The sequence below is a fragment of the Gracilinanus agilis genome, chromosome 2 (genome assembly GCF_016433145.1).
Source record: "Gracilinanus agilis isolate LMUSP501 chromosome 2, AgileGrace, whole genome shotgun sequence".
Taxonomy (NCBI): domain Eukaryota; kingdom Metazoa; phylum Chordata; class Mammalia; order Didelphimorphia; family Didelphidae; genus Gracilinanus; species Gracilinanus agilis.
In genome coordinates, this window is record NC_058131.1 from 380,482,928 (window position 1) to 380,543,946 (window position 61,019).

The 61,019-nt window shown below is 35.6% G+C and overlaps 1 protein-coding gene across 7 annotated transcripts; it reads left to right on the forward strand.

Annotated features, from left to right (window-relative positions):
• Nucleotides 1-8,692: 8,692 nt before the first annotated feature.
• On the forward strand, nt 8,693-42,962 carry PWWP2A (PWWP domain containing 2A). 7 transcript variants are annotated; one of them, XM_044661742.1, is made up of 5 exons: nt 8,693-9,324; nt 26,985-27,952; nt 39,235-39,355; nt 41,184-41,226; nt 42,685-42,962. In XM_044661742.1, the coding sequence occupies exons 1-5, from the start codon at nt 8,693-8,695 to the stop codon at nt 42,760-42,762; spliced, it is 1,842 nt and encodes a 613-aa protein (XP_044517677.1). In that variant the 3' UTR covers nt 42,763-42,962. The 7 variants fall into 7 exon arrangements, with proteins under 7 accessions (XP_044517677.1, XP_044517679.1, XP_044517678.1 ...); XM_044661744.1 differs by lacking the exon at nt 41,184-41,226 and having other exon boundaries at nt 39,235-39,359; XM_044661743.1 differs by lacking the exon at nt 41,184-41,226.
• The last annotated feature ends 18,057 nt before the right edge of the window (nt 42,963-61,019 follow it).

The following is a 61,019-nucleotide window of genomic DNA, read 5'->3' on the forward strand; positions in this document are numbered from 1 at the left end:
CCCATATTGTTTTCCAAATTTCCCAGCAGTTTTTGTCAAATAGTGGATTCATGTCCCAAAAGTTGGGCTCTTTGGGTTTATCATACACTGTCTTGCTGATGTCATTTATCCCAAGTCTATTCCATTGATCCTCCTCTCTATCTCTTAGCCAGTACCATATTGTTTTGATGACTGCTGCTTTATAGTATAGTATAGTTATTTTTAATGTAATTTCTTTTTCTATTTCTTCCTGTTGAATTTATTAGCAATATACAAAAATGTTGATGATTTATGTGGATTTATTTTGTATTCTATATTCTGCTGAAGTTATTATTTCACTTAATTTTTAGTTGTCTCTAGGGTCCAATAAGTAAATTATCATATCATCTGCAAAAAGGGATACTTTTGTTTCTTCTTTGTTTATGCTTATTCCCCCAATTTTTTTTCTCGCCTTATTGCTATAACTGACATTGACAATATTATAAAGAAAAATACCTTTGGAAGATTTTAGAATTATGATCAATGCAATGACAAACTAAGATTCCAGAGGACCAAAGATGAAGGATCCTATAGCCTTTCTGATTGAGAGGTATAAAATATAGAATGAGATACACATTTTTGGACATAGCCAATATTAGTATTTGTATTGCTTAACTATGTATATTTGTTATTAGGTTTTTTTTTTCACTTTGTTGGAGACAGAGAGGGAAGAGGATAGAGAAGCTTGCTAATTGTAGAACACTTTTAGAAATTTAAAAATAAACTGAAGTGGTTGGAATAATTTCTAAGTGCTGGCATATCACTTATATTTTGAATCTATGGTATTCAAACAATATCTATGAAACCTCTCCATGATTAAGTTGACTGATCTCCCTGCACTGTTTCTCAGCATACACATTTACTTTTGCTGTTCTGATATAACTAACAATATACATTGGATCATGGGCCTTTTGAGGGCAGGGATTGTCTTTTGACTCTTTTTGTATCCTTAGCCCTCAGTACAGTGCCTGCCACATAGTAGGTACTTAATAAATGTTTATTGACTGACATGCCTGCTTATTATTTTTGTTTTTATGTTTCATTTTTTTCCCTAGGCCAAAGAATTCATCAGTGACCAACAAACTAATGATAATGACTTTCTTTTTACTTAACTAAACTGGTACTTAGAAACCTGATGCAATCCTCTATGGGACTTACTTATAAATTGACCGTCTATGTGCAGTCATATCATTGACTACTTATACTAAAGATAAAAATCCAATAGCAAATTAGAAGAGAGGATAAAAAGGGGAAGAAAACTCTTGGTACAATTATAGTAGCTCCTGACCTATTGAAATAGGCAGTGGTATCCTAAAATGGGAAATGAATAAAGAAAAAGACATTAAGTATGATTATAATTTCTTATAGAAATTTAACAAAAGGAATCTCTACAATGAAATGGGCAAAAAAGGAGATGTTTCAACAAGCAAATACTTAATTTTTTGGCAAAGGAAGAGATAGTGGCTGTGAGTAACAACATTATTTTGCAAAATGATTCAGAGGAAGAAGGTAGGAGATTATAAACATTCAACCCAGAAAACAGGAAAAAACAGTGGAAGGCAAATGAGTCTACAAAAAACTTAGCATGGGACACAACTAAGCTCGATTATCCAAAGAATATTTATAGATGATACTGAGAGTACAACAAATAGATTAAAAATGGAATACATCTGATAATGACATATGGGGAAATAATGGGGAAATAATGACAGATTTTAACTATCAGTGAAAATGAAACCACTATATTTGAGCTTTAACATTTAATTCCTAACTTTATATACAAGAAAAAGATAGAACTTAAGAAAATGGGAAGAACTAAACCAGACTCACTCAATAAAATGGAAAAAAAATCATCCCAGAACCAAAGCAATTTTAATTTTATTTTATTATTTTAATTTTAATTTTGAATATTTTCCCATAGTTACATGTTTCATGTTCTTTCCTTCTCCCCAAACTCCCCTAACCCCCCTTAGCCGATGCACAATTCCACTGGATTTTATATGTATCATTGATTAAGACCTAATTCCATATTATTGCTAGTTGGACTAGAGTTATCATTTATCTTCATCTCCAGTAATATCCTCATCAGCCCATGTGTTCAAGCAGTTGTTTTTACTCTGTGTTTCTCCTCCCACAGTTCTTACTCTGAATGTGGCTAGTTTTCTTTTAATTGACAAAAATCCATCAGAATAAGCTGTGTATATACCTATGGTATCTTTATAAAATTCAAAACATGGATAGGCAGTCTTTCCTAACAATTTTCTTCACTGAACCACATTTTCAGTCATATAGTTGATTTCAAGGTAAAGTCTTGGAAATGTAATATGTGTTTACTACTTTGTTGATTTTTTAAAAGCTGACTTGGTAAAACAAACATACCTTAAAGACCTTCTATCAAGATGTTTCCTATGCATATGTTAAGATCATATAAGGTTACTTGATAGATATAATCAGTAGAATAGAAAGTTCTTTGAGCATAGGCTCTGCTTTGTTTTTTGTTGTACAAAAAAGATTAAAATTGGCAGCGTTCCTTTTACACATAGTAGATGCTTAGTAAAAGCATTATTAAATTGAATTTGTTTAATAAGCTTCCATATAGCAATATGAATCAATGTATAAAAGAGAATTTTGTATATTTGCCGAGTTTGCCATTGTCATAATGTTCTGTGTATAGCCCATGTGAAAGATAGATTTTCTATAGATGAAAAAGTCCTGAAGATGACCTCATTTTCAAATAATATTGTATTAGGTACATCAAAAATCAGAATACTCGGCCTCAGCCACTTCCCAGCTGTGTGACCCTGGGCAAGTCACTTGACCCCCATTGCCCACCCTTGCCAATCTTCCACCTATGAGACAATACACCAAAGTACAAGGGTTTAAAAAAAAAATCAGAATACTATTGGACCTTCTCTTAGTGAGATTCATGGGCACTTGAAATAGTTTGATCAAATAATCTTTACTCAAAAAAAGTTTTTTTGGAATGGCTATTGTCCAGATTATAGCATTCTTTTAGATAGGCAATCCACTGAATTAGTTCTTAGGGATTAACTCAATATATATATTTATATATATTTTTGGACAGGCAGTACAGACATTAGCAATCTGGGCCTAGAATTCAGAAGGATGAGAATTAGAAAGAAGAAAACAGGCTAAATTGTATTTAGGAAATTATACATCTTATTGTTCAGTTAAGGATATGAAGTAACAGAATCATAGCATACACTCATGAGGAACTTATCTAGGTATATTTTATCTCAATTCATAATACCAATATTTTTTCAATGATGCCTTATGCTGATAATTATGGAATACCACTTCCTCTACTGAATCAAAATTGTGGATGACTGAAAGGGCAACAAAGACTCAATTTGGGTATGAGAAGGCTATAGCATAATCAAGGATATATTTAGAGCAAAAATGTATTCCCTTCCCCCCAAAAAAATACTATCTAGGAAATGCAGAATCAGAGAAAGAAGTTTAGTCATACCATAAGAGTCAGAGATAACAGATGAACAACTAAAGTAGATCATCCAGAGGCTATTTATAAATAAGTGAAGGATAACAGGAGACTGAACTGGTGACCTCAGAATGTTAAAAGACCTAGAGAAAGGTCTCAAGTACCTAAAGTAGATCATAAGGATAGATTATGGATAAGAATGAAAGGCTTTATTTTTTATTAAACTTTATTTTTTTCAATCAATGAAAAATTATATCCCTTCCCTTCCTACCATTGAGAAAGAAGACTGTTTCAAAACATGCATCATTAAGCAAAAGAAATTCCCAAGTACAACAACATATGCATATATGTTTATATATATATACATATATATCTGATACACACATTTGAAGATAGAGGGAGAGAGTGAGTGAGAAAGGAAAGTATATGCAAATTCTGTGGAATCTTGGGTGATCCATAGGTTGATCAGAATTCCAAAGTTTTTAGAAATGGTCTTTACAATATTATTTCATAAATTATTCTCTTGATTCTGCTCCCTTTTCTCTTTCTCAGTTTATACAAGAGGATGAGGTGTTTTCATCTGCAATGTGAAGGGAGAGTTCACATTCAAGCTATCATGGATTTACTGAAGTATTTAACCTTTTATCATGTCTGCTAAGTAGGTGATTTCAACCCAGTGCTGTGAGTTAATTAGTTATTATCATTATCAACTATATTATATATATATATATATATATATATATATATATTTGTTAGTGTAGCTAGGTAGCATAGTGGATAGAGCACCAGGATTAGTCTGGAGGAACTGAGTTCGAATCTACTTTGGACACTTTCCAACTGTGTGACTCTGGGCAAGCCACTTCACCACATTTGCCTAGTCCTTGCCCTTCTAGAAGTCTTAGAATTGTTACTAAGACAAAAAGTAAGGGTTTAAAATACATATATACATTAATATATGTGTATAGACACACATTACATTTATATGTTAGGGACAAATAAAGAATAAGTTCTGTATGAAACATTGAAGATTAAGTCCTTGAAAAACAGATGAATACTATGACTTCTAAAAACAGCTGCGTCCTTTAATTACACTTTTGAATTAACTACACATTTGAATGTTATTTCTGGGCTGTTATGGTGAATCAATATAGCTCAGCAATTAGACAAAAAAGGGAAGGTGGGTGGGAAGGAAAGCACCATAAGTCAGGAAGTCTGGACCATAAAACCAGTCAGCTCTGTGTTGTTCTAAACTCTGGATATGTCACTAGATGTGTCTCAGTCTTCTGGAGCCCCATATTTCCATTCCCCTCAGTGTAACTTTTACAAAAGTGAGATCACAGAGGGCTCTGAGCTCCTCAAATGATAGATAACAAACTCTAGGTAGTGATGTTATGAATGAATGGCAAATATGATTAGATCATCTCTAGTTTCTTCTAGCTGTGAGAATTGATGTTAAAAGCACAGCTTTTGGTGACTTAAGAGAGAAGTCACTGTGGTTACTGAACCCAGGAAGGAGCAACCTCCAGTTCCTAACACCATCCAAAGACCATTTTCTTTCAACACTTGAGGACTGCTGAGTTACTTCAAGGTCATTGGGACAAAGAGGCTATGTAGGTACTGGCATCTTTTTTCTTCCTACTATCCTTTTCAGCATCCCTAGCATCTACTTTGTGTTAGTGGGCTGAGGCTATTTGGGAAACAGGTTTTAGAGGAAATGTTACTTCCTAAAGAAGGTTCCACCTTCTAGAATTTTTCTTGTTTCATCAAAAAATAAAATAAAATAAAATAAGAGAGTCCTCTTTGAAAAACCTAGGAGTAGCTTTTTTCCTTCACCCAGGACACTTGTGGACACACAAACACACACACATACACAAACACACATGCACAGCAATTTGTTATAAACCAAAAGAGAGCTGAAAATGTAACATTTTCAAAGACCTATAATTTTTGAATGAGGAAAGCACATGCCACATCAAATCCTGGAAAACATTCAACTCATATAGATCTTTTTTTCCCCTTCCAGAGACAGGAGCATAACACTTCAAAAGCTACCCACACCAAATCCAAGGGAAAGAAATTCAGACTAAGAAATAGAAATTTGATATAGAAAGAAGAAAAAGTGATTTTAAATTAATATTTTCTTCTCAATTCCTGTTTGTTATTATGCAGGTAAAAATGTGCAAGTGCACAGATATAGGATAGGGAATTTAGAAAATGCTCAGCAAATTTTTTATGGAATATATAAATTCCTGCAATGTGTTTCAGCTTTACAAGTTCAGTACTCCCATACATCATAGACATTAGACCAAATTCATGTTAGATCTCAAATTTATATAATGCTTTTGAATTTACAAAGCATTTTTAAGCACTGCCTTGTAAAGTAGATATTATTATCAATATTTTGCAAACAAGGAAACTAAAGCTAACAGAGCTTAAGTGCTTTTCCCAGAGAGATCCACTGATTATATAGCAAGTCAGTCAGTAACCAAATCAAGACTTCAGCTCCAAGCCCTTTGAGTCTTCTTTGAAGAGGGCTTGCCACTATATCACATTGTTTCCTAAGTTTCCATTTGTTGCTCTGAGACTTTGGCTTAGAGCCCTGAATATAGTTAGGTATCTTTCCAAGAGGCAATGCAAGGTACCTTCCATAATCAATTAATGAATATTTAGTATTTGCCAAAAGTCCACCGAGGTCAAAAGACAAAAGTAAAAAACAAAACAAAAACATGATCCCTTCTCTAAAGGATTTATAATATAATAAAGTTGACATTCCTAAAATAGAACAATTAAAGTACATTGAAAGGTTATTCTGAGTATTACTAAAATGTTATGGGGGTTCAGAGAATTAAATGGAAGAGCTGAGATAGTTTTCATGTAGTTTGTTCAAAAACTATATATAAGTCTTTAGGATTGAAATAAGGGAAGTATAAAGGAATCCCAGGCAAGCTGGAACAGCAGGAGTAATAACATGGAGGCTGGAATGAGCATAGCCTGTGTAGAAAACTATGAAGAAATTTATGGATTTGATTGGTTTTTAGGTTGAGAAATGGGGGTTACTTAAATAAATCTGTGAACTCAGCAAAGTAAGTACTACCTCTAATGGTATAGATGGCAATCAATGTCTATGCTGGGTTAATCTTGTCCATGTTTTTCCAAAAAACCTCCATAGAAAAGTTAACCAACATACTAGAAGCTTTCTGATATCCCAGTTTTAGGGTAATTGTGTGACATTCAGCATGTTATTCAGGATGAAATAATGTGGGGAATAAGGTTGGCTAATAACTAATTTATATAGCACTTTTAAGATTTATAAAACTTCTTCCTTTAAAAACAACTCTATGAAGCATATAATAACAGTATTACCTCTATTTTACAGATGAGGAAATTGAGGCTCAGAGAACCAGGATGACATATTTAGTAAATGTTGGAATTGAGATTACAACTATGATGAATGGGAAAGGATGTTGGAGTTGGAGTCAGAGGAAGCAGATTTGAATACTGGTTCTGTAGCTTACTAGTTGTTGACTTTGGGCATATAACAACTAACTCAGCTGCAGTTTCCTCATCTATAAAAGAAGAGGATCAGCCTAGATGATCTCAAAGGTCTTTTCCTACTCTAATAGGTTATGTGGTTTTAAGGAGTGATCTAATAATAGTGTTTTGGTGCTCCATTTTGTAGACACATGGAAAATGATACAAGTAAAGGCTTTATCACAAACTAGCTGTTTAGTTACCACAAGTTGGTAACCAGGCGACTGCCTTCTTACCATGGGATATCATATAGCATGATTGAATGGCAGGACAGAAGCTTAGCAGAAAGCTTTGTGAAAAAAGACAATATCCTAAGTACAATTTGCATCCACAGTGAAACACAGAATGACCCTACATTTTATCAAACTTAATTGTAAAAAAAAATCTTAATTATAGCAGTGCTTTTTTCCAGGATTTTCTTGGAGGCTATAGGCCAAAGAATGAAATCCTTACAGAAATACCATGAAATTTTCCTTCAACCTTAGAGGAAGATGCTTGTTCTGAATAAATTTTCAATTCAGATTTGTTTTCCTTCCCTGGCGATGTTCATTCTCTTTTCTTATTTTTTGGTCACCTTAGAGATAAAGAGAAGTTTTGAGGTAGAATTTAAATGAAGATAGGGAGATTGCTCAAAGAAATGGGAATCTTCCAGGCACATTGAATATAGGTAAGGAGAAATGGAGATGAGAACAAGGAGGTACATAAAAGAAGAGTAGAATATAATGATGGAAGGGCTGGGATTCAAGTAAGGGGACAGATGTTTCCATTATGCTTTGAACCTGGAAAGGGAAAATATGCCCAAATCCAAAGAATACTCTGTACATTTTGGAGTTTAAGCTGGGGTTCCTGGGGACAGCCCTTTTACTCTAAAATACTCAGGAACATCAAGCCCTATCCTGTTGTTCATTAGATGGTAGCAAAGATTTGTGCAACCCCTCCCCCCCTCTCTTTTTTCTCTGAGAAAGATGAATAAGTGTAGGGGGAATCCCTTTTTAAACAATTCTTCGTGTTCCTGGGCTGCCAAACTTTGGTTCCTTCCCCAAACAAGTGCATCCGGCCCCAAATGCGAAGACGGATAGATTTGTGCCTAGAAATAACATTTATTCTAAGGGTGTGGCGCAGTGCATCATGGGAACGGCTCTCCCCCCACTCTCTCCTACCCCACCTAGTCCTCTTATACTCCTCCCTTCGGGTGCCTCAGAAACGATTGGCAAACCATGTGATTTCCCTTCTTTGCCCCTCCGCTTGGACACCTGGAGAGGAATGGACAGATACGGCGACAAACCACAAGCCCCCTAATTTCTCCTCAACCAATAGAAAACTTGGCAGCCCCTCCAGCCTCAAGCCCAGCTTCTTTCCTCTCTCTTCTTTTCCCATTTTGAGCCCGCCTTCCCATTCTATCGCCTAACCCTTGACGTTTGACAACTCGATCAGCCAATGAGAAGTTCCCGCTCTGGGTGGAGACTCAATAAAGTGATGGGCGTCCAATACGGCCAATTGACCGCTCTACCTGTGGGCGGGGCGTAAGAGGTACCCAGTGGCTCAGCGGCACAGATCTACGGGGAAGAAAAGGGGCGGGAAGTGCCTTTCTGAAGGAGGGAGGGGAAGGCCCTGGAACCCAGCGCTACCGCTGCCGCTGCCGCCGCCGCTGCCCGAGTCGGAGGAGGAGAAGCCAGAAAGAAAATGGCGGCCGTGGCTGCGGAGGCGGCAGCGACTGCAGCGTCCCCGGGGGAGGGGGGCGCCGGAGAGGCCGAGCCCGAGATGGAGCCCATCCCCGGTAGCGAGGCGGGCGCTGAGGCCGGCACCGATCCCTTGCTTGTGACCGCCACTGAAGCCCTGGTGCTTGATGAGGCAGACGGCAAGCCCGCGCCTCAGGCCGACGAGCCGCCGTTGCAGCCGCCGGGAGAGTCCGCCCGGAGTCCCGTGGCGGCGGGGCCCGAGCCTGAGCCCGGGATGGAGTCCGACTCTCCGAGGCTCGAGCCTGAGGAGAAATCCCTCGACCGCCCTGAGGAGAGAGAACCTGAGGAGAAGGGGGAGGCAACGACAGCCCCGCAGGGACCGGAGCCCCCGACGACGCCGCCGCCGCCGGAGGAGGGGAAAGAACCGGCTCCTGAGGAACCCCCGCCGCCGCCTCAGCCCCAGCCTGCCGTCCCGGCGCTAGTCCCGCCGGCGGGCGGGGACTCGGCCGTGGCTCAGCTGATCCCGGGCTCGGAGGTGCGGGTCACCCTGGACCACATCATCGAGGACGCGCTCGTGGTGTCCTTCCGGCTCGGGGAGAAGCTTTTCTCGGGGGTCCTCATGGATCTGTCCAAAAGGTACCGCTCCTGAGTGGGGGACCCCCACGGCGGATCCGCCTCCCGCCCCCTTCTCTGCCCATGCGACTGCTGGAGCTGCCCGGAGCCGGCCTTTGGGCAACGTGCTCGGAGCGCCGGGCAGGGAGAGCGTGCCCGGGAGGGAGATGCTCAGAGGGAGGGAGGGATGAAGGAAAGGAGGGAGGAGTCCCCCAACCTCGGGCTTCTCTCCTGGCCCCCCATCCTCACCGGGGCTGAACGAATGAGACCTCCTGGCTTTTTTCACACCACGCCTAGGAGGAAGGGGTGGGTGGACGGAGTGAGGGGCTTGAGGGTGGGTGGGCTGGTTAGTGGGGAAGCTGGCTCCACAAAGCCACTCTACTCTTCCCCCTTCGTTTCCTGGAGGGGTTCAAGAATATTCACCCCATAACTTCTCTCGTTAGGGGTATCTGGAATGGGATAGGTATGGCATTTTGCCCTTGAAAGAGGGACAGTGTCTCTCTGGGGGAGTGAAGTTGTGGTGAAGTAACCTCATTTAGATGGTTTGTGGGAAGACCTTTGGGTGGGGTAACCCTTGGTATAATTTTAATGTAGTCGAGGTGGTGCGTTAGACAATATTGAGACAAAATTTCTCTCATCAACCTTGAATAATTTAGGGTATAGAAGGTACATCTATGCTAGCCATAAGATTTTAGTCGAGCCCATTAAAGCTGTACTGAACCTTGGTTGAGGATTCTTCTAAGTTGAAGATGGTACTTTTAGATTTCAAGTGGGTTTTTCTGACTTAAGGTAGATCTAATTACGAGGAAAGGAATTATGCACATGTGTATTTATGATACAGATGAGCATTAGAGCAAACAGTTTTTCCTTCAATTTAGCTCCACAGGAAAATTTAAAAATATTTCATATGAAAATATTTAAGAAAGAAGATATAACGAATATGGTGATATCTCTGGGCCCTGTAGAAACCTAGCTTCTGAGCCTCCATGAGGGTAGGGACCTCATTATTCAACTGTTGTTACCTCCATCTCAGTGTTCAGTATCTCATAGTATTCAGCACACAGTTGTGCTTAATAATTTGAAATTGAAAGAGGAAGGATTGACAGCAGAGTAATAATGGTAAATGACTGAGTATTGAAGATTGTAGTTTAAAATACAAATTTTAAAACAGAAGGTTGAAAAATTTTGGACCCGTGACTTCATCAAAACAAAACTGTAACTGGGGCTTCTAATATGCACGTTTTCCTATCAAATTTTTACTGTAAAGGTGAAATAGGTGATCTATTTACAAGTTCAGTGTTAACTTTCTTATTCCCTTCTTTTGCAGATCTGAAGTGCAGAGCCTCTCATTCATGGCTCTCCATTCTGTTTCTTTCAACAGCATACATTCTGCTGATGGTATCTCACCTGCTTCTAAATGGCTCATTAGTTTGTCCCTTTCTCATTATAATGCCCCTTCTCCTTGCCCTCCCACCAAAAATCCTCTTCCTCTCACAAAAACCTGACATCCTCCATATAAGAAATAGACAAATTGTGTTCTTGAAAATAGCATGAAAAAAAGCACAAATTTTGGAATGAAGGAAAACACTGAAAGACTTTAAAGTTATTTACTGTCTCTTAGTAACTTTGGAACTTTTAAAATGTGACTTTTTACTTTGTTTCTTGAGCTGGAAAAGTAGGCGTGGTAAAAGTAGAAGAAGAAACTGGAATTGTTGCAGATTCATTTACTAGTTTTTGCAATAGAAGTCATTCAGCAGTGTGTATGCTATTGAATCAAACAGAACAGAGGACCAATGATTGTGAGACTCTGGACTTAATATCTGCAAAAGGAAGGTACAAAAAGGTAAGTTGCTCCTGTAAATAGGATCCATGTGTTTTCAGACCTGAGGTGGTAGTGATTATTTTGGTTTCGTCTTTTTAAATATTAGGGCAATATGTTTTTATTATTTTTTTAATTGAGTATGCTTGGGAGAATCACTTTTTGTTTTTGCAGTTGACTTTTTTTTTGAAGAAAAGAGGAATAAACCTTACCAGAAAAATGCTAATTTTAAAAAAAGGAGGAAAAGACCTGTAGTGAATGAATCTAGGGAATTGACTCAATTACATTTTAAAATTTATTCATTTAGTAATATTTTGAAAACCTCCTTGGTCCCTGGTTTATAAGACCAAGTTCCTGCCCTCCAGAAACTTGTTTTGGGGAGAGGAGGGAGGTCTGTCATAGAGAAATGACATAGTTTAGTTTCTAAGAATTTTTCTGAATAATCAGCACCTTGGACAAAGTAGATGTCCAGTAAATGAAAATTGAATAGGTCTTAATGGGACCACTAGGCACAATCTGATCCAATTCAACAGGCAATTATTAAGAGCCTGTTAACATAGGCTTGGTTTTAGTCCTGGAGGGGATATGAAGACTAGCCAAACAATCCCCATCCTCAGAAGTTTATTTTTTACTGGGGAGAAGCCTGCAGATGAATATGTAAAATATTTAAATAAATGGAGTAGCAAACACTAATTATTTGAGTAATTTGATGATGAAGGTCTATAGGATGTGGTGTTTGAGCTTAGGTATACAAAGTGATCTCAGCCTTCTGTAGTTTAAATTCTATTGGGGAGATCATAACTTGAAGATATAAGAGATAACACTGACAGGGCATCAGGAACTTTGAGAATGCACTGGAGCTGAGTCTTGAAAAGAAGCTGAGGTTAAAATTGAGGAGTATAGCTTTTTATTTTGAAGGGAGAGCTTTTTATTACCCCATTTATAAACAAATAGGTTTTTTTTTTTTCAAATGGTTTTTAAATTGCGCATAGCCATGTGGTGGCTACAACTATTGTATGTTAGTGAGTTATTTTTCTTTAGTTCCCACCCATTCTACAAATTTTTAGTAAAATTTAAAAACTAAATGGGCTTCCAGTAAAAACAACCATGAAGTAACAGGCATCAGGATAGCTTATTTTGCCAACCTTTATTGATTGTCTCTTTTTCAAAATAACAAAGCAAAGCAAAGAGAAATTTATTGGGGACTGAAATATAGTCAGTTTGTTACATGCTTTTTCTTTGAGACTAGATCTTCCTTTTCTTATTTCTTCTCCCTATCTCTTTAGATAGCCACTAATGGACCCCTGTGGGGAAGGGCTCACTACCATATTGGTACTAGGCTTAGTATGAAGATCCAATGTCCTTTTTCCCTACTGCACCTTGGAAGTAGTGAACTCAAGTGATCCACTGGTCCCTTCCTGCATGTAGGGGAGGCATAAGCCACCAAGCCAGGCCTCTGTTCAATTCTTGCCGCAGAACTAACTGCCATTTAATAGGGGACAGATTTCAGTTTTAAGAAGGCCATGTGAACGAAGTTGAACAAGACAGTAAAAGAAATTTCTTGAGTTCATTCAGTGAGTATATACTTCAAGTTTTATTGAGGTGCAAATTTGTAAATATTTATATAATAGTTTCCTTTTATTCTCTTTAATCATCTGAAGCCATTAGCTGCCTCATTTTCGTTGAGTTCTCACTCAGTAAATCTTAGCAGATAGGTGTGTCAGATTAACCAACATCTTGTCTATTTTTTGCCTTTTCTTTTTTTATGGAGGGTGGGAGAGAGAAGGGCTTTACTGTAATATTGTTTCATTTCTCTTGGACATTGTATCTTTGCCTTTCCTTACTTTTATCCTCTATTTGAGTACTTTTAACACAGTGGGTTATAAGGTAGCCATTGAAAAACTGAAAATGAAATGTATAAAAATGGGGTAATATCTTAATGTTGTTTTCCCTAACACAGATATTGAATACTTTGAAGGCAGAATGGGCTGATCCATTGTGTGAAAAAATGATGCTGCTGTGTATCCTTTAGAACTTAAAAACTTGGGTACCTGTAATACCAGGTTACTTTGTTAGTTATACTTTTCTGAATTTATTTATATGTAGAAACAACTTTCATAGTGGTGAGCTTCCAGGCTTAGCTTTGTGAAAGTAAGAGCAAGTAATGGAACACTTTTCTTAAAAAAATAGCATTAATACAGGCTGTGCTGATATTTTACAGTAACAGATGTGGTAGCGTATTGGCCTAGAATCTGGAAGTTTGAATTATAGTTTTGGTTATGTAATTGATTTAGCTCTTTGATTATTTTTTTTTCTTGGGTAAGTCATAATATATCTGGATCTCAGTTTCCTGCTGTATGAAATAAAAGATTTAGTCCTCTCTCAACTTTATAAATTAAAAAAAAATTTTTTCCACCTGGCATAAACCAAGGGATTTACCAAGGCAGTTCTCCAAAGAATTTTAATTCCATACACCTTAAAATGGTGACAAAATTTCTACCTTTTGGGAAGATTCAAATTTTACTTTAGAGGTTTTATTTTTAAGAATTTGTTGATGTTGTAGATATTTTAAATCATTTGTAGCAAATTCAGTTTTAACAAGTTTGATAGATAATATATTTTAAAATAACAAATCAAGAAATGATTTTTGTGTTTTTTTTTTTACAGAGACCATGGTGCACTAGCCTTACTTTTGGTGGGAATTATATGCAGCCAGTCTGGTGAAGCAGTGAGTAGTAGTATCCGTAGTGTAAACTAAGGCAACACCAAGGCTGGGAATATGGACCTTAATTTGCTTGAATTTTATTGTTGGGTTTTATTTTAAACCCTTTAAACCTTTTCAGAAATTATTATTTTGCATCCAGATCTTACACATATGAGTTGTGTTCTGGAGTAAAATATAATGGGTATATACAGAGAATTTTCTTGTGCAAAAATGGCTTTAGGACCCAATGCTAAGATATATTTGAAGAACAATGCTCCTTTCCCATTGAGCATATAATAATTTTGTACTATGGATGCTACTATTTTATTAAATGTGACCCTTCCTTGGGGGGCAAAAAACTCAAATTGAAAGGTCCTTGCATATAGTATTTTTAGCATTTTAAACATCTTAAAATGATTGATAAAAATAAGATAATTTATATTTTGTTGTACTAGATATGGTATAATTGAATGAGTGCTGGCTTTAGAATCAGAACATGCATTCACATCCTGCCTTTGCCCTTTATGCCCATGTAACTTTTCTGAAGTCATTTCACTCCTGTGGGCCTCAAGTTTTTCATGTATAACATGAGGGCATCTGGATTAGTCTTTTAACGGTCACCTTCCAGCTCTAAATCTTAAAAGATTTATTTTTGTATGTGTGCAAGGGAGAAAAATAGAAACAAGCTTTTTTTTTTTTTTTAGTGAGGGTATCTTAGAACTGTGATTTAATTGGTATAGCTACCTACCTTTCGACCTATGCAACTTTTAGTCATAGAAAACTGCCTTGGTGCGCCCGGAGCATTCTATATTGTCTAGAGTCACATAGCTAGTATGTCAGAGAGGAGGGACTTGAAAATAGAGTAAACCTATGACCTCTCTAACCCATGGTGTGCCTTAACAGAAAACTGTTAGGATGATAATTTGTGTTCATTCTTACTATATTGGAGCATTTAAAAAAGTAACATCATTAGCTTGATCACAATAAGAAACAAAGGACAAGCCTTTTTGGAATTTGTTATGTGGTCCTTAGAAGAGACTTTGAAGTGTCAGTTATTTCAGAATTTAAGTTGAGTGTACTACTTTTAACAAAGCAAATTGAAACTTCTTATGCTGTTTTTTTCCCCCCTATTTTCTGATACATTCTCTAAAGTTTCTATCAAGTCAGTGTGTTTGAGACTTCCTTTGTTCTTTTAAGTATCTCAGAAGTACCAATGCATCCCACTTAATTTGTATTCTATTATCAATGATTGGCCTGACCCTTCTACTTTTCCATTAATATATATTTTGAATGATGTCTTACAAAATGTTTATTGCTGCAAATTTGTCTTAGTGAATTGATAAAGCTTGCCTATACCCAGGATGGATCTTCAATTGCTTTTTGAGTTTATGTTAATCTGATGTCATTCCACAGTTGAGTCCATGGGGACAATATTTATATTAAAAGAGATATAGATTTTTGCACTGGAAAATAGTTTGGGATCACAAAATGCAATTTTCCAGATCCTGTCCAATCCAATTTCCTGTTCAGTTCCCAGAAGATCATTTGTATTGGTAATGTTACTTTCTAACAGGCAGTTAAAGCTAGTGCTGAGAATAAGTCCTATGGTTTCATTAATATAGAGAACTTTGGGATAAGGAAACAGACTCTATCCCTGTCAACTTTAATTTTTCTAGTCTAGTGTTGCTTTAGATTACATGAGAGGTTAAGTGACTTGTCCAGAATAATACATTTAGTTATAAATGTAAGAGGTGATATAACAAATCTTACTGGCTTCAAAGCCACTTCTCTATTGGCTACATTATTTCTTGAGATAATTTATATCAGTAGATTAAAAATTTTATATTCATATTGTTAATTTGGCTGTTTTTTTGAGTGAATTTACAGAAGTGAACAGTAAGTTTTTAAAAATCTGTTGGTTGTATTTATGAAGTAGGTTATTTTCTTTAAAACATTTAAGAATCAACTGTTCCTCTGAAATTTCTCATTTTGATTGACCTGTACATTGCAAGACTTAAAGTTTTGCTCCACTGGCATGTTTGTAAAATAAATGAATAAATTCATAATCCTTAGTGGAACTTCAAAATAGGAATGATGTTGGGGACATATTTCAGATTGTCATTTGTCTAAATAATTGAATAATCTAAATGTTTTAAATCCTACTGCTTTGAATATTTGTGGGTATTTGAAAGTAGTACAATATTGGTCTATAGCAGGGGTCTGTAACCTTTTTGGCTGTGAAAGCCATAAACAACACATTTTTTTAAATGTAATTTTGTGAGAGCTGGACAATATGTTTAACACTGAATACAAGTAAATATGTGCATTTTGTGTAAGAACAATGCTTTTAAAGTACAATAAGTCTCTGAACTATTTTTAATAACGTTATTATGTGCTAACCAATGATGAATAAAGTACATTAATGTGACTTCTGGTGCTGCATGGTTTTGCTGATTATTAATCAAAATTATTTTTGATTTTTAATCAAAAAACAAGACTTAATGGGGCACTATAGTACTGATATAACTGCACACACATATATATAAAACTCCTTTACACTAAGAAAATTGCTGAAATAAGGAGAGAAAAATTCAGGGAAGAATACTTTTTCCTCTCCCTCTCTCAAGTCAGGCAACAGGAGAAGAAAAAGCTGCCGGCCTGCTGGTTCAGCCATTTGGCCACATAAATTAAGTAGGAGATCAGGAGATTACAGAAAATAACATGACTTGTGTGCAGGCATTAGTAAATAGTGGGGGAGGAGGGTGGAAAACTGGCCAGGACACATCACACACATTTCCTGGTACGGGTGTTTATCAGTGCTGTCTACTCAAATCATTCTGTATCAAATGAAACAACTACTGGGGAGAAATGCTTCTCACTAATGAAGCATATGTAAATATGTAATCTGACTATAGTTCCCCTTTAAGAGCAGGTAGAAAAGTTAAAAACAATAACAACCCCACAAATAGGGAGTGCAGACCCCATGAATGCACTGAGATAAAAGCCATGTAAATCAGAGGCAGAGGGGTAGAGAATGTAGACAAAAGTGATCAGTCACTATACAGAACCCCAAGATGTCAGTAACAAGTGTGGAAAGAGTAAAAGGAGGGCAGAAGGAGGAACACACCTACCAAGCCCCAGGATTCGTCTCCCGTGGCAATATTAATGAGGGAGCTTCTATCTTAGAAGATAGTCCTTGTACTGAAAGGATCACGTGATGTATCATGTGACGCACAATGTCATGTGTAAACTGTTAGTTACTGTGCCGCAGTTGACTTTATGGCTCCTGCAGAAAGAGCCATATCTGGCCCTCAAAAGAGCCAAGATATGGCTTGAGAGCCATACGCTGCCGACCCCTGGACTAGAGAAAGTAGAAATTTGGAGTGGGCAGATCTTGTTGTAGAAATAGGCAAGTTGCACACTACTGTGGAGTGACTGGGAATCCTCATATTGAAATGATTCTTCAAAACGGGTCTTTAATGTGTTTGGTGAATGATTTTCACAAATGTGGTTTATCCTTAGTCCTGTAGTTTGTTTTCTTTTTTTCTTTTTTTTTTTTTTTAATTTTAAACCCTTAACTTCTGTGTATTGACTTACAGGTGGAATATTGGTAAGGGTAGGCAATGGGGGTCAAGTGACCTGCCCAAGGTCACACAGCTGGGAAGTGTCCAAGGCCGGATTTGAACCTAGGACCTCCTGTCTCTAGGCCTGGCTCTCAATCTACTGAGCTAACCAGCTGCCCCCAGTCCTGTAGTTTTTACCTCACTGTTTGCCTTCTTTTAATATACTTAATGGACCTTGGCTTAGACAGCTTCATTTAGTTAATTTTTTGGTTGTGAGAGCATTCGGTACTTTCTGGAAATTTCAGTTAGATCTACTTAAAGGAAACTTTTTTTAAACAGTCTCATAGCTATAGATGGAGTTAGGAACTATAATCCTTTCCTTCTCATAGCTTGTTCTTGCCTAAGTAATTCCAAGGATGAATAATTCTTTGACCAGTAATAAAGTTAGCTTTAGTCACCTACTAGTCAAGTTAAAAGCCTATATGGCTGTCTAAGGGAGAAAATGAACAATACTCTTAGATTTAAACACCTCTGTATTTGGTGAACTATGATCCCCTTTTGGACTTTGTTCTTCAGGGAACCTTTAATTTTCAATGCTGACTAGAACCTAAGGAGTAGATGATTTTAAAGTAAAAAAGGAATGATATAAATTGTTAGAAAAAATGATGGTGGTTTACTTTACAACCACTTGCTATAAATAGGTGGTAGACTCCCCCACTCTTGAATTGAATCTAACCTTGTTATTTTAGTAGATCAAAACTGAAATGAAATCCCAAATTAGTCATTATTAACCATACATCCAGGGCTAGGACTTAATTTTGTCCAAGTATTTGAAAACTTGTGAATGTTTACATTAATTAAATAGAAGGTCCTTTCATAGAATGTTCATTTTCAGAATGTCAGGTACCTAGTTAACGAATCAGTGATCTCCTCTTCCAAATTGGTGTTTTTCTCTTGCTAGTAAAGTATAATCAGATTTTATTTGCCTGAAGCATATTATGAAATTCTTATGAAAGAATTGGAAATTGAGAATAGTAGGAACTATTGAATGGAACACTTTGGGTGATATGGATAACCCTTTTTAATTTAAGAAAGACTAATATAAAATTTGTTTTAAGGGACTATTTTTCACTTTTAAAATACCTAACAGGGGCAGCTGGGTGGCTCAGTGGATTGAGAGCCAGGCCTAGAGACTGGAGGTCCTAGGTTCAAATCTAGCTTCAGACACTTCCTAGCTGTGTGACCCTGGACAAGTCACTTAACCCCCATTGCCTAGCCCTTACCACTCTTCTGTCTTAGAAACAAGACATAGTAGTGATTCTAAGATGGAAGGTAAGGGTATATTAAAAAATATATATGTGTGTATATACAAACATACACATATATAACACAGTGTTGGCACATAGTAAACTCATAATATATGCTTAATGATATTTTTCAAAACCTTTAAATTTTTGCTATTTTTATCTCATTTCAAACCCTAGCCTATTCTGTTTTTTTTTTAAAGAGTTGTTCTTGAAAGCATGCTTGGGAACCTTAATCAAGTCATACTCTTTAACTATCCTTTTTTTTGAGGTTTGTCCACCATCTACCTACCTGTGATTCCTGTGATTGGGGAATGAGAATTAAGCTTTCTGCTTTAAAATAATTTCCCATGGTAAAACAGATTTTCCTTGAAAGTAGGGGTTCTTAGGGGTTTTTCTGTCTCATATCTGTGTGGCAAGTGTGATAAAACTGATGGACTCAGAATTTAGAAAAAAATTCATAACTGGAAGAAACGCTAAATATTGTAGATTAATGGAAATGAAGATGTAACTTTTCCTCTGCAACCAAATTCATAGACTCTTGAAATGGATCCATAGGCCTTCCCCTTTCTAGTCCCCCTCCCAATCTTTTTTTGTTTTTTTAAAGCCTTACTTTCTGTCTTAGAAACAATACTGTGTGTTGGTTCCAAGGCAGAAGAAGGTAAGGGCTAGGCAATGAGGGTTAAGTGACTTGCCCAGGGTCATACAGCTAAGAAGTGTCTGAGGTCAGATTTGAACCTAGTACCTCCAGTTGCTAGGCCTGGCTCTCAATCCATTGAGCCATCCATCTGCCCCCAACCCTCATTCTTTACCTCAAAAGATACTTTTTTTCGTTTGTTATTAGGATTACCTGACACTAGATTGAACTAAAAGTAGCACTGGACTGCATAGGGGATAGCTTTAGTGCTGTGTTGGGAAACAATGGAAACATTTCCTTCAGAGAGCTTACATTCTAAATGAAGAGATAATTTTTTTTTAAAAAATAAACCCTTACCTTCTGTCTTAGAGTCAATACTGTGTATTGGTTTCAAGGCAGAAGAGTGGTAAGGGTAGGCAATGGGGGTTGTGACTTGCCCAGGATCACACAGCTGGGAAGTGTCTGAAGTCAGATTTGAACCTAGGACCTCCCGTCTCCTAGGCTTGACTCTCAAGCCACTGAGCCACCTAGCTGCCCCCATGAAGAGATAATATGTCCATGTAAACTATATATACAGAATGAATTCAGGATAGTTTTGGGGGAAGGTCTGGTCTCATTCCCTGAATAGATTGGAAACAAACTTAGGATATTTTATTTTTAACTTAAAAAAATGAGGATTCCAAAATCTCCTGCCCTTCTCCACATCCATTGAGAAGTCAAGGCAATCAAGCAATATGATATCAATTATATAGATGAAGTCATGCAAAACATTTCTTTGAAAGTTAAATGACAGTTCATGGCATGTGCAATTAGCAGGTTGTGGAGTGAAAATTGGAAGGTTCCTATTTCCTACTAACTCAGGACCTTCTTCATATCTTTTAAATAGTTAGCAATGATAATATTTTCCCCTCTGGTTTCCTAAGGAGTTAGTATTAGGAAAAGGGAGATCAATATTAGGAAAACTTTAAGCCTTACTCTGTGTTTTTGAATAAAGTTTAAAATGTCTCACTCTGAATTATTATAGTTCTCTTTACCATTCATTTGGCACTTAATAAATAATTTATGGGTAGTCAATCTCTTAAAAAGAGTATCTGTTAGCTTCTGCATCCCCCAAGCTCTCCCTAAGGGCAAGTAACTTCACAATGCCTAGTTTATCTATCTGGTGCTCATAGATTTGTGTTGACACATTTCATTGTTTGAATTGGAGCTTATGATAGTAGTTCCCCTAATAATAGCACATACAGATTACTTTAAGGCTTACAAAGTACTTTATAATATATATTATCTTTTCTGTCTTTCCAGTCAAGATCAAAGTTTATTATTTTTATTTTCGCTTACCAAAATGCCTTTCTCCGTCATGCTAAGGTCATAATAACAATAATCCTCTTGATAGCTAGCATTTATATAGTACCTGCTTTGTAACAGGCAGGGTTAAGTGTTATTTATCTCATTTGATCCGATGGGATACCATTTTTACAGTTAAGGAAACTGAGGCAGACAGGTTGAGCTTACCAGTAACACAGCAAGTAAAGTGTTTTGAGGAAAAAATTGATTTGCTGTCTTCTAACAATAGATCCAGTGCTCAGACTGTGGCGCCATCTAGTTACCTTGGCAAATAGGTCGGGATTAATAATATTCTTAGTGGTTTTTTTCCCCCCTATATTTGTAAATGAATTTAGTTGTGAAATTTGGCCATTGCAATTCTAGAAATTTTGAGTTTTATTAGAAAATAAAGATAAGAGAACATGATTGACACATGAACTGTCAGTAATTTTTTTGGCCCAATGCTGGTATATTTAACTTAAATACATTTGGTTTAAATGCAACCTTCCTTAAGGATTCATGGGAAGGTTAATATAGTCAAGATTACTTTTATATTCTTCCAACTAATTTTGTGGTAAAGTATCATTAGTTTTTAGTGCTTCTACATGAGGCAGTTTATAGAAAACTGCTTGAAAGGGAATAAATCTAGAGAGAATTTTAAAATGAGGTCTCAGTATGCAATTCTGCTTTCCTACCCAGCTAATTTTGTGGTCTGTACTTTGACTTAAAAGAAATAAAGTCTTGGAGGAAAACAGGATCCCTTTTGTTTTCTGTTGATCCTTCTATTATTTGCTGGAAGGAGAGGTGTGGTCTACTACCTTTGGAAAGTCTGCAAAACCAACATTGTTTTCTTCAAGGTCTGAGCTGATTGCTAACCTCTGCCCCTTTCTTTATAATAACTTTGATACTTCACAAGAAAATTGTGCTTACTAGAAAAAAAAGTTGTAATTGGGGTGAAGCCTCATAAAGACAAATCAGTTCAGCCTGGACAAATTGATCTAAATGGGAACTTAAGGAAACTAGATCCAGGTCTGAGAGTATGATTGGAGTGAGGTTGCTTTGAGGCTAATGCTAATGAGCAATTTGACCATACTGGCTACCTTACCATCAATGCCACTTAAGAATTTGAGTCAGGAGCACACATCTGTGGTTTTTAAAGGAGTAGAATAGTCCTATTGGCTGATTAGTTTTTGTGTTTTGCCATTATGTCAGTTATTTCAAGTATTACAAACTGTCTCTAAAAGTAACAGTGTTGTGTTACCTTGAATTATAGGTATGCAAGAGGAGGAGACCAGGGCCTGAATTATAGTCCTATATCTGACAGGAATTCTAGTTTGGGGGAAAATAATCCAGCCTTTTGGAAACTTATCTCTTCCTTTTCTTTTTGCCAAGTTAAGTAAAATTTTTAGAGTTTACTTATTTTTAATAATTGGACAGAAAAAGCTGCCTCTAGGAGTAATATTGGATTTTGAATTAATTGACTTAGTTGGAAGAATAGACAAGGTACACTATACAGACTTTTAAAAAATTTGACATATAATGATTAACCATTTTTAGTTTCGTCTTTTCCATTTTCCTATAGATTCATTATTCCATTTCTTTGGCTTTCTTATTACTTCTTGGTCTTTATTCCTAGCTTTACCACAAAATGTCTTAGTCATGTAAGCCTTTCCTTTCTGAATATGGGCTCTTATAATAGACAAATACTGTTTAAAGTACAAGATAGCTTAGGAACAACAGAAACCCCAAGGGTATGTTTCATCTTATGTTACAAGTAGAGCTGAAGGAAATTTGACCTATATTAAGCACTTACCCATGTGTGCCTTTCCATTATTTTACTATTTGTCCTAAAATGGAACACTATAGAATACAAGAGACTTGCAGTTTTTAGAGGGTAATAAAATGTTTTTAAAAACTACTTTTTATGGTTGTAAATGCTCTGTTGAGTACCAGATCTTTGGAATGATCAAATCCACAGTACTAGACCACCTGGTGATGTTTTGTCTTTTGAGTTATACTTTATATGATTGTAAAGGGCCTTAATTGGATTTAGAAGGCAATCTGTCTAGAACTTTCCATACAACTTAAGTAATTAAGTGATGTTTCATATTATATAACACTTAATTTCATCCTTATAAAGAAGAAACAAAACTTAGCTGCTGGCAAAATGGGTCATTCTTTTCCAGTCCTACATAACTTGGGAGTATAAAGTCAGAGATTGAAAGATTATTATTGAACCTCTTTCTTATGCTTGGTCAGTGGATCTGTAGTATTATTTAGAGGAGGGGAAACAATGTAAGCTCTCTAAAAATTGTTTAAATAGAAACATAATTAATTTTGATACCAGTAATTTTAGCATTTCTAAAACTCCTGTTTTTGAGTAATTTATTCAAAGCTTATGTATTTGGTTGTTAAAGCTTATAAATTCTTCCTCCATATTCTTTTCTGTTATTGATCACACATCCACTAACCTAGGATCAACATTTTTTTACTTGAACTGGTAGACTTAATTGGATTCCTTGCTTCTAATCTTTCCTTTATTACAATATATATACTCTAGAAAAATGAATACAACTAAGACTTGGACTACTCCTATTAAATGGTCTTAAGTGGTTCCCTTTCCTCTAGGATAAAATACAATCTACTCAGATTGGCATTTGAAGCCTTTCACAGTATGACTTTGAGACTTAATTCAAATTCATGTTATTCCTCTTCCCAAACAACACTGGTTAAAATGGCCTTACATGTTTTCCCCTGAGCTTTCTTTGTGCAGTTTCTGGGCCTTGTTTCAGGTACGTAGGATGTTCTACCTCTTTCTTCTCTTTAGAATATTTAGTTACCTTCAAGGCTTAGGTCAAGTACCACCTCCTAATGCAGAGCCCTTTAATGAGTTCTCCAGATCATGTATTTTCTCAATTAAAAATTGCTTTGCGCTTATTTACTTAACACCAGAATTGTGCATCCTCTCAGGAGAAAGCTAGCTCCTTGGCACTTAATGCTGTTTATACTGAATTGAATGCCTTTTTTTTCTTTTAATATGCTTTCCAAGAATATTAACAACATGACATTGTGGAGAAACTGGAAATTGCTGGGAGCCAGAAAGAAGACTTTGAGTGATGTTCAAGTCCTGGCTCTGATACTGGGCAAGTCCCATGCTTTTCTCTAGGTCTATTCCTTCATCTGTAAAAATAGGGAGAACAATACAATACTTGGACTACTATCACAGAATGGTTAAGAATGAAGTATTTTGTAAATCATAAGGTGCTATTTAATAATGAGTTAATATTTTGAAAGATAAAGTAATTTTATTGTGAATACTCCTTTTATTGACACAGATCAAAACCTTTCTGTGTCTTCAGTTGCCTTGGATGAGAAATTTTGTCACACGGGAGCCAATTTTCTGTTGATGAGCTCTTCTCCATTTCCTGATTAATCTTGTCTCACTCAGTAGGCTAGTACTTTGAACCATTTTATGTGTTGTAATAATTTGGAGAATCCAGTCACACTTCCATCCAATGAATAGAGATCATATGATAAAAGGTTTAAAAATTGCAGGAAAATCATCATTTGAATTTTTGCTTTCTTAGAATAATAGATAATGAGCTTGTATTTTTATTTTAAATGAAAAGGGTTACAATATTGAGCTAATCTTAGGATTTTGTTATTTTAGAGAAATTAGGTGGTGCCCTTTTCCCTTTCATGTTCTGGAAAATTTGAAAGTTAATGATTCCATAGAAAACCAATTGTTATTATTTACCATACTATGCTGGTAATTACTGTGAAAATAGGTAGCATGATAGTTTTAACTACAAAATGAGCAGAATTTTTTTCTTTAAAATATCTGAGGAATAAGAAGGTAAGCATGATATATTGAAAGGACCTTATTTGCCTCTGAACCTGTAAAATGAGGGCAATAATAATTTTACTACTGCATCTTAGACTTATTGGAAGATCAACTGATATGAAATGTAAAAGACTATAAAAGATAAATGTAGTTTGTCATTTCCATGTATTAGTCATACCAGTGATATATTTATAATAGTGTCTATTTCTTTAATGGAACATCACAAAATTAATAACTTTTCACATAAATTTAGTGGCATGGAAGAGCTGGGCTATGAATAGTTGTTTTGAAATTTTAATTGTATTATTTCAGAAACCCGAAATGGGCATAGATTATATCTTAGATTCCATGATTAAAAATCAGTGGTGAGGTTACTTTCAGGTTAAAAGGATAAATTAACAATATGGGAAAGTTCTTAATGTTAAAATATACTTTGAAAGAAAGTTCAAAAGATCTTAGAGGTGATAATTTATGCATTTTTACAAAAAATAACTCCCTAAAGTTTTGTCCATATGATTTCTTTGCTTTAATGAACATGGAAAAAACTATCAAAAGTTTTGTTAGTTCTTTTTCCCTCTGTAGTCAGTTGAGTAAATGACAACCAATGTGAAGGTTTACTGAATTGTGTTCTAAGGTTATAACTAGTCATTTTAGAAATTTAAATATCAAGATTTTATATTTTATGGGCTATTTTTCAGGCACAAATTTTATTGTTTAATATAGTAAGAATATTTAAACCATCTGTGAATAATGTAACAATTTGTGTATTTTTTATTAAAATGGTAGAAAGATTAATCTGTAAGATTATAATCAGGAATATTTCTTTAGGAACTGATATTCAGACTATGACCAGCTATCCCAGACTCTATTTTCCCATGCGAAATAACTTGTATCTAATGGCCTGTTGCAGTATTCTCATTTGAAGACCTCAGATTCTTAACCAGATACTTTGGCAGGCCAGGCTTAAACAAGACTTCATAACCTGTTAGTGTTTTTTGATTTATTTTTTTTAGCGCTAGATTTAGTCAACAAGTTCATATGAATATCTCTACAGAATTGCCTATGGATATCCAAACCCTTCTTCTCCCCCACTCCCTTCAACTTCTTTTTCTGTGTTGCCTTTCTCCCATTAGATTGTAGACAGGAATTATTTTTCTTTTTTTGTATTTATTTGTATTCTTGGCACTTAGCACATACTGGGCGCTTTATAATTGTTTATTAGCTAACAAATCAAGTAGGTAAGGGCCAGATTTCAAGATTGGAATATTATTATCCACATATTGAATCAGATGGAAAGTAGAAAAGGATCAAGTTCAGATATGACAAACTCCAAAGGAACATCCAAAATGTTTATATTATGGTGGTTGTTAGAAACACACAACAGTATTTTAGAGTGTTTGTCTTTCTAGCAATATAATTATGGAAGAATCCTTTAACCCTGTGGAACATAGGCTGCTTTCTCATCTTTAAAATAGGGATAATCTTGAAATATTTAGGTCCTAAGGTGGTTGTGAAGCTAAAGTAAGATAATATATAAAGTGCTTTGTAAATTTTTAGGTCCTATGTAAAACTAGCTATTGTATTAACTATTGTTTCAAATAAGTGAAACACATAGACATTTCCTTCCATGGAGAGATTTTGGTTGTCATAGTATTTGTTGTGGTTCCATGTTTCCAGTATTTTTAATGGAGGAGATACATTAAGTGAGGGGGGTGGGGTGGAAGCTGGTAGGACAGGAAGTCAGGGTATTTGAATTCCAAGGATTTCAAAATTGAAATATTCTATGTAAAATTATTTTCCAGTGGTATTTGAAGTTTTCATAAAAATATTTAAAATTGTTCCTCACTTGCTTAATTCAGGAGGTGTTAGCACCTTGTACTATGAATTCATATGGCTGTATCCTAGCTTTGAGGTAGTTTTTTCTGTTTTTTTTTTTAAACATGTAGTCAGATGGTTAAATATTTCATATAGTATTCTTTGCTCAAGGGACTTAATTTAGAAAACTTGCAAGCTGGGGATGAATTCTCTGTTGTAGTCAAAGGCATAATCTTGGAAATGTTAGAATGAAATAAGGCTGTGTTAAATTTTTTAAATTTATAGATAGTACTTAGTTGTATTTAATTCAGTGAATAATTCTCCATTGTAGTACAAAATTTTAAAGTTAGACATCATTGTTGTGGAAGAGGAACCATTTATAAAATCAGTCATTTTAAAGGGCTACTTAAAGAGGTTTTAATTTTAGAGTAACCTAGGAAGTCTGATTATTTTTTAGTCAACTGTATATGGGAAGGGTGTGTTAGAGTGAGCAGATTTTTTTCCTCTAGTGAATAAGAAAGGAATTTTTGCTTATATAAATGTATTTTTAAAACATCTTGTTATGGTTCTTTATAATTTCCAGGACTGGCCATCTTAAGTTAAAATGTAGATTTTGAAAGTTTGAAATGACTCCTTAAGCATTAATTTAATTATTTCTTTTTTTCCTCCCAAAAGGTTTGGGCCCCATGGAATCCCTGTGACAATTTTCCCCAAAAGAGAATACAAAGATAAACCTGAAGCCATGCAGTTCCACAGTAGATCATTCCAAGAAGGGACAGAAATCAAGTGTGACATGAATGGTGCTGGTCCTGATGACCATTCTCCCATTCAGCCACCAGAACCTAGCCTTGCTCAAAGCCTATGGACTTCTAAACCACCTCCTCTCTTTCATGAAGGAGCACCTTATCCTCCCCCTTTGTTTATCAGGGACACATATAACCAATCAATACCTCAGCCGCCTCCTCGGAAAATTAAACGACCCAAAAGGAAAATGTACAGGGAGGAACCCACTTCTATAATGAATGCTATCAAACTACGACCCAGACAAGTCCTATGTGACAAATGTAAAAACAGTGTTGTTGCAGAAAAGAAAGAAATTAAAAAAGGTGGCAATGCAAGTGACTCGTCCAAATATGACGATAACAAAAAACGAAGAAATGAAAGTGTAACTACTGTGAATAAAAAACTTAAAACTGACCATAAAATGGATGGGAAAAACCAAAATGAAAGTCAGAAAAGAAATGCTGTGGTCAAAGTTTCAAATATTGCTCATAGCAGAGGCAGAGTAGTTAAAGTGTCTGCTCAGGCAAATACTTCAAAAGCTCAGTTAAGTACTAAAAAAGTGCTCCAGAGTAAGAACATGGATCATGCAAAAGCTCGGGAAGTGTTGAAAATGGCCAAAGAAAAGGCACAAAAGAAACAGAGTGAAACTTCCACTTCCAAAAATGCACATTCTAAGGTTCATTTCACTCGGCGGTTTCAGAACACCAGCTCAGGTTCCCTTCCACCCCGGTTGCGTTTGAAGCCACAAAGATACAGAAATGAAGAAAACGACTCTTCTCTGAAAGCTGGACTTGAGAAAATGCGGAGTGGCAAGATGGCACCCAAACCCCAGTCTCGTTGCACCTCTACCCGCTCAGCAGGTGAGGCCCCTTCAGAAAATCAGAGTCCCTCAAAAGGTCCTGAAGAGGCCAGCAGTGAGGTTCAGGACACAAGTGAAGTACATGTGCCTGATGAGCAGGATGAACAGCAGACATTGGGCAAAAAGGGCAGCAAAAGCAATATCACTGTTTACATGACCCTAAATCAAAAGAAATCTGACTCTTCCAGTGCATCAGTGTGTAGCATTGATAGCACAGATGATTTGAAATCTTCCAATTCAGAGTGTAGTTCTACTGAAAGCTTTGATTTTCCTCCAGGCAGTATGCATGCACCTTCCACCTCTTCCACTTCATCCTCTTCAAAGGAAGAGAAAAAGCTCAGTAATTCCTTGAAAATGAAAGTCTTTTCCAAAAACGTCTCTAAATGCATCACACCAGATGGCAGGACCATATGTGTAGGGGACATTGTCTGGGCCAAGATTTATGGCTTCCCATGGTGGCCAGCCCGTATTCTTACTATAACTGTAAGCCGGAAAGATAACGGCCTGTTAGTCCGACAGGAGGCCCGTATTTCATGGTTTGGGTCTCCAACAACATCTTTCCTTGCACTATCGCAACTGTCCCCCTTTTTAGAAAACTTCCAGTCACGCTTTAATAAGAAGAGAAAGGGCTTGTATCGCAAGGCTATCACAGAGGCAGCTAAGGCTGCAAAGCAGCTGACTCCCGAAGTGCGGGCCCTGTTGACACAATTTGAAACGTGAACATGGACAGTAAGGTAGGCAAGAAAAGTTTGGAGGCTCCACAAAATTTTATTAGGCTAGTTAGAAATAACTTAAACGAAGTAGACTTGGCCAAATTGGAAAGAGAAAAAGAAGTTGCACTCAGTTGGCTGCTTTTTTTAATACTAAAATTGATCTCTTGATAACTTTCATGACAGGCAAACTAAACCAATTGAACATGCAATCAAATTTTTTCTTAATGTGAGTGTAGCAATATTTTCAAATAAAAATCTTGCATTTTAAAATCCTCAACCTTACCCCAAGGCATAGGAGCCATAGCCTCAATTGAAAGGCATTTATTTGCAGGGAATATGTATCAGTTTCTTCCGAATATGTAGCCTATTATTATGTGACACAGGTTACTGAAATGGGGGATGGTAGTAATAGCTGTGAGTGGGGGTGGTCCAGTAGGAATGTTTGGGATTTTATTGACCACTTGTTTTTATTTTTATTTTTTATTTTATTTTTTATAAATTAATGAACACATAAGCCTTTCTATGCACACAAGGGCATAAGTTTGACACTTCAGTTTTTGACAAGCTGAAATAGGGATGGATGCTCACTGTTTAGAGGCAGGCTGCAAAATTGCTCAAGAGTTTGGGATCAAGGGCTGTCAATGCTGCATAGTTGTAAATCATAACTTCCTGTTTTTCTTCCATTGGAAAAAATCTTCCAAGCTTCTGACTTGGGAGTTTAGATAAAGAGGTTTGTTCTGAAAAAAAAAAAAAATGTAAATAATTGATTGCTAAATTGGTCAGATTTTCTCCTGACTGGCTGTTCCTAAATTTTTAGGATACGTCCTAGTAAATTACACTTTGTGAATTATTTGTCATGTGTAATTGTTGCATTTTGGATGTACCTAATTTCATAATTTTGAAAACTATTTCCGTTTAAGGTATCTGTTTGCAGGTCAGAAAGTGAGAAAATGTAATTGTGTAATGCTCTGATATGTACAAAAAATGTAAATAAAATTGACTAAATCTGAATTATTTGTGTGTGTTTCTCAAAAAGCTTTGAAAATAAATTTCAGGATATTAGATAATGATTATTTTTCATATAGTGCTTAGAGATAGTAACAGATCAAAAATTTAATTTCTCATTTGTTCTGCCACAATATTTTTTAATAGACTCATGATAAAACATTATTCAGTAATATTCAGTACATTCAGTACATAGTCCTTAAAATTGGATCTTGTATAGCACAAAGAAGGGTCCAGTATACTTATATATTTGTTAAGTTTATAAGGTATGAATATTAATTCTAATTGGACAGTCTTAATTTTTTAACACTTGCTTAAGTTTTCACAAGGAGGTATTTAAATTTAGTCTCCTAGTCTGTTTGGTCATTTATCCAATATAATTTGGGGCTTTTTATCCAGCTCCCCTTTTGTTATTTTCTGGTCATGCCCATTTGACTTTGTTGTTTTCTCCTTTTTTCAGGTTTTCCCTGATAGGGAAATGTTACTTGCCTATGTATCAGAGCAAGTTATGTGTCAAGTTTTCCCAAGCTGCTTCATGCAAAGGCAGTAGTTTTTTTTTGTTTTTTTTTTAAGGCAGTAGTTTTAAGTGAATAGTTTTTTTGCTTTTTTTTTTTTTTAACAGGCACATTATATGATTTTGAGTAATTGAGGATTTGACACTTTAAAAGAAGGCTCTTTAGTGCTGTAGTATGACAGAATTAGATACTTTTTGTGGACTTAAAAATAACCCAATTTGAAACTTCTGTTTTCTTGCTATCATTATGTATTTAATGTGCTGCCTACTATTAGTTATTCATCTGGATATGATCAGATATCAATTTCCTTAAGCTTACAGTTATTTTTGCACAAACAAAACCAGATTTTTCTGCTGGATAATTAAGTAACTTCCAGGAGAACTCAAATCAATGCTTTTTGATTGTAGTAAACACACAAGTTGAAAAATTTTGATTGTGAGATGTTGTTTCACTTCTATAACATGTATTCTTTCCTGCAAACAGAAACAACTACAATATTTCAGGAATTATTTGTGCTGCATTTATAAATCTTCACTGTCATAACTGGTGCAGTGGAAAGAGTTTTGAATCTCAGGAGTTGGAACCTGGGTTCAAATCCCAGCTCTGCTACTTTACCTTCTGTGTGACCTTGAGAGTCACTTAAAACCTTTTTGGGCCCCAGTTTTCTTATCTGTAAAATGAGGGGATTGGTCTAGATGGCCTTAGGATCCTTCATGCCTCTGAATCTAGGATCTTATAATTAAAGCAAATTGATAATTTAGAAACTGAAAAACTCACAGTCCTAGTGATTGCTCTTTGATAAATAGAAAAATTCGTTAATGGCAACTTTTTAACACACACATGATTTTGAGGAGTTCTGGTTTGAATTGGATTGTTGTTTGAATTTAAGTACCTTAACAAGGGCAAAAGTGGTCACTTTTAACTGTCAATTTTAAAACCGTGTCCCAGATAAATTATGTATATTAGTGATTACCAAATGTCTGTCACCTCAGCAATGGTGTTTTGACAGGCATTTACTTAATGTGAAACAAATTTTGTTTAAAATTTTGGAGGATTAAAATAGAAGTGTCAGTGACGACCATACAAATGATTTTATATAGTGTGCTAATACGTTATTGGGGCAAGGGAGGAAAAAACTTGTCATAATGAATTAACATTCTGGTTTTATGTAGTGTCTTATTTGTGGTAAGCAAAGAGTCATAGCCACATATTTTCAGTTTTAATTGCCAAGTTTGATGATTGCCTCTGATATAAAGGCAATAAGGTTTCTGTCCTTTAGGATATTAATGTTAAAATGACATTGAAATGGCTTGTTAACAGTAAATATGTCAAGTTTGTACTTCTGTAGCATTTTCTTTAAGCATTTTATAGTGTTTTCTGCTTCTATAGCCAGAATTTCCTTTGCCACAAAGATTGAGCTGGATTAGGTAATCCAAATGAATGTCTCTTTAAAGCTCTCTTTGGAATGTTATAGAAAAAATTTAATTTTATTTCTTCTATAAATTCAGTTACTTGAGTATTTTTCCCCTTGCTGATTAGAAGGGGGAAAAGTTATTTAACAGACTAGATGTTGAGAGTGAAAGGGAAAAATGAATATAAAAAGTGTTACAGAAGGCCGCTAAAAGCTAAGAATGAAACAGGTCAAGACAGGAAAGGGAATGTTTTGATTCTGAAAATGTTGCTTTCCAAATTGACTTAAGAACTAAAGGATAATACCTTCTCATTGTAGTTGGAAGGCAAGGAATGAACTGATTTTGGGTTCAGCCATTGCTGATAACTATAAATCATCTATTAGTGATCATTTTATAGATTATAAAACTAATGACCCAAGGCTGACTTGTCCAAAGTGACAGTTAAATATAATAGGAAGATCTGAGTCCCAGATCTGTATATCTATCAGTATGTTAACTGTGAACCTCAAGACCATTAATTTTGACCATTTTTGCTCTTGGGGACAGGGACTGTCTCTCTATTTTTCTTAAAATCCCTATGCTGAGAACTATTCCTGGCACCGTAAGTGCTTATAAAATGCTTGTTGACTGATTGAAATTGTTACACAGAACAATCTTGATAACTAGTTTTATTAAAACATGATGGTGTTGCAGAGCTATTATCTGTGGTCACAGTAACTGTAGAATGAGGAGAATACAATGTAAAAGGCACATGCTTTCATAACATGAACACTAGTGATCAAGCTGAATTTTATCGCTGGCAAAGCTAGGAATAAAATTCTCTTGACAATTTTCTAACAGGCTAATTTCACCCAATAGGTTATAAGAAGTAAAAGTTTTGAACTAGCTATAAAACATGAAAAAATTTGGGTTCAAGGAAATCTCAGACCAGATAAAAAGAAAAAGGAAGAGTATAGTGGAAATATATATAGAACTGATGTTGAAATATTTGAAATGTAACATTTTCGTTACTGCTATTTTTTTTTCTCTTAATGACCAAAGACTAATAATAGGAAATAAACCAGCAATTTTAGGAGACTAGCATTTTTCAATCATTATTAGGCTCATATCAGAATTGTGATTTCTCAGTGTATATGCTAATATTAATGTATTTTTGGTTGGCATAAGACCTTTGAGTAACTAGAATCATTTTAAATTAGGTTATCTGACCTAGAGTGAATTATTAGTTTGAAATGATCAACTAGTACTTAAGTACTATGCGCCATGAAATATTAAGCTGAATTGTAGTATGCATGCATTAGTTGTTGTGCTAACCTTTGGGGTTTTATTTTACAAGATTGCTGGTACCAAAGGAAAGTCATGATACATATATATCCTTTTACTTTGCTTATTTCAATGTACTTCTGGTTTGGGGCACTCTTGCTACTAATGCTGTTTCTAACTCCCATCAGATGTTCTCATAATTTATCTCAAATGGGATGAGTTTTCCAAAGGAAAACAGGCTGTCAGTGTAATTGACAATACTTCCTTTTTTTTTTTTTTAAACCTCTTACCTTCTGTTTTAGAATCAATACTCAGTATCAGTTCCAAGACAGAAGAGTGGTGAGGTCTAGGCAATTGGGGTTAAGTGACTTGCCCAGGGTCATCCAGCTAGGAAATGTCGGAGGTCATATTTAAACTCAGGATTTCCTGTCAATAGGACTTGTTCTCAGTCCACCTAACTGCCCCAACTATATTTTTTAAATGGACTGATTATAAACAATCCCAATTGAAGTATACACTTTGAGGGATTTGACAAAAGTAGACTCATAGTAATTAGTCAACTGAATTGTATATATAATTTCAAGTTGGTTTCTGGATACTTAGTCCTTTTTCCTTAGTTCATTTTCCATTTTACTCTTCAGTATCTTGCCAGTGACTGGGCTGAATTAAGTGATAAAGTGACTATCTCTGGCAAAGGATTTGTAGGACAAATTAAATCCTGACAAAATACAGGTTTTCATGTTACTTGTAGGTGTTTAACTTTTTAGGCTACATGGTCATTTTAAAAAATGGACTGTAAAGTTCAAAAAAATAACCAAATTGTTCATGTTCTAAATTTTCCTTTATTTTTTATTTTTCGTGTGCACAAGTGCACAATTTATGAATCAAGGTAAGGTTTTTCTCTTCCCTACTCTCCTCCCCCAAGGTCTTATATTAATAAAAACTTTCTCCCTTCAGAGCTTTAAAAATCTAGAGTTTATTTAACTAGAAATTCATAATTAAGCTCATTTTTTATTATATACAACATGTATATGTCCAGGTACTTTTCTTAGCCTTTTAAAGAGACTAGGGAGTTGCAAATCAAATCTTGATTTTTTGGTATTTAGGTTCAAAATTAGAAAAAACAAAATCTGTAGTTACTGAATTTAAAATAATTCACAGAGCTTCTTTATTCCACTGTTAAGAATGGAAGATTCCATCAAGGTTTAAAAATGTGAAGGAGACTCATGCTGATGAGAATAACAAACCAGTAATATCTAGGGAAAAGAAAAATTTGTCAGGTAGCACTTTTGTATGATATTTGTATTTTTCCCTTTACATTTAACATATGTAATGTAGCCTGTCATAATGGCAATGGAAACAAATAAGCAGTCTTTGAAAAAAAAAGTGGTTTTAAAGGTGACAATTAAACGACTATCCTCCAATCTCTTTTTTAAAAGATTCTAAGAAAATGGGGGAAAAGAACATCCAGCTTTGGTAAAGGAGTTTGCCCATTACCTAAGAAGAGTAAGTCTTACACATTCTTTTAATTCTTTAGAGATCTCAGCTGCAAATCTTAAGCAAAAGAATATGTTTAGCAGACTTGACCTTGGTTGTGCTGGTTTTCAAACCTGCATAGAAATGAGCAAATCACAGGTTTTTCAGGCTTCCCTTCCCTCTTGGAATCTGAAACATAGTTCATATTTTAACAGAATCTTTGTAGTTGTTTATAAAAACAAATTTGTAAAACTATTTAACTTACTTTTGGGGCAAAGATTCAATTTGAAAATCTTCGTAAAATCTGAAAGAAATTTTGTTTTTCCTAGGTGGAATATAATAGAATTTCTTCATCTAGGTGAAAAAAAATTATTTTGAGGGGGCAGAAATGTACTTATAAATGAACCTATTAAGTATAAAAGTTGGAGGTGGGTTGACTATTATGTCCTGTAGAACCTATAACTGATGAGCTGTTACAAACATCCTTTCATCTTAAAGTCAGTATTTACTTGTAAGTTTTCTGCATTGGCCAAGGATTAATTTCACACTTCTTTATGAATTAGGGTAAATAAGATTGTGGAGTAGCATAGAATTTATACTTAGGCAACCTAATTTGGAACACTGGTTTTGTTAATTACAAATGTGACCTTAGGCAAGTTATTTAAACTTTTGGTACCTTGGTTTCCTTATATTATAGAAGTAACTAGATTGGCTTAGATGACCTATACTATCCCATCCTAAAATTATAATCCTGTCAGACTTGTCCCTTGGATTTTTATTTTATGACCAATCCACATTTATATTTAAGGATCCTTCTCAAATAAGATGTTTTCTAGTTTCTCTACTGATTTGTATATAAAACTACTATAATAACTTCTCCATCATATACTTGGATATTGTGTGGTAATGTGCACACTATTATTAGTATAATGGGGAAAGTATATCCTTAAGTGGCCATATTATTCTTTTAATTGCAAAATTCCAATTATTTCTACATCTAAAAAAAAAAGTCTTGTTCTTGTGGAATGTGAGATCACATATTTGGAGGAAAGTTTTGAATATATGATGGATGAGGCCCTAGAATTTAGGGAAGGCAGTGAGGGACATGGCAGAGGTCCTAGCTTCCACCTCATTCATTCAAAAATTATTTGTTGAACATAAGCTATATTCAAGGTGTGGTGAGTGTACAAGACGTATATGACAGCCTTTGTCGAAAAGTAGTTCATAATCTAGTAGCTCACTCATTAATGTTTTTCCCTACACTATATATAACATTTATTTATGTCTATGAACTTGGGTTAGAGAATGGGTTGTATATATCCACAGAGGGAAGAATATACCTATCTGCTTTTGAGGAGTGGATACACATTATATTTGTATTTAGGGTGGAGTTGTCCAATCTTACTTTACAGATGAGGAAACAACCCCAAGGAGTTGTTTAGTAAATTTGCTAAATTTACACAGGTATTTTCACTGACTCTTCCTTTCTACCTGGGATATTCCTTTTCATCTCTCTTACTGGCTTCTTTTAAATCTCAACTAAAATCCCAACAAAACCTTTTGCTGTGCCTCTTCTTAATTCTAGTTCACTTTTTGGGGTGTCTTCCCAGGAAGAGAATTTTTTTTAATATTCCCAGAGTTTATTATAGTGCTTCACAAATAGTAGTTAATTTGTACATGTTTACTGACTGATCGTGACCATAAATGATAAAAATTGTGAGTAAGCCCATGTTATCCAATTCAAAATCCATTGTTTCCCTTCATTGCCACCTCATATTTTCCTTATATGGTTTTTAAAGGGATTATAAGCATAGATAGAGAGAGACTTAGTTCAAATGAGGAAACGTAAGTCCAGAGAAATTGAATGACCTGTCCTAGGTCATAGAGATAGTTGTAGATTTTGGATGCCAGTTCCAAATCTAGCACTCTTGCCACTGTACCATGATTTTTTTTCCTAGTGAATTGAGTTGTTTAAAGATTATTTTAGAATCTCTACTTTATGGAAACCTGAAGAGAGAAAAAAATTAGGGAAGTTTGCCAGAGCTAATGATAAAATCCTACAAATAAAAAAGATGGCCATAAGGACAGCTGCAAAGACTTCTGAGGAATATAGGATCTGGGTGGGTAGGAAAAGGGTATTAAATTCTATTGCATCAATTTACAGCCTACTTGTGACCTCTAGATAACTTTTTTAATGTTTCATCTCGGCTCTTTTAAGTACCACACTGCTTCTTTAGTCCATTGTAAAATTGGAGAGAATGTGGGATGATGATGAAGCTCTTTTGCACAGGGTACTATCAAATGTAATAACAGTTGCTTGATGGATGAATCAGTTCATTTCAGTACAGGATACATTTTAGCAGAAAATATGGCATTTCATTATTTTAAGTTATGTTATGGATTCAAAGGCAATAATTCTCAGGAATTCTTTGTAAATCCTGCAAACTCCACTCCTTTTTTTGGTGGCACATTGGTCAAGATTTGATGGGAAATTCCTCTTCCCTTTTCCTAAGACGTATCCACACCACAAGAACTTTTAGCTTTTTGGATTTAGAAGGAAGGGCTGGCAAATGGGGAAGAAAAGGACATTTTTTTTCTTATTTTTTTCCATGGGAAGCGGTATTTGTTAGCAAGAGCCAATTTTGAAACAGTGTTAATGATAGCATTACTGATCAAATATTTATTTTATTTAAAGTTCTTAATTTCAAATTAGAACCTAGGGCAGTGTGGCACAGCTTTGTATGTGCCCGAGTGTATTAGAACTACAGTGTTGTTTAAAATTATGAGAAAATAATTGGTTAATACAGAATAGAAAACCTCTTCACTGTTCTGTAATGGGTTGTATATTAAAGTGTTACCTTTACTTACAGACAAAACTTATGGCAGTTTTGCATCTAGTTGTTACAAGATGAATTGCTGTGTGTATTCTCAGTATTTTTATTTCTGGGTTTACTTCAAAGATCTTGGTCTTCTCTATTTCCTTTTCCTTTCTAGCACTATTGGAAGTAGTTCGGATTTTTACTCTTTGGTCTCAACTGCTCCTTTTTCTCTTGCTTCCTCCCAGCTATAGCTGCTGATGCTTTTGTTTGTTTTTACTTTGTAGGCTGTAGAAAGTAACTTGTTTGAAATCAGCATTTTTCTCTAGAAGAATCCTTATTCTTCTCTCCCAACCACTGTAAAGAAAGGTGTTCATTTCACACTATTACCATTTTGCCTGGTCATAACCTAGCCAAAGGGTCTTTTTCCCTTCCTGGCCTACATAGGAGGTTGCCCCCAGGACAAAGACTTATGGCCTCATATTGTAGTGGTGATGTCACCATCATTATTAAAATAAATCTCAATTTCTTCCATTCATTGGGTCCATTTTCCTCTTTTACTCAGAGAATATCAGAGCTATAAAAGATTTTATATATAATTTAGGAATAAACTGATTTTAGAAATGAGAAAAATTACTGAGTGGAAGTGATTTGAGGCCAAGAGATTACCTTTATCCTTGTTTTATATTGTTTGGCTTTCCTTTGTATTTATGACAGGGCCAGCACAATTCTCCTGTTGACCAGATATATTTAACTATTATTTTACCTTCACCGGATGTCTATATAGCCAGGGACCACAAGTAGATTTTACTTTTTATACTACCAACGTAGTATGTAAACTGCTTTTTTAGTCAGTAAAATTATAAAGCCAGTGGACGGCAATTGAGTTAAAACTATTTAATGAATATAGAATTTTTAAAGTGTTCAATATTGTACTAAGCTCTCATCATGAGTGTGAGGGGTACCTGTAAAAACAAATATTGTAATAGCTAGAGATTTCCTAAACTCTTTTCTGCCTTTGTTGTGATTATTGTTGGTTTAGGTAAAATAAAATGTCTAATCAAAATTTCCTGTATAAAACCTGGTTATTTTTCACTTTGAAAAGATTGCCTTCTCTCTAAAATCTGTAATAATTTTATTCTTAGCTAATTCTGTTTGTAGTTAAGGTTTTTTGAATATTTTCTTTTGAAGTTCTTTGTCAGGAATATCTTGTGGGGGAGTAGAACCATTTTCTCTTCTGAATTTCTTCTGTTCAATACTTTTAAAAATAATTGTCACATTAGCTATGGGCAGTAGTTATTTTCCATAACAGATTTTAGAAGGCAAATGAATAATTTGAAGGAGGAAATGAATTCCTAAGGAATAAAAATTTTGTTCTTTATATAGAATGTTTTAAAAAATAAAACATGAAATATCAATACTTATTTAGTGTCATTTTAATAATCATGAATAACTTATTTTCATTACTTTCATTTAGTAGAGGTTTGTTATTTTATTCAGAAAAACTCTAGGAAACTCAGTAATAACTATTACTTCATCTGATAAGAATGTTAAGCATGGAAAAATATGCTTATGTGGTTACTGGAATTAAGAGGAAAGGGCCCTACTAGTCAGGGAATTTTTGTACAACAGAAGCTCTGAGCATATTCGTGGATATTTACGACTTTCTATCTTATGTTGATATTCTGTAATTATTCTTAGGTTAAAACAAAACTCAAGTCAAAAGTGAACTTTAACTATGACAGTCATCACTTTCTCTGTATTTGTAAGTTCACTTTGTGAGCAACTTAGCAGGCCAGTTGTCTTGCTATGGAAGCAAATCCGTCCATGTTATTCTATAGTTTAGCTGCAAATGTATACATAGGTCCTTCACAGTCTTTTTGTTTTCTGTTAGTATTCTATGTAGCATCATGTTTTTTATTTGCACATACATTCTGTGAAGTCAAAGAGTTATTCAGCATAAATTCATAATGACAACTAAAATCTGATCACTTAAAAAACGACTTATTAATTTTTTTATAAAATGGGTTTAAAAAAAAGAATAACTGCTCTATTTTTGTTAACTTGATTTTTTCTACCATAGGTCTCAACAAATGGCAGCATATTACATCAGACAGTGACGAGTCCTGCTGCTCCCTTACAGTGTCTGACAGACCACTGTGGATTCAGATTGGGAGCATTGAAGTTAACAGTGAAACGGGCAGGTCTGTCTGTTTTAAGCCCTGCCCCAAAGTGAAGGGGGGCATCATGTCATCACTTAATCATTCCCAAAATAGTCTAGGTTAGACTTGATGAATTCATGAGTTATTTTTCTTGTTTTCCCTTTCATTGGTACCTGTGTACCTCATGAAGATTTTAGATTATATTTAAAATTTAGTTGCTACTACCTGCCCTGCTCAGAGAACAAGGTGATAGTTTTTATGTGTTTGTGTTTAAAAATCTGGACTTTTTTTTAGTTTGGTATGCAGGGCCTTCCATTGAATAATTATAACAAGTAATGATGGCAGTCCTGGTTAAGTGGTAGTTTCAGAACATTTTCAACTCAATTGCTGTTTTCTTTTTTCTTTTAATTTTTTATTCATTACATCATTACAGATTTTGTTTTGGGGGGTATTTTTTGTTTGTTTTGGGTTAGATTACTACTTATACAGGTTCTTGGTGAATTTATCTTTGAATGTGTACTTAAAAGGAATTAGAAATTGAGAAAGCAGCAAAGGATAATGCCAAAATGCTTTTGTAATCTAGTTTCTTAGATTTTATTTTATATGAGACACCTTTAAAGCAATGAAAGAGTTTGGTACAAAAGAATAGTTTTTATTCTGTTAGATTTTCTATTTTGGACTCTTGCTCTAGTAGGAAAGGGGATTTGGATTTAATTGTTGCCTTTGATTTGGATATGTTTTATGTACTTGATTAATTTCTGGGATTTTTGAGAATCTGTATTAGAGTATCATTGTCATATTGGAAGTATAGATGTATATTTCTATTCATAGGCAGAGGATTAAACTGGAACATTCTGGTTCAAGTTTAACTGAAAGGTTTGGATATTCAAGATTTGTACCCATATAAGGTAGCTGGCTTCCTTTAGGTGATTTGTTATGGTCCAGAATAGATAAGTTTGTTTAGTTGCCTAAGCATAGTATTAACTGCCTGAATCTTTTGCATTTTTGCTGTATTCCTTCAAATGAATTTGAAACTTAATGGTTCAAAATTGAGGAAGAAGACAGATACAGATTCACAAGGGAAGAACTTGAGAATGCGCAACTCAATGCAGTATTTAAGGAAAATAAAAGAGCTGTTAAGAATGGGGAACTGGAAATCACTTAACTTTGTGGATGTGATTTCAAGCAAGACATTTAATCTCATGTGCTCTTTTTTTCTCTTGTTAAAAAGAAGTAATAGTTTGTAAAGACTATGAGGCATTTGATTCTAAGGTCTATGTGAATAAAAAACTATTAGTATTATAATTATAAAAAGGAAGCATCTAATTTCATAAAGTTGTGATTTATAGGAGTGTCAAAGGACAAAAACCTTTTGAACTGTCCAACTAATTTATTGTTTCAGAAGCAATGACTTATAATAGGCCTTCCATTAACTTAGCTTCCAGAAATAATATTCTTACCAGATAAGTAGTTGTTCTTTTGACTGCATGTGTTGGTTAAACTTGAACCCAAATATCCTCATGGTATTTCTGGCAGAAACATATCTCTTGTTGGTCGGGCAAAAAACTGATGCAAGATGCTATAATATAATATTTCTCTCACATTAGCCTTATTTTTTACAGGCCTTGAGCCAGCAGGCGGATGCAGCACAAGGCCCCTGTTGCGCGTTAGCAGTAACACCAAGCAATCTGGCAAATAGTAAAAATGATAAATCAGTTTTGAAATTTTTGAAATATAATATTGTGGGAAGGGGTTTGTTTTTTTAAATTCTGCGCATGGTATTTAGTTTATTCTTGAGCAATAGTAAATGTCATTTAATTTTATTAGAATGTGCCTCACAAAAATTTCTTTCTTTCTCGTGGTCCATCAGTTTTGAAGTTCAGCTTTGTGTGGATCATCGTATCTTGGAAAGGGTAATGATATAGCAATGATTTCCTTAAATACCTGATTTCTTGTTTTACTGTATTGACTTAAATCTTCATTCTTCTAGATTATGTAAAGAGAACTATTCAGTGACCAAACTGGGTTTTTGGGAATATTACAAACACCCATACTGTATTTTTTTCCCCATGGGAATGGGATGGATTAGAAATAACTTTTGAGGCTTCCATGAGGAAGCCACTTTTGATAGGGGATGGTTCATATCAGAGTCAAATATTTCTTTTACATAACGTGTACATGTGCTTATGCTCTGTGCTGTTGTGTTTGTTATAGGCAAAGGATCCCTATTTCAGAGGATATCTTTGCTTGGACAAAATGCTTATAAATGAATGAAGATGCAAATAAAGTGGCTAAAGAAAATTAGCTTGCTTTCTAGATATCCCTGTGTACTCTCAGGCTTGGCATTAGAAGATAAGTTATTAGATGGTGATGCTTCTGTGTATGTTTCTGTCTGTTGGAAGAGATTGATAAGCAACCAGCAATCCTTTCTCACATCACACACACAAAGACCCTTCAGTTTACAGCTGATTTTACAGAGACTTTTGCCACTTGCTTGTGATTCTGCTTCTTGAGATTTATGGCTAGGCTTTGTTTAAAATAAAAAATTCACTGGATATTACAATCCAACAAAGATATACTAAGTACCAATTGTTGCTGCAAGGTAGGGTTGGTGTGTTGCTTTTGCTTCCCAGAAGTACCAAGTAGTTGAGTACTTATACTGTATTTAACAGCTTTTATATCTTGGGGGTGTGTATGTGTATGTGTGTATGTATGTGTATATACATACATATGTACACAAATATATTTTACAAAGATAAATATTGGTAAAATATATGTATATAAATATGTATACATATATGAAAAATAGATGCTCAAGATTTTAGAAGGTCCTGTTTGCAGTCCTTGATACACAGGAATAGAATGAATTCCCTTTTAAATAACATTTTACTTAATATAAGAACAAACATTTTATAAAATCAAGTTTTTTAATGATGGCTTATAATCAGTAGTGGCTTTTAGTAGGTAAAGAACTCATTACTTTAAATTCAGGAAAATAGAATATCAGGTGTTCTAAAGTTGACATTAAAAGACTACTGAAGTAACAAATATTTTAGCTGTTTGTTTATATTCATATCAGGAAAATGAAACTCCAAGATGCCACTTGAATATTTGTCCCTTCTTTGTTGGTACCTTTTGTTCTCCTTTATCTGTTGTATTTTGAGTTTTAATTTAAAACTAAAGTGTTGAAGTTTAATTGAATACACTTATTTCTTGTTGATTTTTTAAAATCAGATGACATCAATGTATAGTGCTCCAACAAAATTTGTTGGCATATAGATAGAACTAAATCTTAAATGACATAAGACTTTATTTTAATACAAGGTTATACTTCTGCTTAACTTAACTCTTCCTTTTTTCCTGTATTTCAGCACAAAGACATTAGCGGCAGGCTGGTTTCATGGAACTCGCTACACGGCCACGAGAAAACACCGGCTCTTCAAGACTGAAGGAAATTAAGAGACTGATTTTTTTTTTCCCCTTTTTCAAATCTTCAACAAGGAGTAAATGTTAAGAGCTGTGACTGAAACAGATCCATTATACCTGTAATGGGTATTTGTAAATTGTAAATTGTTCCTACTATATTAAATTGAAGAAAAGTTTAGGGGAATATTTGATAAAACTTTTTGCAATAAATAATGCATGAGAACAGGAGGAAAATGATGTGAAGTGCACATGCAAGGACTCACTTGAATTTTAAATCTGAAGAATAACTGACAAAACTTCTTTGATTGTAAAATCCTTATCAGTCCATTTAGATGCAAATCCCTGAAGATCACTAGTGGGATTTTGGCAGGAACTGTTAAGAGTTGTTTTTCATTCTCAACCTTCTTAGATTTTGTTAGATTTTGTGTTTCCTTCAATCCTTATATTGGTCAATGCAGATATGAGCAAATGGTGCTTCTAAAAACTATACTTGAAGCCGTAAGTCGGTTTAGCCAAGACCAAGGTTTCCTACTAGAGAGATAATGAACAACTTTACATCTCCAGGGAATATTTTCCCCCCTAAAGCAGGGATGTAGCATTCTAAATAGAAAGGGTTGCTCGTTAAGAAATATTAACATTTATTTATTTGCCACCAGTATTTAACATTTTGTGCACCTTTTAATAATTAAATACCTTTTTTCTCCAAATTATAAATAGGAGTAAGGAGGTGACTTTTTCTCACTGGTGAGAATTAGTATTTGGGAATGAAAATGTGTACAGAATTAACTTCTGTTTCTATGGAGGGATTTGATGATTTTCTTTCCTTTGATGATAGTTTCACCTCATTTGGAAAATAAGGTTACTTTTTTCTAGGTTTTGGAGAAGACATCTAAAAAGAATTTTGGGGAAGAAATCTATCCCGTCTAAATGCAAGAAAAATTCCTACTACCATCTGTAGGAGTTGAGCCTGTGGGAAGACTGCAAGAATGTGGACCCATAGGGATGGCTTCAAACCTTTCATGCATGGAGCATGAATCCCCTAAGGATAGTGACCATAACTGTTTGGCTTTTTTTTTTTTTTTTGGTAAGTATGTAGATAGAAAAAAGGAAACTTTTCTTCTCCCTACCCCCTTTTTCTTGAACAAGAAAAGCATAATACACTATAACAATAACCAGATGGACCTATTAGAAGTACTAAATTTCTAAAGCAATTTTATATTTAATGGTGCCATACTTTATAATAAATGTGAAATTTTTTAGTGGTAATATCAAATTATTTTTAAAACCAGAAAGAGAATCTGTAGCACCTACTTATATATATATACACACTAAATACACATGCACATATATATTTAAAACCCACCTCATTTAAAGCAACATATCAGATAATTGAGCATTTAGCTCAAATTAATTTTTCACAATCCTGTATGAATTTGGAAATTGGTTCTTTTGGTCCTCTAATAATGCTCAGTGCTCAGGATGAATATTTATGGTTCTGGGTAAGTTCTGGAGCATTTATTTTTGCATCTCAAAGAAGGTATATCAGCTCTTTGCTTCTGGAAAGCTTAGAGATTATAAAACTAATAAAATTTTGAATTTTGCCCTAGTCCTGGCCTCCTGGATATTTTCTGATTTTACAAATGTATCCATTTTGATACAATGGAAGGTAAGCTCAAGACCTGGAAGAGCAGGGATGTTACTTATTACAAATGAAGTGTCCTGGCTATATGGTGACCTTTTTAGGAAAACAATCCTACAGTGAGTGCACTTCCCTACTTGCTTATCTCCAGTTGGTCTCATTCTCTCACCAGCACAAACCAATAGCATCTACTATTGGAGGCTCAATCTAACACTTGCAGTTCTTTACACAGGCAGAACTCTGAAAGACTCATTGGAGTTTAAATTGTATGGGGACTGCAAAATCATGGTATTTTAAGGGAGAATAAGGATTCTTTATTTGGGGATGGGGTGGGGGAAAATGAACAAATAGTAAAATAAAAAGAAACTGATTAGTTACTATTCACAAGTTTTTATAATGATCAGTTACTGATGCTGTTTTACTACAAACCTGATTTTCATTTTTTTCTTTAAAAATGAAATTCAGTGATATTTAAAATGTAGACGTACTGTATTGTTGGTTTTAACTTTCTTTGCTTTAGTTGCTTAATATTTAAGCTTTGCTTCATGCTAACTTTTATCTGTATTTTAAATGGTCACATACTTATTTCATTTTAGACTTGAATGGAAAAAATGCATCACCTCTCAAGTTTGCTCAGAATTTAATGTTAAAGAATGTCATGTAACATTTATTCCAATAAAGTCTTGGATTTTTTATATTTAGAAATTTAAGTTTTTTAATGGTTTTCTTTTGAAGTTTCCTTTTAAGAAATTGATTTTAGCTATACATCATTTGAAGCACACTCAAGTATGAAACAAGTCTTGAGATTGGTCTTTTAAGAAGTGCTCTTTTAGGATTTGTATACTTGAAATTCATATTGTAACTGTAGATAGTTCTAGTTTTACATAAATTTTCATTAGCAAATTCAACTTTACATAAATAATTCTGAAAGTAATTATATTCCAAAAAACCCACCTATGTTAACTTGACAGTATTGTTTCCTCTCTCCACTGCTGTCTCTCAACCCCCCACCAAAAAAAATCCTAAAATGAAAAACCCTAAAAAATATTCCCAAGTGAAAGCAGAAAAACTGTTGCAGGATATGGTGGTGGCGGCAGTGTGGGGGGCTTGGCTTGAGACTTCCAGTGCTGAGAGAGATCTTTTCCCCACATTTGCCCACCCACCCAAGTGTCTGTCTTCTCTGCCTTTGAACACTGAGGTATTCATCTTGGGCACTGTGGTTCTGTCTCTGGGCTCTGCATACCTCTAGTTCCTTCTCTGTATCTATTTACTATGGACTTTGATCATGTGAGCCAATTTTCCCTAATCTCCCCCACCCCACACCAAAATGTATTTCTCTTCCCTTTTCATTCTTAAGATCATCAAAACATAACAGAACTATTCCCAGACCTTGCTTAATTGGACTCCCTTTATCAAATTTTATGATTATAAGGTTCAGAGGAGACATATGCATTATCTTCCCATATTTGAATGTAACCTATTTATTTTTTTGTCCTTTGTTATTTATTCATATTTTTTATGTTTCTCTTCACATTAATTTTTTTACTTAAGATTTTTCTCTGTAGTTCTGATCTTTTTATCAGGAATACTTGGAAGCCATCTATTTCATTAAAAACCCATTTTTTTCCATGTAGCATTATACTTGGTTTTGCTGATTAAGTCATTCTTGGCTCTAGGCCCGTATCTTTTGCTTTCTGGAATATTGTATTCCAATTTTCTGGTCGCTGCTAAATCATATGTGATCATGATTATTGCTTCTTCATACTTGAATTCTCTCTGGCTGAAATGTATTTTTTCCTTGAACTGGTTGCCCTGGATTTTGTCTGGTGATCTTGGGAGTTTTCATTTGGGATTTCTTTTAGAAAGTGACTGGTAGATTCTATTTCTACTTCACTCTGTGGTTCTAAGAGATCTGGGTCATCTTTTTTCAAGAGTTCTTGAAGTATTCTAGGTTCTTTTTTTTTTTTTTTGTCATGATGTTCATAATTGTTTTTCCAGATTGGTAGTTTTTGTGATGAGATACTTTAAATTTAATTTCAGCCTTTTGATTTTGTTTTAACATCTTTTGCTTCATGAAGCAATTGGTTTCTGTTTAGTCCATTTCCAGTTTTTAGGGTGTTGGTGGTTCTGGTTGCTTCAGCAAGGTTTTGTTCTTTTTTTTGTTAAGGTGTTTATTTCTTTTCCTATTCTTTCCTCCATAGCTATCATTTCTTTTCCAATTATTTTCCTAAAGTGCTCACGTTCCACTTATAAAGACATTTTTAATATTCTTTCATTAGCTTTAAAAAAAAGAAAAACCTTTTTATGTCTTAGGATCAATACTGCGTATTGGTTCCAAGGTAGAAGAGCAGTAAGGGTTAGGCAGTTGGGGTTAAGTGACTTGCTCAAGTTTCTGAGGCCAGATATGAACCTACAGCCTTCTGTGTCTGGGTTTGGCTATCAATCCACCAAGTCACCTAGCTGCCCCCTCTTTTTTTCTTGTTTCATCTCTTTTTTTTTTCACTTCTTTTTTAAAAGTTTTATTTAAAAGTATTTTTTCCATGTTTCCATGATTAATTTTCTTTCCCTCCTCTCTTTTTCCCCCCTCCCAGAGTAGACAAGCAGTTCCATGGGTTTGTACAAATATTATCACTTGATACCTATTTCCATATTATTCATTTTTGCTATAGAGCAATCTTTTAAAGCCAAACCCCCAAATCATAGACCCATATATACAAGTGATAAGTGCATGCAATTTTTTAAAGCCCTTTGGGCATAATTCCAAATTGCCTTCCAGAATTGTTGGATCAGTTCACAACTCCACCAGAAATGTATTAGTGTCTCAATTTTGCCATATCCCCCTAACATTTATTTTTTTCCTTTACTGTTACATTGGTCAATCTGCTTGGTGTGAGGTGTTACCTCAGAGTTGTTTTGATTTGCATTCATCTAATTAGGAGGGAGCTTCATGTCTTCAACTATACAAGTTTATGGCAGAGCTGTGTTTTTCTCTGAGGCATTCATTACTTATAGATGCTTTGAAATCTTTCTCGTCCTTTGCCACCATAAAAGCTCATGGTGTGGTTCCCTTCCAGCCTACTTTGTAACTTTAGGTTTGATGGAAAAAACTTGGCTCTACCATGCTTCTGGAGGGAATGTCTGAGCTCATTGTGTTGTTGCTTTCTTGGGGTACTGAGTGTTGTGTTATTGCAAGATCTCAGATCTGCTAGGGACTTGCAAGTTTTCAGAGCTTCCAAAGAGGTCTGTTCCACGGCAAAGTAGAATTAATTGCTGACCCCCTAGTATGAAACTGTAAGTTTCTGATCTGGGTTTCAAGTCTATGCAAGAGTAGACTGCTGTTAGTATCTGCCCTCTCATACCCAGTTGGGAAGCTCTTTTGGTTCTAAGTGGCAGAATTGTAGGCCCCCCTTGGTCTTGGTTTCCTGCTTTGGTTATTCCTCTGCCAACTGGGCTAGATGCTAGAAATGCTTCTCTATTCTGAGCTTGGGATCTGAGTCACACTATAACTGCTGCTGGCTTCTGAATTTTCTCTTTTCTTGCTATATAACTCAGGGTTTTCCCACCAGGAAATGCCACTGCTGTATGCAAGTCCCATTCTCATTCTGCCCTAGATCTTTGACTTGGAACTGGATGGTGGGTAACAAAGCTGCCAGTTGGCACCTGTTCCCATTGGAGTGCTTTGTATGGGTCTGAGGATGCCCTAGTATGGATCTGGGACTTCCTTTGTGCTGATGCTCTCAGGCTCTCCTTGGGCCCTTGTGCTCCTACATCAACCCTGTCCCTAGTGTTTATAGATTTCTTTGTTTATTTTCCTATGCCAAATTGGACTGGACAAAGGACTTACCACCTTTTTTTTTTTCTGGATTTCTCCACTAGGATTCATCTAGTCTGATATATTTTATAGATCTATTTGGAGGAGTCATGAATGGAAGCTCAAGAGCATTGCTTCCTTCTGCTCTACCATCTTGGTTCCCACTTCTGACCAAATGATAATTTTATTTTAATACGATTTGTTTCTTTTGAAATCCTATGCATTTTAGTTTGTGCATTTAAAAATTTCATTCTGAGGAGTAGATAGTCTTCAGGAGACTGTCAGAGAGGGTTCCATGATATATACAAAAAGATGAGAGTCCATCTTAGAGGATAAATAGAGTGATATCTTGCCAAACCTTTCTGTTTTCCTTTTTAAAAATTTTTTTAAAAAGATAACTTTTGTTTATATAAATTCTTCTCTGGGTACATTCTCTTTGATGATTTTATTTTAGTTTTTAAAAACATAGTTCTTTGCCATCTGTTACAGATAAAATTAATATAGATGGATATATTTAAAGATATTAGGGTTTTATTAATAGCCATATTGATAATTACAAAGAACCACATGCCTGCTAAGATTTAATTCAAAAATGGCCCGCCATACCTTCCCCTTTGGCTGCTTCCTAGGAAAGAGGAAGTACCAAACAAGTTCTCCCTATTTGAGCTTCTGTTTACGATGGCTCACATCACCATGTAAGACAGGAAGCCTGTTGAATCATGGGAAATGTAGTTTTCAAGACCCCTAAATGTCCACATGAAGTTTATATCATGAATCTCAATATTAAGACCCCCAAATTTCCAATATCACATCTTTCATTCTTTACATCTGAACCATATTTTTCAATATACTTTTTTTTTTTAAACCTTAACTTCTGCCTTGGAACCAATGGTTCCAAGGCAGAAGAATGGTAAGGGCCAGGCAATGGGGATTAAGTGACTTGCCCAGGATCATACTGCTGACGTCAAATTTGAACCCAGGACCTCCTGTCTCTAGGCTTTGCTTTCAATCCACTGAGCCACCTAGCTTACCTCCTTACATATTATTTTTATTTTGTACTTAATCATGATTCACAGAAGTCTGAGTTTTTCCATCAAGGATTATTAAGGGCTGACTATGCCAGGGATGCTATATACTAAGGATGCAAAGTAAAACAAATGCCTTCAAGAAGCTTACCTTCTTTTAGGGGCAGATAGTACGTGTGCATAAGTATGTATCAAATAAATACAAGGCAATTTAAAAGGGATGCACTGACTGGGTGGAGGAAATTTCTCATGTAGGAAGTGTTAGTTGAGCTGGGCCTTGAAGGAAACTAGAGATTCTAAGAGGCAGAAGAGGGAGTGCAAATCAGGCAGAGACAGCTCATACAAAGGTATGGAGAGAAGATGGAACATCATGTGAAGAACAATAAGAAGGGACAATTTGTAGAGAAGTGTATGTAAGTGAAAGTAATATAAGGTTACAAAAAGTAGGCTGAAGCAAAGTTGTGAAGGGTTTTAAATTCCAAGCAAGAGTTGCCTTTGATTCTAAAGGTAATAGTGAGCACTGGAACTTGTGCAGAGGAGTAACATGGTGAGACCTAAGTTTTAGTAACGTCACTGGCAGCTATGTGGAAGATGGATTTGAAGGTGGAAGGGAGAGGGTATGGAGAGAATTGAGGCAGTAAGATCAAGTAAGGCTATTGCAACAGTCTAGGCAAGAGATGATGAGGGTCTGAAATGGGGTGGTGGCTATATGAACAGAGAGATAGGACACACATGATAGATGTTGTGAAGGCAGAAACAGCATTTTTTTTTTTTTTGCAACTAATTGGTATATGTGGCATGAAGGAGTGAGGAGTCAAGTTTGTAATTCGAAGGCATCCTTAGTCAAGGGAGGGAAGGTTTTTTTGTTTTTTGTTTTTTTATAGAAATGTTGAGTTTGAGATGCAGAACATCCATTTTGAAATGTCTAACACGTGGCGTGGGATTGGTGCTCAGGAAAAATTGAGAGCCAGACGACATAAACCTGGGATTCACCTGTGAATTTATGACAAGTTGAACCCATGTGAGCTAATGAGGTTTCTAAGAGAGAACAGAGAGAGGGAGGAGTAAGGACAAAGCCTTGGGGGTACACCTACAATTAGGGAGTGGAATATTGATGATGTCCTGCAAAAAAGAGATTGAGGAAGTCAAGGCAGGTAGGAGGAGAACCAAATGGGAGCAGTGTCATGAAATCTCAGAGAGGTAATGCATATCCAAAAGGAGAGAGTGTTCCATTGGGTCAAACACTGTTGAGTGGTCATGAAGGATGAGATCTGAGAACAGGCCATCAGATTTGTCTATTAAGGGATCATCTTTGGAGAGAGCAGTTTTAAGTAAAGAAATCAGAAGACAAACTGAAAAGGAATGAGAAGTCAATAAGAAGATAGGAGATGGAGACAAGAAGTATGCTCAGTTACATAGTACTTTTTTAAAAAAGGTCTATGCAAAGTTTTTCTTCTCTACTAATATTGTATTTTCCCCAATAACTTGTAGAAACAATTTTTAACATTTGTTTTCTGACATTTTGGGATCCTAATTCCCTTCCCTTTTCCTTTCCCTGAGATGGCAAATAATCTGATCTACGTTATACATGGGCTATCATGCAATACATATTTCCATATTCGTCATGTTGGTACCCAGTACTTTCTAGGAGTTTGCTTCTACAAAGACATATGGAACGATAGCATTAGGGTAGTATAGGGTTAGGAGAAGGTTTTAAAGAATTTTTTAGGCATGTTTGTAGGCTGCAAGGAATGGGCCAGGAGAAAGGGAGAGACTGAAAATAAAGAGTAAGAAATATATAGAGAAACTCTGAAAAGAGTCGCATTTTCAATAGAAACTGATGGAGGAATGGAGAATGATATCAAGATGTTTTGAGATATACAGAAGGGAGGGTTAGTCATGTCAAATCTTCTTGGTAAAGTAGGTGGGGAGGTCTATGGAAGGTGTAGAAAGCATATGAGGAGGGAAAAGAAGTTTGGAACAGCTGCTTTGTGGAGAGTATGGCAGAGAATCAGGAAAGATTAAAGGGATTACTTTTATATTTATTTTGCAGTGTGAGCCCTGTAGGTATTAGACAACATAAATTTGTGGCAGACCCAATCAGTATGGTTGAATGACTTCCAGCCTCTTTCACTAGTACCTGAGCAGATATAAAAGAGTGGAGGAGGGAATAATTGAGAGTTTAGGTTTGCCAACGCATGAGGAACAATAAGGAGAGCAAATAATTCAATATCAGAGGGTGGTGTAACAATGAGCTATTTTAATCATAGGTTTAACATTAGAAAAGTAGGAAAACAAAGCCAGAATAAGGGTCACTTTGAAGATGATGCATAGTTTTAGGAAAGGCTAGGGAAAGCTAAAATGAAAGGTCAAGGCCAGATAAGGGAATTTCAGAATTATTGATCAAGGAGGTAGGACATGGGTGTGATGGTGAGATCAGGGAATGTGTATGACTTTTTTTTTTTTTATATGTTTTTAAACCCTTAACTTCTGTGTATTGGCTCCAAGGCAGAAGAGTGATAAGGGTGGGCAATGGGGGTCAAGTGATTTGCCCAGGGTCACACAGCTGGGAAGTGGCTGAGGTTGGATTTGAACCTAGGACCTCCTGTCTCTCGGCCTGACTCTCAATCCACTGAGCTACCCAGCTGTCCCCTGTGTATGACTTTTTATATTTAGTTGAGAAGTTGTTGAGGATAAGAAACTGGGAGCCTGGAGTATTTGAGAAAACAGCACCTCCTTTTTGTTTCTAGTATATAAGGGCAGGGATTGTGATAGAGAAAAAGACTATGCTAAATTTTTTGAGAAAGAGGAAAGAATGACCCAAATATATAACTGCTGCCAGAATTTAGATGATCTGAGATGTTACTATTTGAGATAGCTGATTATAGTAAACTTTTACCGAGTGATTGTGGCTGAGGGAGGTTTGGAAATAGCAATGGGAGTATGCAGATTCCACTAGGACTAACCAAGTATGTCATTATGAATGACAAACTGTAAAAATGCAAGCAATAATGGAAAGGATGGCCAAGGGATATAGTGTCTTCTGAATAAGAGGAGGAGGAGGAGGGAAGCAAGGAGTACTAAGAGCACGAGATGAAGAGGCCTAAGTTGACAGAAAGTCTGTTAATGTTAGAGTTGGGATTCCAGATAGCATAATGGCAGGGGTAGATCTGGACTTAGGAGAGGTTGAATTGAGGTAGATGGGGATGAGAAATCTGGACGTGGTGGTGGGAATTTGCTAGTCATATGGAGTTCATCCATAATGATGAAATACTTTAAAAAGATTTTTATTTTTATTATCATACAAAATGGATTTCCATATTGGTCATTGTTGTAAGAGCACACTCATACAAAAACAAAACTCCCAAATAAAATGGTAAAAAAACTGACGTGAAAGATAGTATTCTTTCATCCACATCCATCTTGACTCCAACAGTTCTTTCTCTGGGGTGGATAACATTCCCCAACATAAGTCTTTCAGGATTGTCCCTGATCATTGCATTGCTGAGAGTAGCCAAGTTTTCACAGATAATCATCATCTAATATTGCTGTTATTGGGTCCAATGTTCTCCCCGTTCTGCTTATTTCACTCTGCATCAGTTCCTGCATATCTTTCCAGCTTTTGATGAAATACTTTTGATTGAAGTTCACATTCTCGTGTCCTTATGAATGAAAGGGTGAGTCAGTTCACCTTAATTTTTTTCAATTAACAAGTGTATATTTTTCTAGAAAAAAGAAAAACACCCCTTTTAACAGATATGCATAGTCAGGCAAATATTTGCATTGCCTAAGTCCAAATATATATGTCTCGCTCTGTATATTTTGACTCCATCACCTCTCTGTTAGGTGTTAAAGTGGTATTCATGCTTCATCATTGGTACTCTGAATGTTGATCAGCGTTCTCGAACCTTTCTAGTTATTCATCTTTAAAATTCTGTTGTTACTGTATAAATTGTTCTCTTGGTTCTCCTTATTCCACTCTTTAACTCTTCTCCAGTTTCTCTTAAAGCATACCTTTTAGCATAAGCATATTCCATTACATTCATATGCCATAATTTTTTCAGTCATTCTCATCAGTTCAATTTCAAATGTCAAGTTGGGTTGTCGGAGGTGTGAGCATGATATTATCTGAGGTTCACATCTTGATCTGTGGAATGTGAGATATATCTGTGATATACAAAACCTTTTCTTGCTACCCCTGAACCCCAAGCCTTCTAGAGATACAATGGTTCACAGATAGGAGAGTTAAGGGAATCTTGAGTGTTTTCATTGGATCATTTAAAAGTGACCTTTAGGGGTCATGATGACTTAGGTTCGTGGAAAGGAGCTATCTCCTTCTTGAAGCCATCAAAATCCATTGCTGGCATCAGAAAGAATCAATAAAATTATTTGCCTTCTAACTATAAAGTTACATAAGTTATTACAACAACATGCAGTAGGGGAACCTAACTTAAGCACAGATATTTTCTGTTTATGTCTTCAATGTCAAATATTTTATTTTTTCCCAACTACATGTAAAAACAACTTTTAACATTTGTTAAGTACAAATACTTAAAAAATTTCCCTGGCTCCTTGCACATGCGTGAGCATGCATGCACATGAACGCATACATACACACAGCTTCTTTAGGGCGTTCCAAATGCCTCAGAGTAATAAATGCTTCTTCCTTGTGAATCACAATCTTTCCTTTCCTTATAAAGAAGGTTCACACTTTAATGATTTTTGGAAACAATAAAAGGAAGACAACCTAGGCATCCTGTAATGCGTGACTGAAAGACTCGAAGGATGAAAGTGAGCTTCTCATCATCATGAAACTAATTAGGAATAGAAGGTACCAAGGGACCCTCCTTGTTTCTTACATGTTTTTGTTGCTTTTCGGATCGACACAGATGCATTTTAGCAAATGTGCCCTGGGAGGTGTAATGGAAAAGATTGCCTAGCTCTTTAAACTAAGGACATATGAAACTCATTGACCAGAAATATCCCAAACTTAGTGAAATTTATGTAAATACTTGTGTCACATCTCCACTCTACTCCTCCTCTAGTTTTTTTTTTTTAACTCATAACTTCTGTGTATTGGCTCCTAGGTGGAAGAGTGGTAAGGGTGGGCAATGGGGGTCCAGTGACTTGCCCAGGGTCACACAGCTGGGAAGTGTCTGAGGCCAGATTTGAACCTAGGACCTTCCATCTCTCGGCCTGCCTCTCGATCCACTGAGCTACCCAGCTGCCCCTCTCCTCTAGTTTTTGATAAGCTTGTGATGTATTTTTATTTTCTGTCAATGAGGCTTTAGGAGATATGAATTAAACAGCTGAAACAGATTTTCATATCTTCCCTTAAATTGAATTATTGTTATACCCTACCCAGAAGGTGACTAATCGCTCAATTGTCCCTGGTATACAGTAGGTGCTTAATAAGTGCATGTTGATTGTTAGCTCCATATATCTAAAATTATAACTTGTCTACATTCTTTCCCAGTGGCACAGGCAAAGCTGAGTTCCAGAATTCCTTCTCTTTAAGGGCCCCTTGCCAAAATAATTATGAACCAATATAGAACCTTTCTGGCCACCCAAAAGCACACATTTTAAAATTCATATAGATAGTTTGGTGACAGAATGACCTTTAGAGAGATCTCTAGGTGGCCCAGTGGATAGAGTGCCTCGCCTAGATTTATGAAGACCTGAGTTTAAATGTGATATCAGATATTTCCTAGGTGTCACCCTGGGCAAGTCACTAAAACCTGTTTGTCTCAGTTTCCTCATCTATAAAATGGGGATAATAGTGCCTTCCTCCCAAGGTTGTTATAAGGACCAAATGAAATGATATTTCCAAAGTCCTTAGCACAGTGCCTGGCACGTACTAAATTCTATAAAAATGTTAAGTATTACTTTAATTTTTTTAGTTTGGGATGATATTATTATTACTTTTTAAGAGGTACAAAATTGCTAATAGTTTTCAGATGCTTTTGAATGTTGACTCTGCTCTGGCTTGGTTTCTCCACATATGTCATAGTGACTTCAGTGGCAGGGAGCCACATAGGCCGCAGCACCTGACAGTTCCTGTTGGCTCCGTTGGCTGTCTCCTTGACAATCTTTTAGCTAGTCATCACTGGCAGCTGGGGGCAGGCGGGAACACAGGGTACTAGCAAAGGTTGGATTAGTTCCACAAACCATGGAATTGTAGGTTGGGAACCTGCAGTTCAGTTTCATATGCTTATGAATTCCCATCCTCTTATTCCAATATGGCAAACATTTGTTAATTCCTTACTATGTGCAAAGCATCAGGCTATCGGGAACATAAAAAAGTAGAAAAATATGACAGTTCTTTCCTCTCAAGGAGCTTATATTTTATTAGGGGGAGTAACACATTTACACAGATAAACGAATACAAAGCAATTTAAAAATGTTTTTCAATTTATTATTTTTTAACTTTCTTTGAAAATTTTGAGTTCTGAATTCTTTCTCCCTCCCACACGCACTGAGAAAGCAAGCAATATGATATCAATTATAAATACGCAATCACACAAAATATATTTCCATATTCAAAAAAAAGCAAGAAAAATAGTGAGAAAATAGTACTTCAATTTGCACTTGGTGTTCATCAGTTCTCTCTGGAGGGGGAGAGCATTTTTTCATCACGAGTCCTGTGGAATTGTCTTGAATCCCTATATGGATCGAAGTAGCCACGGCGTTCACAGTTACACATTACAACATTGCTATTGCTGGTTCTTCTTACTCCACTTTACATCAGTTTGTATAGGACTTGCCATGGTTTTCTGACCTCCCCACCTAGTCACTTCCCACAGCACAGTAGTATTTCATCACAATCACAAGGCACACGTGTTCAGCCATTCCCCAGTTGATGAGTATCCTCTCAATTTCCAGTTATTTGCCACCACAAAAAGAGCTGCTATGAATATTTTTTATACACATGGGTTTTTTCTTTGATCTCTTTTGGGATATAGGTAGTGATACTGCTAGGTCAAAGGGTATGTATAGTTTTATAACCCTTTGCTTTGGACAAAGTTCCAAAGTTGTTTTCATTTGCATTTCTCTAATCAATAGTAATTTAGAGCATTATTTCATATGACTATAGAGAGCTTTGATTCCTTTTTCTGATAACTGCTTGGGCAATGACTCTTATTTTTAAATTTTTTAAAAAGCCTTACCTTCCATCTTAGAATTAATACTGGGTAATGGTTCCAAGGCAGAAGAGTGGTAAAGCTTAGGCAATAGAGGCTAAGTGACTTACCCAGGGTCACACAGCTAGGAAGTGTCTGAGGTCAGACTTGAACCCAGGACCTCCTATCTCTGACCTGGCTCTCAATATAGGCTCAATACCTAGCTACCCAGTTCTCTATATATTTGATAAATGTGGTCTTTATCAGAGAAAATTGCTATAATGTTTGATATTACTGCTTTGTCTATGGTATCTCTTAGCAAGATATAGTTTCCCTGATTATCTTTTTTAATAAGATCTATTTTGGCTTTTGTTTTATCTGAGATCATGATTGCTACCTTGGCCTTTTTAACTTCAGAAGCAGAAGCATAATAGATTCTGCTCTAGTCTTTTAATGCTGTGTCTTTGTTTCAAGTGTGTGGTTTTTTTAAATTTTATTTTCCAATTACATTCAGTTTTTTTTTTTTAAACCCTTACCTTCCGTCTTGGAATCAATACTGTGTATTGGCTCCAAGGCAGAAGAGTGGTAAGGGTAGGCAATGGGGGTCAAGTGACTTGCCCAGGGTCACACAGCTAGGAAGTGTCTAAGGCCAGATTTTAACCTGAGCCCTCCTATCTCTAGGCCTGGCTCTCAATTCACTGAGTGACCCAGCTGGTCTCCAATTATATTTGTTTTTAACAATTTTGAATTCCAAATTTTTTCTCTTCTTTCCCTCCCCCTTCATTGAAAAGGCAAACAATTTGATCTAGGTCAGTGAGGAGCAAACTTTCTAAAGAGGGGGCCAAAGGAAAGGAAATGCTCATCTGTCAGTCTGTTTCTAAGGCAACTCTTTCGAAGTTTCATTGTATTGTATCCTACTCATTATATTTGTCAGATTAGGAATAATGTCTTGAAGTGGATAGAACATTTCAGGGGCCCCATCTGGCCTATGAGCAGTAGTTTGCCCATCACTGGTCTAGGTTATTATACATGTGCATTCATGCAAAACATTTCCATATTAGTCATATTGTGAAAGAAAATAGATAAAAAACCTCAGAGAAAAATAAAGTTACAAAAATAAAGTATGTTTTGATTTGCATTCAGCCTCTTTCAGTTTTTTCTCTGAAGGTAGCTAGCATTTTCATCATAATTCCTTCAGAATTGCTGAGGATAGCTAAGTCATTCACCATTGACTATTGTACAATATTGTTGTAACTGTGTATAATGTTTTGGTTCTGCTCGCTTCTTTTAGTGTCAGTTCATATAAACTTTTCTAGCTTTTTCTGAAAGAATTCTACTCATCATTTCTCATGACGTAATACCATTCCATCACAATCATATGCCACAACTTATTTAGTCATTTACCAATTGACAAACATCTCAATTTCCACTACTTCCATAAAAAGAATTGCTAAATTTTTGTATAGATAGGTGCTTCCCCTCCGTCCCTCCACTTAAAAAAAATCTCTTTGGGATATAGATCTATATGTGATATTACAAGGTAAGAGTATGCATAGTTTTATAGTCCCTTCAAAATACTTCCAAATTACTCTCCAGAATGGTTGGATCAGTTCACAACTCCACCAACAGTGCATTAGTGTCACAATTTTCTCACATCCCCTCGAATTTTTTTTTCTGTCATTTTCCTTTTCTGCCATATTAACCAATCTGATTGGTGTGAAGTAGTACCTAATAGTTGTTTTAATTTGCCTTTTTCTAGTCAATAGTGTTTAGAGCATTTTTATATGAATATAGATAGCCTTGATTTCTTTGTCTGAAAACTGCCTGTTCATATTCTTTGACCATTTATCAATTGGGGAATGGCTCTTATTCTTGCAAATTTGACTCAGCTGACTCAGATACACACGTGTTTGTGAGTGTGTGTGTATATATATAATTTAAAATTGTTTTCCAATTACATGTAGAAACAATTTTTGACAATTTTCTGACATTTTATGATTCAGATGCTTTCTTCCCCTCATTCCTTGCCCCTCTCCAAGGTGCTAAATAGTCTGATATAGGTGATACCAGTGTTTTTTATGCAATACATATTTCCGTATTTCTCATGCAATAACAGAAGATACATATCACACATACAGTAAAAAAAATCATGGAAGAAAAAGAGTGGAAGGTGCCAAGGTTCAGTCTGCAATCTGACTCCAATAGTTCTTTCTTTGGCTGTAGATAGTATTTTTCATCATGAGTCTCTTGTGAGTATCTTGGAAATTTGCTTAGCTGATAAAAGCTTAGTCTTTTATATTTGATCATTGTTTTCTGTTACTGTATACAGGGTTCTCCTGGTTCTGCTTACTTCACTTTTCATCAGTTCACAGAAGTCTTTCCAGGTTTTTCTGATCAGTTCCATATATATATGAAAAATAAGGCTTTATCAGAGAAACTTGCTGTACATTTCCCCCCTCAGTTTTGTTTTCCTTCTAATCTTGATTTCACTGGTTTCATGTAAAATCTTTTTTAATTTAATCAAAAGTATTCATTTTTGTAGTATACAGAATTGGGGTGATATAGTTTTTTCTAGCTTTGGCTGAGTTCCAAAAGCTGTTAGGGGTTTGGAATCTTGAGAAAGAGACAGTTGGCTGGATCTTCCGTGGAGGGAGGTTGTGAATCAGCCGAGCTGCTTTGATTACCTAGCTTTAATATTGAAATTTAGCCTAGCTTTGAGATATTTACTTAAGAAATTATTATTTTAGATAAACCCTTTATATCTTCCTTTCCTAATACCATCCCTGTCTTCCCTCCCTTACCTTATATGTCTGTGGAGTTAATAAGGAGAGTAATTAGAGAGGAGTTAAATCTATGAAGGGTTCCTAATTGCCAGCATTAGTTATAGTTAGTCAGTCATCATTTATTCCCTTTAGATAGCAATAGCATTTTGTAAAGCTGAGTTTAAAGGCAGGTCCTTATTCAGACTCCATCTTTGTTTCCCTTTCCCCACCTGAGGTTCCTGAGACAACTGATAGGGCTTTCCTTTGATCCACCTTCCTAACAAACATCCTTCAAACAAAATAAACCCTTTTGTGTTTCAACAGCCCTATTAGTGTAATTTGTCTGTTAGTTATCAAGAGGGAAGAAGAGGGAAAGAAACATTATTTATGCTTTCTTATATTTGAGAGTCAGATATTCATGCTTATCTTATATTTGAGAGTCAGATATTCTATTCAGTGCTGGTCTTTTCATTAAGAATGCTTTAAAGTCCTCTATTTCATTAAATAGCCATTTCCCCCGTGAAGGATTATGACAATTTTGCTAGGTAGACGATTCTTGTTTGTATTTCTAACTTCTTTACTCTCTGGAATAAAGCCCTCTGATCCTTTAACACACAAGCTGCTAAGTCTTGTGTTATCCTGACTATGGTGCCATGATATTTTAAGTTTTTTTTTTTTTTTTTCCTGGCTGCTTCCTTTGTTTTCTCCTTGAACTAGAAACTCTGAAATTTGGCTATAATATTCCTAGTATTTTTCATTTTGGGATCTCTTTTTAGGAGGTGGTTGGTAGAATCTTTCAATTTTTATTTTGTTCTCTGGTTTTATGATTTTTGGGGCAGTTTTCCTTGATAATTTCTTGAAATATGACCCTAGGCTCCTTTTTTTTGGTCATGGCTTTCAGGTAGCCCAATAATTCTTAAATTCTTTTCCCTTGATCTATTTTCTAGGTCAGTTGTTCTTCCAGTGAGATATTTCACATTTTGTTTTTTCATTTAAAATTTGTTTTATTGTTTCTTGACGTCTCATGGAGTCATTAGCTTCTACTTGCCCAATTCTAATTTTTAAAGAATTATTTTCTTCAGTGAGTTTGGTATCTTTTTCCCAGAATGGACCTGTGGTATCATGCAGCTATACAGGCTAGAATTCTTCTTTGCCTTGGAACTGTGACTAGGGCCCCTGTTCTTTTCAACTGACTCCGGGTACTCCTCTCCACCCTGCAACTGTCTATTGGTAATAGAGTTACCAATAGAGTTACCAATACAATAGAGGCTGGAAACTCTACTCCTGCTATGGCCATTGTTGTTACTGCTGCATGTAGGTTTTGGACTGGTTTATACTGTGGTGTTATAAACTTCTGCCAACCTTATAAGTTTTCTTAGGCTAGAAAAAAATGTCTCACCCTGATCTTTTTTTGGCTCTGTTGCTCCAAAATTTAATTTGAGATGTTATTTTAGTTATTTAAGGGAACATGTTGAGAGGGTTTAGCTGGGTTGCCTTTTGTTTGCCATCTCCTCATTTTTCTGATTTGTAAAATGTTACCAATAATACTTGTATTATCTAGCTCATGGGGTTATTACTATTAAACAAGATAATGTGTTTTTAAAATCTCCCCCCCTCCCCCAAAGAAAATGATATTGATGGTTGAGTGGAGGGTGGATTGGTGAAGGAATAGATCTGAGATGGGGAGACCAAATAGGAGCTTATTGCATAGTCCATGGGAAAAGTAAGAAAGCCTGAATTATTGTGGCAGCAATATGAGTGAATAGACTTAATCATGGAGGGTTTAGAATGATGTTATGGAGGTAAGATGGAGATGAAGGATTGAAAGCAAGAGCAGAATCAAAGATGATTTTGAATTCACTGGCCTAAGTGATAGGAGAATGGTGGTACCATTCCTGTAAACATGAAAACTGAGAAAAGAGGCA

Excerpts from the sequence above, each read along its gene's own strand:
- PWWP2A (XM_044661740.1), top strand. The coding sequence starts at position 8,693 with ATGGCGGCCGTGGCTGCGGAGGCGGCAGCGACTGCAGCGTCCCCGGGG. Across the intron at positions 9,325-26,984 it reads CTCATGGATCTGTCCAAAAG|GTTTGGGCCCCATGGAATCC; the intron begins GTACCGCTCCTG and ends TCCTCCCAAAAG.